Consider the following 72,089-nt stretch of genomic DNA (forward strand, 5'->3'; position numbering starts at 1 on the left):
AAGGTTTTGCTTAGACACTGTAGGGGCATAGTGCTCATGCACATATGCCCTCACCTGGGGTATAGTGCACCCTGCCTTAGGACTGTAAGGCCTGCTAGAGGGGTGACTTACCTATGCCACAGGCAGTGTGAGGTTGGCATGGCACTCTGAGGGGAGTGCCATGTCGACTTAGTAATTTTCTCCCCACCAGCACACACAATCTGTGAGTCAGTGTGCATTTGCTGAGTGAGGGGTCCCCAGGGTGGCATAAGAGATGCTGCAGCCCTTAGAGACCTTCCCTGGCATCAGGGCCCTTAGTACCAGAGGTACCATTTACAAGAGACTAACCTGAGTGCCACGGTTGTGCTAATTGTGGAGACAAAGGTAGAGTTTAGGGAAAGAACACTGGTGCTGGGGCCTGGTTAGCAGGGTCCCAGTACACTTTCAAATCATAACTTAGCATCAGCAAAGGCAAAAAGTTAGGGGGTAACCATGCCACGGAAGCATTTCCTTGCACACCTGAACAAAAAAACAAAAGACCATGTTACATCTTTTCTGTGTTTATGCGAATTATATTTGTTGGAAAGTGGACTATTGGTAAGGGCAGGTAAGTACCTACACTTAGAAATAGGCCACTAACCTCCACTTAGGTCCAGATAGGTCTCAATAAGATAAACCCAGCTCAACCCTTGGTAGCTTTGCAACGAATGACAAGGTTTAACTTAGGAGACAAGTGTGTAAAGCATTTAAAAATCACAAAACAGTAAATAAGTAAAACACAAAATACAATAAAAATTCAACTCCAATTTATAAAACTAGATTATATTTTTATATTTAAAATTACATCAAAATCATTACAATTGGATAAGGGGAACCAGAGACATGATTTTTTAAAAGAATTACTGTTTTCTAGTGCATAGAAATTAAAAGAGTCAATCTGGTCATTTGGTCGCACCTCGACCGGGGCAAAGTCAAAGCCGACCATGATGGATCCTTGCTTTGCTACAGCAAGCGGGAGGCCTCGGTCAAAAGTTTGCCTTTGGACTTAGTTGGTTTATTGAAGACTTTCTTCAGCTGGACGCAGCCACCAGTCTGATCCAACCCCTCTGGAGCCCTTCCTCAGGTACTCGTCGCGGGAGCCCTTGGTGAAGGTTTCTACGTTTGGACTTAGATGATTTTTTTAGATGAAAATCCTTCGACCTGTCTGAATCTGAATCTTGATCCGATGTCCCTGGAGCCCTCTTCGGGTACACTGCTCGGGAGGTCCCGGTCAACCTTCTACGTTCAGACTTAGTCACTTTTTCGGGGATTTTCTTCAGCGGGATGAACCCGCAAGTCAGGCCGGGTCATGGTTGAGGCAAGCTGGCTAGAGTTGCTGTGGCGGGTCAGTCCCTTTATGGAGATTTTTCCAAGAAGTTCTTCAATCTTCTCCAAACTTCTGGATCTTCTTCCAGAAGGTCTTTTAAGGTCCTTTCGGAGTCCACAACTCACCACAAGGTTCCACAAGTTCTGAGTTGCTCCTGGGGGGTGCAGACTACAACTCCCAGAATGCACCTGGCTCACACTCCAAACTGGACACTGAACAGTGGTCAGCCGGTCAGTTTCTTCAGGATCTGAGACAGGGGACTCTGGTTAGCTATTTTTTACCTCTAGCAAACAGGGAGTCTCTCCTTGAACCAGTTGAAGCCAGGCATAGTCCTTCTTGTGGTAAAGCCCAAGTGTGCAGCCGGTGCAGTCCTTCAGAGTGCAGTGTCCAGGTCATTGGTCAAGCAGGGCAGTCCTTCTTCTTCTGAGGTTCTTCCTTGTAGGGATCTGGTAGGGATCTGAAGTGTGGGTGCAGCTCTGCCATATTTATCCTTGCTCCTGGGTGAAAAACAGGGGGGTCCTGATTCTTCAGTCAGAGGCAGGGTCCTTCCCCCTGTGATCACCACTTCCTGGGAAGTGTGACAAAAATCAATCCCAGGGAGCAACATTCTTTAAAAATCCATCATGGCTGAAACTGATTTTTGGAGGTTACATCTGGCTGAGCCTACCCACTGGTGTGGCTAAAAATCTTAAACACACCCCTCTCCTGCCCTCTCCTAATCTTATCAAGAGGGCACCTAATTGTCTGGGTTTGCAGGATGAGAGGGAGATGTTGGGTTGCTCTAAATGTCCTTCTCTGCCTTTGAAGACCAGTCTGGCAGCCCTCCCCCTTCCTGCTGCACCATCTGCTGAGGTAGTTCTCCTCCCCCAGGCACATCCTATGTGTTCAGTCCAGGCCACTTCACACTTCATCAAGGCAGCCTGGCCAGGCTGCCAGAAGCTGGCCAATCAGAGAAGGGCACTACAGAGCTGAAGTTGGCAACTTTACAGGTAGAGTTTAAACTCTTTACGTGAACTAGTTATATTAAATCCAACAACTGTAAGTTGTGGAATTTATTATAACAATTAATTTGATACCAAACTCAAGGTAACAGATACTTAAGGGGACTGGGTTAATTAAAATAAAAATCTCCCCATTTTAGCCTCTGGAGGCCATTCACTACAATGAGGGAAAAACAAATTTGGCTGTTTTACCTCACCAGGGCTTATAAAGCTACTTGATTAAGGTCCCTGCTTATAGTTACATGGCACCCAACTCTAGGGGTACATAGGACATGCCTTAGGGGTGACTTATATGTAAACATAAGTACTTTTAATTCCAAAGTCAAATTTTCATTTAACTTTAAAATTTAAAACAGCCAGCAAGGCAGGCCTGCCTTTAAAATGACACTGGGCACCGCAGCAGTGCACACATGGGCGCACTACCTATGCTGGAGTCTCTAAACATACATGCCCTACACCATTAGAGTCAGGAAAACACCAGCAAAAAGTTAGGGCGCCTCTGCAGTCAGCCCTGTTTTCTCAAATTATTCAAAATTCATTAAGAATTTTTATACTAAAACAGTAAACTTACGGGAACTCCTCAAGAAAAATAAGGAATTTGTGTAGAATCCAAAATCGCAGGAAGAATTTAGAGCACTTAAAAGTGACATAGTTGAGGCAGGAATTTTAGCGCCATTTGATCCTATTGAACCTTGCACTAATAGTCTAGACACTAGTAACAGTGGTTTGGGGCAATGTTATCCCAAGGAGACAAAAACAATCACAAACAACTAGAGGGTTTGTTTCACAAAGTTTTTCCATGATAGAAAAAGTTATTGGCTTGCTGTTGTGCTGTTGAGTAATTCAAGAACTACATTTGGGGGAGAAGGTTTACACTCAAGACTGATCTTGAACTGCAGAGGGACAACCACCAGGAAACTATACAACAGTGCGAGCCTCACAATGCCCAAATGGCCTCCCTAACAGAGGTGCTGATAGACATCAATACCACCCTGAACAGAGATCGTTAACAACACCAGAACCGTTCCATTGGCCAACTAATAACAGCTCATTCTACATCTGTGGCAGCCAGTGGAAGGGAGGCCCTGCCAGGAGAAGGACCTGCCTCAGACACCCCTGCCTCTATAGCTGAAGAGCCCCCCCCACAAGTCGGGACGTCCACCCAAACTTCCAGGTGGTGCAGATGGCAAGACCACACCCACTGCCAGGAAGTGAGCTTTTACTGATGGAACCACTTTGTGTGGCACAGATTGACTCTGATGACTGTTATTCAACCACTCTCCATTTTCCATTATAGTAGGACACTGGACTTTGGACTTCAAATGTTGTGGCAGCTACTCTAATGATTAAATTCACAATGACTGACCCCTTAACTGTTTGACATTTCTTTTTCACATTTTCACCCTCTTGTCCTGTGCACATGTAAATAAACACACGTGCTGCACAATGTATACTAGTCATTTTTGATCAATGTGAGATGTTAAATGTGAAAATCGTGCTGAGTATCACTACCAACACAACAACACAAGTGACATTCATACAAAACGTTTTATTTACACTATGCAGCACATAGGCTGCCAAAAGGTCTGGGCTGTCATTGCCAAGAACGACAAAACGTTGTTGCATCTGGCCAGATATCTCAGAGTACCATCCCCCTGACCACAGAAAAAAGGGCTATGTCAGATCCTGTCCCGTAGAATAGGTTATCAGACTGGTGGATTTTGTCACCAGCTTGACCCTTCTCACAAACCAAAACCATGTCTACCAACTTAATATACCCTATAACTCGGACAGAGGACAGTACAACATTTCCTACTCAGGGTTCCATCCTCTTACAATGGCCAGTCATCTGTTGGCATGTTGTACACCTATGTCAGTGTTGTGGTATGGGCACTGTGGCCTGCAATGAAGTGACACATTGACAGCTACATAGAGGCAGTACAGGATCCTAGTCAACACAATGTGAAGGTAGAAGAAATGGTTTGCACAGGATGGCATGTGGCAATGACACATGATCATACACAAGATACCATTGGACCAACATACTAGAGCAAAAAGGTCTGTTGTGTAGCTCAGATATTTCCCCTTCCACTGTCCAGATAGCCTGGGCATGTGACTCATACACCCCAAATCTGCAGACAACAGTACATGGATCAATCCATGTCCACTTCACATGTGAGACCAGCCAATGACACTATTCTGAAATGCCCACATGAGGATGGCATGGTGAAGAGACCTGCAAGAAAAAAGTGATAAACAAAGACTTTAGCCCAGTAATGGCAATCATGAAACAGTAAACTCTTCTCAGGACACTGTAGTTTCCCAGGCAATGCACATTGACTGCCCCAAATGAAGGAGATCCTCAAAAGAGACACATATTCAAGTCTGATGTAGCCAGCAAACCTTGGCTGCATGGTGTATAGCATCAGATGCCCTGTCTCCTGGTGACAGAGATACCCTTCCCAACAAATCTGGATCCTACAGTACCCCATGTGGTCACATATTTTTCAATAAATCACATACTTACACTCAAATGAAGTACTGATTGATGAGATCAGCCCCCATATCTCCACCTTCATCTTCATCACTGTCATAATTACTTGGCATTTCAGGATTCTCATCCAGCGGCACTACCAGCTCCCTCTCATCAGGGATGTATGAGATGTTTTTCCTCAGGGCAAGGTTGTGCAGCATGCAGCAGGTCACAATGATCTTGTACACCTTTGCAGGTGAGTAGAGGAGGGCTCCACCTGTCTTGTCTATGCTGTAGAATCTTGCCTTCAGGAGCCCAAAGGCCCACTCCATGACATGCCTTGTCCTTCTATGTGCCTAGTTGAAGTGGACTTCCTCTGACGTGATTGGGTTCCTCAATGGTTTCAACAACCAGGGATGGTTTGGGTATGCAGAGTCCCGTGTAAGAGAATGTGATATGTGTGCAAACATGAGTCCAGAGCATTGTCTCACTGGCAGCAGACACAGCATACAAACACACATGACATATGTTACTTACCAACCAGCCAGGCCCTCTCTGGGTACAGTCATGTCATCAGCTGGGCAATATCTCTCTTCTGCATGATGAAGGCATCCTGAACTGAACCTGGGTACTGGGCAAAGACTTGGGAAATCTAGAGGTCCACTAAACAAACTACTTGAACATTTATGGAATGGAAGTTCTTCCTGTTGCAAAAGTCCTGTTCATTGTTATGCAGTGGAACCAAGTCTACATGGGTACCATCAACGGCTCCGCCAACATGTGGGATGTGTGTCAAACCATAGAACTCTACCTTCACATGAGCAAAATCCTACTTTTGAGAAAACTGGACGTAGCTGTCCAGGTGTTTCAACATTGCTAAGAGAACATCCTTCAAGACCAGACTGAACATAGGCTGGGACATCCCAGCATTTAGGGCCACTGTATTTTGGAATGAACCTGCGGGCAGGAAGTGCAACACTGACATGACTTGTGCAATGGGTGGTATACTATTCGGATGATAGATGGCTGGCATCAGATCTGGCTCCAACTGACAACAGAGATCGATGATTGTCTACCAATCCAGGCAGTAAATCTGAATCCCATGTCTGTTCTCCCTGGCCTGCAAGTCTGCTAGTGGACAGTACACAGGAGGTTTTCTGATCCTTCTCCTCCTAGGGTAACTGTGAGGCAAAAAGAATTTAGGGCTGTCACTCCTTGTGTCCCTTGCAATTTACATAATAGATGTATGAACTTTAGCACGTTGTGTGAGTCACTAAAAACATGATACACAGCACACACAAAGGCTAATAATAGCACATCTGTTTGACGTTACCCCTTGCTTTTTGAAAAATGTGTACAAATCATGTATCTTGACTGCAACATTATGTGCAACTAACTTCCAATTCTGCTTGTGAGTCAATGCCCAAGATCATGGATAGCCCATGGGCGAGAGGGTAGTGACAGTACCCCCAAATATGTTGTAATATGTGCTGGACAACATGACAATCTGATCACTGAAATTATTGACCTATATGAGAGGACAAGGCCAGCACCCAAAAATTGGCCAGACAACATTTTCACATTTGTGACGCATCCAAAATTAGCATCTAATAGCAATGTATACACTGCCTGACCTACTCCACTGGACATTAGGAACTGCCCACAACCTCCAGCAGAAGTCATCATGGCAGTCGGCAGATGCTACTGTGGTGGACACTGCCATTGGATAACATTGCTGTCTGTGGCAGTCTTGGTCCAATGCCAGTGGTCCCTGGCGGTGACGATCACATATGTGGCAGACATGACCGCCATCTTCTGCTGAATCTCTCACTCAGCTTCTGACACTGCTGCCAGCAAGACTGTGTACCACTTCTGGGAGCAATCATGCTCTGTCCTACAGGTGATAGGGCCCCAGAGTGGAGGAACTCGTGGAGGAGGTCCTGCCCCTGTATGGACAGCTCTATGGTGCACCAAAGGAGCAGGTCTGTGAACCATGTGTGGACTTTTCTCTTTATCTCTGCTTATCTTAGCTTTTGTTAGGCTAGGCTTGGGCCCTGTTTGTCAGTTAGTGTCCTCAATGCCCTGTAGGAGCTGTCAGAGTGCATCAAGGGTAGAGTCAATGGTGCCTATGTCAAGTGACAGGTTTGGAGTCCTGAGACAATGTGGTAAGTGTGCATTGAGTGTTCCCTGACCCAACTTGCGTTTGACGCACACGGATAGGTGAGGTGTCATGACAGCCATCCCCTGGCAAATCGTGCCAGACAATGTAGAAAATGTGTGGTCACATGTGGTTGCATGACAGCAGGAGGGGTGAATGCATGTTGTATTGGTCGGTTGCTCGCTATGTGAGGCCTTATTGTGTTTGTACATTGATACCTGGCCTTGTTTGTCAGACTGTTGCTCTGAAGCCAGGTAATAACTCACAATGCCCCTCAGCTCTTCACATAGACATCCATTGGTAATTGGCTGTGGGCTAAATAATATTCTGTGGTGCATGTGATTTATTGCACATAGTGTATTGTGTAGATCTCTCTGGTTAGCCTGAAGAGAACAGGCCTTGTCAATTTTTACTCACTGCAAAACCTGAAATCTGGCTTGATATAGATTCCCTTTTGCACTGCAAGTGTGATACTGTGCCCGCACCCTGTATTCATGGACAGCACGTAATCCTGCCCCTCATTCCTTAATGCCAATATGCAGCTACTCGAGCCTATGTCCACTGATTACTATGGAAATTGCATTGGGGGCATGGTGTTGATCTGTGACTGATTGTCAGGAGGTCCAAATTCTCGGGATCTGCACGATGCTGAATGAGGGTCCCACTTCCAGGCAACACCAAAGTCAGATGCTGTTATAGCGCTGAACTAAGGAGGGGCCCGGCCGGGGGAAGGGGTATTCGGAAAGGAACTGCCAGGAAGGAGATCTGAAAAGGAAAAAAGGTTAATACAAAATTCAGTAATGACTTTTACTCAAATAATTCAGTGCCTCATAAAGATCTCGCTAGTTTTTTCCAAAGAATAATTTTTAGAAGGAAGGGATTCTCCAAAGTATGTTTTCTCCAGTTAAATTCTACACAAAAACTATTTCACTCAAGAATATTATCTCATAATCTTGAAACACAAAAAACAATATAAATTCCTTGAATTCCTCCTTTAGAAGAAAAAATAAGATTGTTGTCTTTTTTCTTAGTTTTTTAAAGAACCTCGATTTTTTTAATATGCACACACCGGTATAAACTCCAATAACACCCAGTAAAATAACATCTATTCATTAAAAAGCCCTGGAAACGATTTCACTACTCTTCAAACGAAACCTTCAATTATTTACATTAGCAATTCCTTTAAAAAAAACAATTGTTCAGAGATACAAGGTTACTTTGATTTATAGCGGTTCAAAACAAACGGGAGAATACAAGGTTTCAGAACAACACTCTAGATAATTGTAGACTCTGTAAATAAACTCTGAGTGCGGAGTTCTTTGAAATTGACAGAAGGGAAACGCTCACCGCCGCGAGCCGGCCGCTCGCTACTTGACAAACGAAGAATCCTGAAATCCCGGCAGAAGAAGCCAAGAGATGAGCTCCACGCAAAACGCTCAGAATAGAAGGCGTTTGTTGAGAGGGTGTGGCAGGTATTTATAGCCTGGCCACACCCAAGGCTAATTATGACCACACCCAGGACTAATTAGTTTTAGAGATGGCTGGGAATTGCAGTCCTTCTGATTTCCTGGTTCTTTTAGACTCTTTCTTTTATTTATACTAGAAGAATGTTTATTACAATGATACCACCAATGGCCTAATCTTTTGGATAGATGGCTTTTACCACACCAAATGTGTGATGTCAAGGAAATGTTGGCTGTTTCATAGGAAACCTTGCGCTCATTGTGCTTATTGTGCCCATTGCGCCCACGCATAACTGGAGTCTTGACAGTACACCCTCTCCCCAGGCGTAGGCGCGGACCTGGTTTGTTGGGATAACGAACATGAAATTGACGTATCAATCGTGGGGCATGAGTTGTGAAGCAGGTTCCCAAGAGTCTTCCTCGATACCATAACCTTTCCAGGCTACTAAATACCATAAGGAATTTCCACGAAATCGGGAGTCTCGAATTGCTCGTACTTCGTATTCCCATTGATCTTGAACAAGAATTGGTGGTGGACGTGTATCGCTCTTTGTATTGGCAGGTTTAAGTAATGAAGTATGAAAAACAGGATGAATCCTCAAAGATGGCGGTAGTTTCAGTTTGTATGTTACAGGGTTGACCTGTCGGAGGATTTCAAAGGGTCCTATGAATTTTGGATGAAATGTATTCTTGTCTTTGAAAGTAAATTTTTTTGTAGATAACCAGACCATGTCTTTCACTTTGTATTCTGGACCAGGTTGGTGTTTCTTGTCATATTGTTGTTTGTATTTTAGTTTGGCTTGTTGAAGATTTTGTTGAAGTTATAAGTGAATCTTTTGTAAATGTGATAACATTCCTTGTACGGCGGGCATATCTTGTGTAACACCTGGTAAATTAACTGGTAGAACACGAGGGTGTTGACCATAAAGACCATAGAACAGAGTGCTTTTTGTTGAAGTATGGCAAGAAGTATTATAGGCTAATTCGACAAGCCATAGTAATGTAGGCCAAGAAGAAGGGTCTTCTGCTGCGTAACAACGTAGATATTGTTTTAACGTCTGATTTAATCTTTCAGTCTGACCATCAGTTTGGGGATGGTAACTTGTGGATAAATTAGAATCAATATGTAAGGCCTGACACCATTTCTGCCAAAAATGTGCTGAAAACTGAGAACCTCTGTCGGACAGGATAACCTTTGGGAGACCATGGAGACGCACCACATTCCGTAAAATAAGATTAACTAGAGCACTTGATGTGGGAAGTCCTTTACAAGCAATAAAATGTGCGTATTTAGTAAGACTATCAATGACTACTAATATTGTGTTTACCTGATTGACTTCAGGGAGACCTGTAATGAAATCCATTGAAATATGTTCCCATGGGTATTCAGGGGTTGGTAGAGGTATTAATAAACCCTTTGGTTTAACATGAGAGCTTTTGTAACAAGCACAAATTTCACATAATTTTACCATTTGTTTAACGTCTTTAATTAAAGTGGGCCACCAAAAATATCTTTTCACAAGTTCTAGAGTATTCTGAGGTCCTGGGTGACCTGCTACTGGATGTGTGTGCAACCATTGAAAAGTTGTGCGTTGTAGTTCTCCTGTTGGTAAAAAGATTTTTGTTCGAAAAAAAGGTAAACATTGTTGTATTGAGTAATCAGCGCCTCTTTTAAGCCACTTTGACCATTCTGTGATGTGAAAATGGGTACGAATGGAATCAAGAAATTCGTCAGCAGCTATTAAACATATAACTTTGGAGGGATTAATGATTGGCATTGGTTGAGGTTTTTCATGCACTAACGTAGAATCTTGTCTGGTTAAAGCGTCGGCTTTTCTATTATCACTGCCTGGTCTGAAAGTAACGACAAAGTCAAATTCAGCAAAAAACAACATCCATCGCAATTGTCTAGGGGTTAATACTCAAGCTGAACTCATGAATTGTAAGTTTCTATGATCAGAATAGACTGTGATGCGATGAGTAGTTCCGGATAAGTAATGTCTCCATTCCTTGAATGCTTCACGTATTGCCAAGAGTTCCTTTTCCGCAATGGTATCATTTTGTTCTGTTGAGTTAAGTTTTTTAGACATATAAGCCACGGGGTGTAACTGTCCTGTAATAGGATGTCGTTGTGAAAGGATGGCCCCTAAAGCTACATCGGAAGCATCTGCTTCTACAATAAATGGATCTGAATTTCGGGGGTGAGCTAAGATAGGGGCAGTGGTAAAGGCTTGTTTCAACGTTTGAAAAGCCTCTTCAGTTTGTGGTGTCCATTGAAACAGAGTATTTTTACTAAGTAATCTTGTAATGGGAGCCACCTTTTGAGAAAAATGATCAATAAAACGCCAATAAAAATTGGCAAACCCCAAGAAACATTGGACATTTCGAACAGATTTAGGTGTGGGCCAATTTAAGACAGCTTGGATTTTTCTGTCTGTCATTTGCATTCCCTTGGGTGTTAGAGTGACTCCCAAGAATTCTACTTCTTCCGTATGAAACTCACATTTACTAAGCTTACAGTATAGATGATGTTTTCGCAGAGTTAAAAGTACTTTCTCAACATGTTCTTCATGACATTCCCTTGTGCTAGAGTATATTAAAATGTCATCTATATAAACAATGACAAATAAATCTAAATATTCTATTAAAACGCCATTGAGGAAGTATTGAAATGCTGCTGGAGCGTTACAGAGACCGAAGGGCATTACTTGATATTCAAACAGACCATATCGGGTTTTGAAAGCTGTTTTCCATTCGTCTCCCTCTCGTATGCGTACCAAATGATAAGCTCCCCTGAAGTCAAGTTTAGTGTAAATGACAGCATCCTTGACTTGGTCCAATAATACTGGAATTAGTGGTAAAGGATATTTATTTTTTATGGTAATTTTGTTTAGGGCTCTATAATCAATACAGGGTCTCAAATCTCCATTCGCTTTGGGAACGAAGAACAGAGGAGAGGCTGCTGGAGATCGTGAAGGTCTAATCAAATTGTTTGCTAGACATTGGTCCAGATATTCCAGTAAATACTGATTTTCTTTTTCAGAAAGAGCGTAAATTCTACAATTAGGGATCACGGATCCTGGCACCAAATCAATTTGACAATCATAAGGTCTATGGGGTGGTAATGTACCAGCTGCTTGTTCACTAAATACATCTGCAAATGTGGCATATTGAGAAGGTAATGTTATAGCCTTTTCTGCTGCTGTAGCTATCTGTTGAATAATAAGTGTAGAGAAAAGACACTGTTTTAAGCAATGCGATGATGAAAAGGTTAGGGTGTGTTTTTCCCAATCTATGTGTGGATTATGTAATCTTAGCCAAGGCATTCCCAAAATAAAACCATATTGAGGTGCTCTGATAACATCAAATTGTATTCGCTCTGAGTGTTGACGACCATTGGAATTGCAGCATGTCATTTGAATTGGGAAAGTATGAGAAGAGATTGGGCCTCCAGCGAGTTCACTTCCATCCACAGCCTGCACTTTTTCTGGAATTATTTTCTTTTGACATGCGAGTTGTAATCGAGATGCTGTTTGGGAGTCTACAAAGTTTCCAGTGGCCCCTGAATCTATTAGTGCAAAAGCTTCTTGCCATTTATCTAAAATTAAAATCTGTATTGAAATACGGAAATGTCTATTATGTTGATTTGAACAGGAATGTACAGAAGGGATTGCAAGAATACCCAAGGGATTCCCTTCTCTATCTCTTGGGTTCACTAGTTTTCCTCAACATTTCCCACAGAAGCAACTTGATTTTTGTTATTAGTAAAAGAGTCAACTTTGTTTTTTGGTTTTGCTAAGCAATCTCTTACAAAATGTCCTTTTTTCCCACAATATAAGCACAATCCTTTGCGACGTCTTTGTTCTTTCTCTTCTTTGGTTAAAGGTTGACGAAGAGTTCCAATTTCCATTGGTTCACTAACCATATCTGAAGGAGTAGAGGAAGGAGAAGGATGATATCTGTCTTGGCGCCAAGTATTACGATCTGGTCTCTTTCTTTCTCCTTTTCTTTCAGAAAGTCTATGATCAAGTCTTAAAGTTAGGTTGATTAGATCCGTACATGTTTTAGGCTGAGGATCAATTTGCGCTAACACATCCTTTAATTCTTCCTTAAGGCCTTGATAAAAAAGTGCAGCTCTCTTTTCTTCGGGCCAAGCTGTTTCTACCACTAAACGATTAAACTGGGAAAGATAAGAAATAAGGTCCTTATTTCCTTGTCATAGTTCCAATAACTCTTTATCAGCCGACATTGTAACTGCTCGTCGATCAAACACTTTCACAAATCGACGCCAATTATAAAGTAGAGGACTATCTTGTCGCACCAGGGGAACTGCCCAATTTGCTGCATCTCCAGACAAATAAGAATTGAAAAAGGCAATTCTAGACTGTGGATCAGGGAAGGCGGCTGGTTGACAAGTGAAATGTAACTCTACTTGGGTAAGGAATATCTGGACTTTGTTAGCATCTCCCGAAAACCTTTCAGGAGCAGCCAATGGTATTTGTGTAGGAACATTGATGGATACATTGGTGGGAGATGGAGGTAGTCGTGGTAAAGGTGTTCCTCTTGGACTGTCTATTTTAGCTTGTAACTGAGTAACTTTGGTAACTAAAGCTGCAGTGTCATTCCTAGAATTCTGTAACTCTTTTTGTAATTGCGTTAACGCCTGCATTACAGTGTCTAGAGTAGTCATTTCGTCAGCTATCGTGCAGATCAAGAGAAGAGAAAACTCGTGGGCCTTCTATTCTGTGAGGAGGTCCAAATTCTCGGGATCTGCACGATGCTGAATAAGGGTCCCACTTCCAGGCAACACCAAAGTCAGATGCTGTTATAGCGCTGAACTAAGGAGGGGCCCGGCCGGGGGAAGGGGTATTCGGAAAGGAACTGCCAGGAAGGAGATCTGAAAAGGAAAAAAGGTTAATACAAAATTCAGTAATGACTTTTACTCAAATAATTCAGTGCCTCATAAAGATCTCGCTAGTTTTTTCCAAAGAATAATTTTTAGAAGGAAGGGATTCTCCAAAGTATGTTTTCTCCAGTTAAATTCTACACAAAAACTATTTCACTCAAGAATATTATCTCATAATCTTGAAACACTAAAAACAATATAAATTCCTTGAATTCCTCCTTTAGAAGAAAAAATAAGATTGTTGTCTTTTTTCTTAGTTTTTTAAAGAACCTCGATTTTTTTAATATGCACACACCGATATAAACTCCAATAACACCCAGTAAAATAACATCTATTCATTAAAAAGCCCTGGAAACGATTTCACTACTCTTCGAACGAAATCTTCAATTATTTACATTAGCAATTCCTTTTAAAAAAACAATTGTTCAGAGATACAAGGTTAATTTGACTTATAGCGGTTCAAAACGAACGGGAGAATACAAGGTTTCAGAACAACACTCTAGATAATTGTAGACTCTGTAAATAAACTCCGAGTGCAGAGTTCTTTGAAATTGACAGAAGGGAAACGCTCACCACCGCGAGCCGGCCGCTCGCTACTTGACAAACGAAGAATCCTGAAATCCCGGCAGAAGAAGCCATGAGATGAGCTCCACGCAAAACGCTCAGAATAGAAGGCGTTTGTTGAGAGGGTGTGGCAGGTATTTATAGCCTGGCCACACCCAAGGCTAATTATGACCACACCCAGGACTAATTAGTTTTAGAGAAGGCTGGGAATTGCAGTCCTTCTGGTTTCCTTTTTCTTTTAGACTCTTTCTTTTATTTATACTAGAAGAATATTTATTACAATGATACCACCAATGGCCTAATCTTTTGGATAGATGGCTTTTACCACACCAAATGTGTGATGTCAAGGAAATGTTGGCTGTTTCATAAGAAACCTTGCGCTCATTGTGCTTATTGTGCCCATTGCGCCCACGCATAACTGGAGTCTTGACACTGATGTGCTCATATCAACACTGACAATGTGTGTCACATATCCTTGACAGGTCCCCTGATCTCACAGCCCTGTTGTCTCTTTCATCCAGCTCTGATGTGTCGTGTGCAGGCTCCTTGCATTTTGGACATCGCAGAACTGCAAACCATGTGTTGTTCACTGATGTGCCATGATATTGGACTCTGTGGTTTGGCCATGAGGCGGGACATGTCCAATGCATGTCCAGATTTCTCTTACAGTACTAGGGGTTTTGTGTTCACACATGTGTGGAAGTGTGTATGTCAATGTTGATGTGTCACACAGACCCCCACCCCCTGAAGTAGCAGATGCCTGCATCTGCACATATCCACATATGGACAAGCGTGCCTCTTTGTGTCCTTTACATGTCACTTCCTTTAATGTGGTCCAAACACAATAGGTCTGTCTGCAGGCTGGCTGTGACCTGTAGGGACAGTATGCAGCAGTCGACAATCAGAGGTAGTGGATGTTTCTGTGCATTGTTAGCTGTGTGGTGTACGTGTCACTTGCCACTTTCTGTGATGTGTTCCATCATGGTCCAGGACAATGTCATGTGTTTAGCTGATGCCCCACAAAAGACACTGATTTCCAATCTGGTCAGTGCATGGCTGATGTGGGGGATGTAGAGCACCCTATTGGGGAGTGTTTTCAGTGAATTCCCTGTGTCCAAAGACTGCTATGTGCCACAGGTGGACAGGATGGTCAAGGCAGGAGGCTATTAGCAAGGTGCACTGACATGCATGTGACTAAGCCATTTTGTGTGGGACTTGTGGACATCATTTCTTGTAAGGTCCAGGCAGGTCAACTCCCATCAGAAGAAGGGTATCTGGTGTGCCATCGTCAAGAAGGTATGGACCCTGGGGGTCCACAGCTGGGCGGAGTGTCCACTGTTGGAAGAGATGGGAGGACCTGAGATGCTGGGCCCGGAAGACCACAGAGGTCCAGCTGGGAATGTCCTCCCAATGAGAACGGGGTGCCCGTCGGACCATGACCCTCCTAATGGCCTGCATTTTGACAGTGGCCTACCTGGCCTTGGATGGGCATTTAAAGGCAGCACAGCAGCCACAAGGGGGTGAGTACAATGTAATTATACTATCAATCCTTTACCATATGATTGGGTGAGGGACAGAATGCTCTCCCTGACAATGTCGGACATGTCATGTGTCACAGATCATCTGTGATCATGTTGGTGTAGACAAGCCATGTTTTCTGTTCCCAAATGGTGTGCTCATCCTTTTGGGTCTGGGAACTGGGACCTAACTGTGGGGACCCGCTCAGTCCAATTGCACAGCATGGATCACACATGACTGTCTTTAGTGTTCAATTATTCTGTTTTAACTACTCTGGTGGGTGCTAGTTTCCACCAACAGATTACTACTCCCAAATGTCACAGTACAAAGGATATGGCTCATTGCCCTCTGTCTTGTATCTGGGAATATGTCTAGGTTGAAATCTTTAAGCCAGTGACAGGTTTTATCAATTGTATATTGGGTGCTGATGTCTCACTGTGGTCTGTGATGCATGGGTGTCCATCATACACGTGACATGACTTACATGGCAAAATCTTGGCAGCTGTAGCAAATGTTCTTTCCCTTGGTAAATGGAGAATGTGCTTTCTCATGGATGATGTCTCATAGGTGTGCCCAACATACCTTTTGCATATATAGAACACATATGTATGCATTAGATGTAAGCTTGTGCTAGCCATGCAGATGACATGATGCCTGAAATCTCTCACATGTATGTCTAAGGGGTCCTGTTGTAAGTATGTTACTTTTGCAATGGTTGTCCATTCACTGTGATGCCCCAGACAGGACTGTGTCACCCTCACATGTGGTCAGACAGATACATTCATGCCTCATGGTGTGTAGTTTGTCTTGTGTTACTGCATTAGCTTTGATAGACATGACAGATAGGGGTAGGTTGTTGATCCACTTCATGATCTATTGTAACCTTGATTCGCTATGTTGTTGTAGGTGCAAAACACCTGTGTGTTTTTTGGAAAATGTGGCAAGACACTTGCAGACACAGCAACTGCCCTGATACCCCACCGCCATCCCCCACATCACACACACAACATCTAGCACACCCACAGACACCACCACAACAGTCAATGATACAGCCACCACATCCATCCTACCCACAGACACCATCCTAGCAGACCCTCAGACACCCACCCACTCACCACGGCATACACCAGCACCAAGACCACCCTCAGCCAAAAACACATAAACCCCTTTACTCACCCACTCAACAGACACCCACCACACACAAGCACACCTCCCACAAAACGCACCCATGACATCCACACCTACACGTCATACAACCACTCCCTCAACCTCCAAATCCCAACCCCCTTCTGATGACCATCTCTGTGTGCCCTTCTCCTTACCCCTGCTCACCCCTTGTGCCACCCCCAAAAGGGCAGTTTTCCTCTCAAAGTCCCTTCTTTCCACCTCCAAGGCCTCCTCTGCTCCCCTGCAAGCACCTATGCCCCTCCCCACCAAGAAGAAGGCCACCCCTCCCCAGAAGGCTCCTCCCTCCCAAACGCAAACCCCCCTCCCAAGCCCAAATCCCCTTCCTTCCACCGCCCCACCTAGATAATCCCTGAGCTGCCTGCCTGCTCCTTGATGCCCCTACCTGTGGAGGTTACATGGCAGTCAGGAGTTGAGTTGGAGAACTATATTGCAACTTTTGGGCTACAGACTTTGGACTGGCCTATGGCCTTTGACAAAAAAACATTTTAATATACTTCTTCATTAATGAACCCAACCAGTTGTTGGTTTTTTGGATACACCTTTGACCTGCATTTCCTTCACTAGGTTTATGTTGTTCCAGGCTTACATTGGTTGTGTGCCTGTAGTTGTGTGTGTTTGTGCTAATTGTTGCTCCATGTTGTTTTTTTTTGCAGTTTGTGAGTATGTGTGCAGTTGTCCCCAGATGTTAGGGTGTGTGTTGTGTAATGGGTATGTGTATGTAGCTGAGATGTTGGTGTAAGGGCAATGTGTTGTGTCTGTAGTGATATTTGTTTCTTTTTGTGATGTGCGATGTGGGAATGTATGGTGTTTGACTTGTCCCCTGATATAGCTATTGTCTACATGTGGTGTGTGTGTTTTTGGGATTCATCAGTGCAGACATGGAGTGTGTCAATTTGTGGTAGTTTTCTTTGCATTTGTGTGTGCATGAGTCTATTTAGTTGTGTGTCCCTCTGAGCTGGTTGGTGTAGGAGTTTGAACCATGGAGTGTGAGTTGTGTGGGCTGTATTGCCTTACCCTTCACCCATTGTGTTACTGTGCATGAAAACTGATGTTTGTATTGCTTGTCCCTCGAATTCAATTGTGAGCAATTCCTGTGTGCATGTTTTGTGGGGCCTTGTTCAACATAATATGTGTCGCAGTGCAGCCTCCTTCTGTGTATGGTTCTGCTGCTCCCATAGCAGCTGTGCAGGTCTTGTTGCGGTGGTGCACTTTGTGTAATTTTTCTGTGTGTGTCTATGGGTATTGTGCATGGCATTGAGCTTTCATTGTGTAATGTGTGTGTGTGCTGTGTGTGTCGATTGCAGGGTTGTTTGACGGCAGTGTTGTGTGTTCCTTGGCACATGGATGTAAATGTGTGTTGTATGTGTGGGCAATCCCTGGCCAGTGTTGGATGCGAGTGTGTGGAATGTAATTGTATGTGTGCATGAATTGTGTTGTGTTTGCTGTGTGTGTGTATGTGTGTATGTTGTGTTGCTATCTGTGTCCCTGAGCCTGTGCTGTGTAGCCGTGTGTATCTGTGTTATGTTGCTGTGCAGTGTGTGTGTGCTGGATGAAGTGTGCGTGTTGTGCATGTGTGGATGTCCTTGTTGCAATGTGGGGATGTTTGTGTCTCCAATGATAGGTGTAGCTCCTGGCCGTTGCACCCCCCACCCCTCTGATGTGTTTGCTGGTGCAGCATGCTGTTTTTAAAGGGTTAATGTTACAGGTAGGTTGGTGTCCACTACTATTGAGCGTAGGAGTCTCTCCAGAGACTCCAGGTGCTGGCAGAGAGAAGTCTTTGCTGTCCCTGAGACTACAAACAACAGGAGGCACGCTTTAAATCAAGCCCTTGGAGATTTCTTCACAAGAAGGAAGGCAACATAAACTCCAGTCTTTGACCTCTTACTCTGGCAGAAGCAGCAACTGCAGGAGAGCTCCACAAAGCACAGTCACAGGCAGGGCAGCTCTTCTTCCTCAGATCTACAGCTCTTCTCTAGGCAGATGTTCCTCTTGGTTTCCAGAAGTGTTCTGAAGTCTGTGGTTTTGGGTGCCCTTCTTATACCCATTTTCTCCTTTGAAGTAGGCCTACTTCAAAAGCAAAGTCTCTTTTGATTGTGAAATCCTGCCTGGCCCAGGCCAAGCCCCAGACACTCATCAGGGAGTTGGAGACTGCATTGTGTGAGGGCAGGTGCAGCCCTTTCAGGTGTGAGTTACCACTCCTCCCCTCCCACCTTGCACAGATGGCTCACCAGGAAATTCAGACTACACCCCAGCTCCCTTTGTGTCACTGTCTAGTGAGAGGTGCAACCAGCCCATCTGTCAAACTGACCCAGACAGGGAATCCACAAGCAGACAGAGTAAAATCAACTTTACTAAAAGATGCATTTTAAAATTGTGAGCTCAGAGACCCCAAATTCCACATTTCTATGAGCTCCCAAAGGGAATCTACACTTTAATCAGATTTATTGGTAGCCCACATGTTAACCTATGAGAGGGACAGGCCTTGCAACAGTGAAAAATGAATTTAGCAGTATTCCACTGTCAGGACATATAAAACACATTACAATATGTCCTACCTTAACCATAGATTGCACTGTGCCCGTGGGGCTACCTAGAGCCTACCTTAGGGGCATATTACATTTAAGAAAGGGGAAGGTTTAGGCCTGGCAAGTGGGTACACTTGCCAAGTCGAATTTACAGTTTAAACTGCACACACGGACACTGCAGTGGCAAGACTGAGACATGATTACAGAGCTACTTATGTGAGTGCAAAGAACCAGTGCTGCAGGCCCACTAGTAGCATTTGATTTACAGGCCCTTGGCACCTCTAGTGCACTGTACTAGGGACTTACCAGTAAATCAAATATGCCAATCATGGATGAACCAATTAACCATACAATTTACACAGAGTCCGTATGCACTTCAGCACTGGTTAGCAGTGGTAAAGTGCTCAGAGCTCAAAGCCAACTGAAACAGGTCAGAAAAAATAGGACACAGGAGGCAAAAAGATTGGGGATGACCCTGCAAAAGCCACAGTCATATTGGCGGTGTGCAACCTCCTAAAAGGTCCGGCAGAAACATAGTCCCAGCTGGCCTATTTGTGGCTCTGACAGACTGCGTCAGTCTGTACTGCCTGGTGGTCACAGCGGGCCGCTTCCGGTCTTCTGTTGCCTCCCTCACCATACTCATAATATGGCAGTCCGCTCTGCCAGCCTGTTGGCAGTTGGAACGCCAACACAGTGGTCCTCGGACCGCCAAACTCATAATTAGGACCTCAGATCTTTAGGACCTACTTTTACAAACTCTGCCTGTGAAATAGTGAATGGTTCATGGAACAAACATGTGACAAGGAGGAGCAACGGAGACTAAAAAAAGAGCATTTCATTTCACATGGTGTGTCGGCTGGAGTCAGGCAACTGTAGATTATTGACAGCTGGACTAGTCATCCCGACTCAAATGAAAACTCAATAGCACACTGGACAAGAAGCACATTTGTAGGACTAGAAGTTCACCCCAAATCATGACTTTTCTTTGCAGTTGCATAAAAATCACACATCTATGATTAACATTACTGTAATGCATTTCCTATTAATGAACTAAGCTAATATACTTTTGAAAACCCACCAGTATTCTGTCTTAAAGTATTCCTGAGTTAGTGCCCTTTAGAAATTATAAGTGCAATGGGGGAAAGATGAACCAGCTTACCACATGTTAAAGTGTAGGAAAAACAGAAACACCGGGTGACTGCTAAATTAGAACATGTGGGATTATTGATGGTCAATAGATAATGACAGGGCTGTTTTTTACTGATTGGTTCTGAGTGGCTTCAAATAGACAATAAGAGCAAAGTTCGAGTGATCTATATCACTGAGCACCCCAAGATAAAAAAACATCCAATATTCACTTTTTGACTATCTATAATATATGTGGCCCCCATTAGTATCGGCCCCTGCTAAGGCAGGGACCCATGAGTAATGGGAAGCCATACATATAAGATAGGCTCTCCTTCCTGTACTACGTGTAAAACATACCAGGTATCTTAGCATCCATTGCCCTCTCTGCCTTCCCTCCCCTGCAATAGCTGCCCTCTCAGCTTTTCATCGGAGACGAGACCCAGCATTACAATAACAGGCTTTTACAGAGTTCTGTCACAGCAACCTAAAATTCCTTTATGATGTAGCAACAGTGGGGAAAAACTTTTGCTTTCAACGCTTGCTAAATCATAGCTGTGAATAATTAGAATTATAATCTGGTATTCAAGTTTGTGATAATCAGTGAGAGCCATATAAAATACAGAATTATAAATGGGTAGCTGTGAATTATTAGGATAATTTTCATCGAGGGTTAGCATGATATGAGAACACGGAGGTCACAAGAGTCCTGAAGGAGATATGTTTTCCTATTCCTTTTATAATTCAGTTCAAAGTTAATTGTGTACATTCCATGTTAAGAAGTAGTCTGTCTACTAATGTTATAATGACAATAATTGATGAAGACCATAGCAGAAAGCAAAAAGGTAAAGAGATTGAGAAAATGACGAGGCATTAGTTAAACTGAAGAGGAAATTGTTGAGGTCAACTGTTAGTAGAGTTTTAAAACGGGAATTTTAAGCAAATGTCATTTCTCACCATTCACAACAAGGGTAATTGTAATCCCACGATGACGATGACAGGAGCGTTCAAAACATGTGTGGTGGTACGCTGCATTGCCGGCTACATTTTCTTAGATCAGTTGCTGTAATTATGTTAAAGTGGAAATTGCGATGGAGATATATTTGAATGAGAAGAGGGGCGGACTGACCATTCTGCTACTCTGGCCTATCCCAGTAATATGCAGGCTAGAGGGCTGTTTTCAGAGGAGGATGAGGTGTCATGATTCAACCATGCTCCCATGGCACCAGCCTAGACTTGGCCTCCTGCAGTGTGGGCTGGTTTGAACATCGTTGCCACCGCTGATTTGGGGTTTAGCCCTGAATCAACTAGGCTGTCTGAGTCAAAATTGGTATGACTCCACATGTTGTGGGTAACAGTTAAATAGATTCAGTGGGTGAATGACAAAACATTTTATGACAGGCACTAATATATGTAATGGTGGCAAGGCAGTGCTTGGTAGTAAGGCAGTGCTTACCACCTTATTAGCAAAGAAGGTTTGAAAAGGAGGTTTTGTGTGACAATAATGTTTGAGATTATTTATTGTGATGCATTATCCTATGGTGATGATGTGCTGTATTATTATTTTTTAATCATTCTCCTCTAGCTGAAAAATTGCAATGGATTAGTGTTGTAAATTACTGTGGTTATTTTATTATGTTCTATTTTCGTAGTTTTAAAATGATTTGTGTTGTGCTATTGTGTTGTGTTCTGTTGTGCTCTTTTATTAATTTGGATATGTCAACAAATGCTGCTACATTTAAGGGTTTAGTCACAAACCTTTAACACTGTTTGTGATGATATGTGCTGTGCACAAGCCTCTTCTACTGTTTAAGACACTATTCATCCCAAGCATGCAGCAGAAACGTGTCTTAAATTACGTGTCTTAGAGGTGCACTTCCTTTGTTCACTCTATGTGAAATGGTGATGCGTTCAAGGAAAAATCCGCACTAGCAGGGCTTCCTCTTTCTGTATATAGGGAGGTGTTGTATATGGGGAAGTTGCAAAAATTCTCATTCTTCAGTACCTGTAAGTCCCTCAGGTACCGCCAGGTCTGAAGTACTTCGGGATGCAGGCACCACAAGAGACTAGATACTCCACTGCATCAAGGAGTGAAGGGGTTCGCTTCTTTAACCCGGTTGTATGAACCTTCAACATTTTATTTAGCTGTGGGCAGAAAATATATTCCTTTTTTTACGAGGCGTGTGCAGTATGAATGGGTCCAGCAAGGCAGCATTCATGGAGATACTGTGAGTCTACTGAAAATTACCCCTAAACCACTCCCTAGTTCTACTGAAATAATCTATATCAAAGAATGCTAAGAACGATTCTTTCTGCTATAAATCAGCACTGACTGCTGCAAAAATGAATTGATAAAAATAGTGCATTCTTATAATATGTAATATGTGTTAAATATCACCAGCCTCGTCAAAATCACCACGATCGGGGCAGAGTATGTGATCTAGTTCGTGATCACCTTTGCTTAGTTCCTGGAATTGCAGAAAAAGCTAGGTTCTCATGGAGCAAATTGAAAAGCTAAAATACCTGCTAAGCTCAGGGACAGAAGTTCTAGTTTATTGATGACCAATGCCATGTTTAAAGGCACATTACGAAATAATCTAATGCCACCCTTGAGGCTAGATTCACAAGAAACTACTTACCTAATCCATAGCCGATAGTTGTGCAAAATACTAATTGCACCCCATCCATCGTGCACCAGCAACCTGCAGAATATCAAATAACCAAGCATCACCCTACTGCATTACAAAATACCATCTGCTCCAAATAGAACCAACAACACCTTTACAGAAAAGACATGCAGTATCACTCCTACAACCCACTAACTGCCATTGATAACAGCACTCAGTACGAAAAGAGCATTCTAAGGGATTCCCAAAACTGTAACATCACAAACCCTTTCCTGTATTGTCTACTGTAATTGACATTCTATCATTTGTGTTTCCACTAAAATGTTTATTTTCACCTTTTTAATGTATGTACATTTATACTTCATTATACTTAATTAAACACACAGCTTACAAAAAAAAAGAAAATCACTTGGGCTTTGCCTCCCTTCGTCGTCGCCATCCAAATGGCTATAAGCGGAAAATAATACAATAAAAAGGAGCTAATTTGTAGTCATTTGAAAATAAAATAACTTTAAATAATGAGCAAATCAAAAATTCATTGTTCTAATATACATGGGCCTCAATACTTGGGAAGGGCTAATTTATGTGAAAGGAGATAGCCGCTGTCTGTTTTTATATTTCTAAATGACGCTGAAATTAAAAATGTGATTAAGTCAAAAGTGAAAAGGCAAAAAATAAAAATTTTCAAAGAAGAATTTGATTCTCTGACATATGATTAGAGGTTGTCATAGTTGGACTATCGCTCATAGACAAGACTGATGGTTTATGGATGACAGCACTTATGTTTGTAGGTGACTAGGTCACTCTTACAAGTTCCAACTGTCAGCCCAGCTCTCCTGGGTGTGGTACAAGCAGTACAAGCAGTACCACACCAAAATCCTAAAAGGTGATTTTTGGCAGCCTTACACATGGACTCTAGATTGCGACACCTCAGGGGAGTGATGGTGGAACGGAAGTTATCTTTTTCTCGCGTTAGCAATAAGTCTTAGTCGCACACAGGCAATAAAGGAGATGCAGGAGCGATTTCAATAAGTTTATTGAAAAGACTGCAATCTATGGGTAAATGCATGAGCTGCAATAATTAAGATAACAAACAATATAATAAGCATAACTGTGAAGATGAGAGTTGTGAATACAAAGACCCACACCATTTTGCAATAAACATGAAATGTAAAACACCTAGCAAAGAGAACCTAATCCCTAACCTAATAAGACCTAGTTATGATAAACCTGTTCTGCTAGTACCATGTCCATGAGAAGCGCCCCCCCAACCCTTGTTACCTTGGAATGAGGTTTAAGTCAGACTCTGTGGTGACACAAAGGCTGATTTCTGCAGCAAAGTGACCTGCAGTGTAGATGACATCTGGAAGGAATGCTTCTGATAACCTTTTATGTGTAAGATGTATTTATACAAATCATGTAGGACCCATGACGTAAGTATGTTCCCAAACAATTGATAAGGAGGCAGACTTGTGGTAGAAATTATGTAAACAGCCTCCAACAAGTGTGCATTATGTTCCTGTCACACGTAAGTGAGAAAGGGACATGATGTGAATTCCTACATTCATCACTTGAGTATGACGCTGATAGTGACCCCCTCACAGAGTGGCACTGATAATGCAAATCAAACATTTTTATAACTATAAGCAACGGCAGCCATCTTAAAAGAAATATTAAAATAAATGGACTAAAACAGAGCATGCAAAGTAGGTCAAAAATCACTGGGTGACGGGGGCACAGGCCTGTAAGCCAAAGGGCTAAGCTGATCTCCTGAGTCCCAATAAAAGCTAATATGGATTCACTACACCATCCCCATTGCTGGAACAAGGATGCTAATATGCTATTGAGCATGCATGAGTCTAAGCTAAAATGCTCTGGGCTAAAATCACGCTCAAAATCTATTTAAAAACTATGCTAAAACATATGATGCAGCACCAAGAAATCCTAGCTATTACCTCAAACTAAATAGTGGATTTCACACCTTAGGCCAATGGATTGACGTGACATAGATCTGAGGGGATGTCAATGATGAATGTCATAATAAACGCCAACAATCAAACAATCAATAATCTAATCACTATGCAATAATCACACCAGTTTAGTATGAAGGATTATAAATTTATCTCCCTATATTAACAATGCTAAAGTCACAAAAATAACTCTTAAACATAAATGATAAGCATATAGAATCAATAGTGGCTGATTAGAACGTCTTATATATCTTAGTTTAATCAAAGCAAGTAAGCAGATCATTTCAAGTATCATAATACTAATTAATAACACCAATATTTACAACAATATGATAGTATACATTAGTGCAGAAGATCAAAGAATGTCAATATAAATCATGAGCATGTAAAGTCATATTCCCTCACTAACCACTAATTAGCATTAATATGTTTGGCTTCATGTAAAAAGAATTTAGAAACACACATTTAGAAAATCATTCTAATTCTGGTTATAATAAAAGATTTCTATCATTATGCAGCAATTAATTTGTAAGTTGTAGCTGGTACCTGTAAATAATACTATGGTTAGATAACTAAAATTAATTGATGACAACATTAGCTAAACACAATTATACCAATTTCTTCTTCTCTTCCATCTCGTCTGTGGATCCATTGTTCCATCTCATCAAAACTTCACTTCTCAGGAAGAAATGTCTTATTTTGAATCATCTACTTCCATCCTCGAGGAAGAAACCACACGTTAGTGACAATTTTAAAGAATATCACAGTCAAACTCGAGCAATGACCTAACAAATCTGAGCTTGTAAGACATAACACAAAGCCCCACTAGGGTAGCTGTCTCCACATCTATAAGCTATTAATCACATTATTTTAAGGTAAGCATTCATCAATGGAAAATAACTGCAATTTTAGCTAAGGCTTAACTAAATAGATAACAAAGGTGGTCATTACAAACCTGGTGGTCGGTGTTAAAGCCGTGGTACAACAGCCAACAGGCGGGCGGTAAAAAAAATGGAATTACGACCGTGGTGGAAACCGCCAACATAGACAGCCACTTTAACACTCTGACCGCCAAGGCGGTACAAACAAACACTGAGGCGGTAACCGCCAACAGACAGGCGGAGGACAATGTACCGCCCACAGAATTACAACAGGCCAATCCGCCACATTTTCTGGGGCGGATTCACCACGAACAAAAACATGGTGGAAACAGGACTTGGAAGGGGAAACGCTCACCTCTACACATCCCATGAGGAACCAAGACGCCATGGAACCAGAACTTCAGATTCTTCCAGCCTTTATCTTCCTGCTCCTCGACCAGGAGCACAAATGCTGGCGGCGAAGACCACGGTGAGTACTGCACCTACGACACAGGGGAGGGGGGAGGGGAAAAACAGTGACACACACATGCAACACGCAACACTCCCACCCCCACCCTCACCCACGACAACACACACACTAATACATCATGATACATTACAGTTACACCCCCTAACCCCCCTGGAAGAATGCAAGGACAAAAGGAAATGAGTCGAATGATTGTAATATATCCAAAGACATGGATCAAAAATATATACAGATATAAGGATATTCACACTATAAACGAATATATACACCAAGAATACAAGTCCAAGGTATTCCACTATCATAGTCCCTGGACCACTGGGCCCAAAAGGCATGGGCGAGGTCCATACTCAATACCCGAACAAGACGGGACATCAGATAGAAATAAAACACACACCTCAGGGGGAATGGGGGGGGGACACCTCAGCCGGATGAGTGTACAACGCCATATCCACGAGGGGGCTCCAGGCCCATTGATGTATCCTGGGGAGTGCAAAGCCACAGTCTCTCAAGTCTTTCAACTGGGTGGTTTGCCCACTGCTTTATCCTGGGGAGTGCAAAGCCACAGTCTCTCAAGTCTCTACAGTGGGTGGTTTGCCCACTGTTCAGTCCTGGGGAGTACAAAGCCACAGTCTCTCAAGTCTCTCCAGTGGGTGGGTTGCCCACTGCTTTATCCTGGGGAGTGCAAACCACAGTCTCTCAGGTCTCTACAGTGGGTGGTTTGCCTACTGTTCAATCCTGGGGAGTGCAAAGCCACAGTCTCTCAAGTGGATAACATTCTCCACTGGTTTCTGGAGGGGGCTTTGTGCCCAGAGTGCTTCATCCTGCCAAAGACTGAGGTAGTGGATGTTTTTCTCCACTGATTCTGGAGGGGGCTTTGTGCCCAGAGTGATTCATCCTGCCAAGGACTCAGGTAGTGGATGTCTTTTTCCACTTTCTGGAGGAGGCTTTGTGCCCACAGTGCTTCATCCTGCCAAGGTCTGAGGTAGTGGATGTCAATCTCCACTGGTTCTGGAGGGGGCTTTGTGCCCAGAGTGCTTCATCCTGGCCGTGCGGCCTCAGTAGCGTCGGAATCATTGGCGCTCACTCACCTGCGGTGCTGCTGGTGGCGGTGTCCTGGGCAGCGGTGCTGCTGGCAGCAGTGTCCCGGGCAGCGGTTCTGCTGCCGGCAGTGTCCCGGGCAGCGGTTCTGCTGGTGGCGGTGTCCTGGGCACTGGTTCTGCTGGCGGCAGTGTCCTGGGCAGTGGTTCTGCTGGCGGCGGTGTCCTGGGTAGCGGGGCTGGTGGCGGCGGTGTCCTGGGCAGCGGGGCTGGTGGCGGCGGTGTCCTGGGCAGCGGGTCTGGTGGCGGTCTTGTCCGTCTTGCAGATCTTCCCAGACTTGCCGGTTTTACTGTGCCCCTTCCCCACCTTGGATGGTGGCGTAGCTGTCTCCACACTATCAACTGAACCCCTGGGAGCGGCTTTGGTGGCTGATTTCTTTCCCCTCTCCCGCCGGGCACTGGCCAACTTTTTATGCTTTACAGGTGGGGGACTGTCCGTGCTCTGGCTCCTTGCCACACTGGCTGCCCTGCTGCCTGGCGCACTCCAGAAGCCGGTTACTGGCACCACTGGTCCCGCCGATGTTGTGGCTGAGGTGCTGGGTTGGGACCTGGAGAGTCGGGCCCTAGGAGACTGAAGGGGTGGGGAGGTGAGGGAAAGAGGTCTAGGTTGGACAGGAAAAGTTTCTTAGGAACACTGGGACGGGTAGCTGCAAGGGGTTTGGGAGTGGAGGAAGAGGTAATGGTTGTAGGATGTGCACGTTTGGTGACTTTGGGTGAAGGTGCATGGGCTGGAGGCTGTCATGAGGTGGACGGCTGTTGGGTGGGTGTGTGGCTGCGTTTGTGTACCTTAGGAGGTGGTCTCACAGACACACTGGGAGAGGACACAGGTGACTTGTGAATGGTAGTGGGGGTGGTGACTGCACATGAGCGGGTGTGGTTGTGGGTGTGTTGGTGATGGACGTAGTGGCTGAGGATGTAGTGCATGCAGGTGTGAGTGGAGACGAGATAGGGAGGGGGGCCACAGTGGAGGCAGTGGATGTTGGTGTGTCTGCATGTGTCTGATTCTTGCGTGAGTGCCCGTAGGATGTGTGGTGCTTATGTTTGCCAGAGCTTCCCTTGTGTGTTGAGGTGTGTGCATGCTGGTCTGATGGTCTGCTTGGGATAGGCTGAGGTACAGGGGTTTGGGTCTGGGTGGAGGAAGTTGGAGGGGGGAGGCTAGAGACAGGGACATTGGCTGCCATCAGTGCTGAGACCAGAGTCTGAAAAGCTCACTGATGGGCTGCCTGACCAGAGTGAATGCCCTCCAGGTATGCATTGGTTTGTTGCAACTGCCTCTCTACACCCTGGATGGCATTCAAAATGGTAGACTGCCCAACAGTGAGGGACCTGAGGAGGTCAATGGCCTCCTCACTGAGGGCAGCAGAGGTGACAGGGGCAGGGACTGAGGTGCCTGGGGTGAAAGGTGATGCCCACCCTCCTGGGTGAGCGGGCACAGGACACACGCTGAGGGACTACTGGGAGGGCAGCGTGGTAGGGGGGGTGGTGGCTGTACCTGTAGATGCGGGGGGCACACATGGGCCCGCCACAGCAAGGAATCTCACATCAGAGCAGGAGTCAGTATCGCTGGTGTCAGCTCCTTTCCACACTGTGGAGCTCCCCTTGCCCTCTGTCCCACTGGTGAATTCAGACTCCATAGTGTTGCCCTCCAGGGCCATGTGGGATGCAGCTCCCTCCTACTCCGGTGCCTCTGATCCTCCGCCTGATGATGCTAATGCAAACAAGAACAGGGAGACCACAAAAAGGGGGGGGGGGGACAGAAGAAAGACATGTTGAGTGCATGCAATACCGCTACCATTGGCGGACACTACAGACACAGAAGCCCCCTGCACTAAGCAGTGCACTTGGAGTTCTCTATTCAATCCCAGGGACATGGGTTACAAGGCTGTGCCCAATTGCTGCACACATGGATGTCACAGGAGCCTGACTAGGTGTAGTTGGCATTGTACACAGGTGGGGTGGGGTGCCACAGGGCCTGCCTTAAGAAGGGCCCTTGCCCACTAAACTGGCCCAGGCCTAGGGGAACCCACAGCCCACCTCCCCCACCCAGACACCTACAAAGCATGCTGAATCAGCAGAATGAGAGTGTACTCACCCCCTTGTGGCTGCTGTGATGCCCTCAAGCGCCCATCCAACTCCAGGTACGCCACCGCCAGGATCCTGAACACCAGGGGTCATGGTGCGACGGGCACCCCTCCCACGTTAAGAGGCCATCCCCAGCTGGGCCTCCGCCGTCTTCTTGCTCCAGCAGCGAATGTCCACCCATCTTTTCTGTCAGTGGGTGCTCCATCTGTGGTAGACCCCCAGGGTCCAGACTTCCTTGGCGATGGCACGCCAAATGTCCTTCTTTTGGTGGGCGCTGACCTACAGGAAGAGTACAGGGGAAAAATAGAAGTTATTACCATCCGCAATGTCACAGTCATTGGCCCGCATCCCTACCCTTGCCATGACGCACATGCACTCACCGTCGTTTCATGCACGCCTCACTCTCACCCCCCTATCTTTCATCCACACCACTCCACACAGGCATTGCCCATACAGCATGCTCACAGTGTACTTACCTGTTTGTCTGGAGGACCGTAGAGTAGTGTGTACTGGGGGAGTACCCCATCCGCGAGTTTCTCCAACTCCTCCGTGCTGAAGGCAGGGGCCCTTTACCCAGACACATGAGCCATTGTCTCTTCCAGACTGAGGTCACAGCAGCACTTGCAGTGTAGGTCCTCTCCTGTCGAAGATCAGGTATCAAGTGATTGAACAGAGAGAAAATGGCGGTCATGTCCGTGGCGGTGCGTACCATCACCGCCGGCATACATCGTCATTGGCTCCTGGGACCCATAGGGTCCAATGTTAACCAATTCAGGATTGTGCCGCGGTCTTCGACCGCCTACCTTGACTGTGTACAACGCCAGTGCAGTTACCTCATATCCCCTTGTCCCACTTTACAGGTCAGGCAGCCACCATTTCATGGGCCCACATGGCATAATTTTGGACTGCGTCACATATATCTAGTCCTTGCCTAAACACTCATACAGGCATATGTCGATTTGCTAATATTTTCGAGTAAGCTGTGTTTACGTACCTCAGAGTTGGTTGACTCTGTGCTCGCTGTTCTTCTCCATAGGCACCATCCGCTGGGGCATGTGAGGAGATGGTGGCATCCTCCAGTGTACAGACCGCTGATGGACCTGTCGACAATGGAGGAGCGACATGATCATCACCTACAGACTTGATCGTGCCACAATCCAGGAACTGTGTGCACAGTTGGAGCCAGACCTGATGTCAGCTATCCACCATCCCAGAGGAATCCCCCCTCAAGTGCAGGTGCTGTCATTACTCCATTTCCTAGCAAGTGGGTCATTTCAAACTACAGTGGCCGTAGCCTCAGGGATGTCCCAGCCTATGATTTCCAACATATTGTCCATAGTGTTGTCTGCCCTGCTGAAACACATGCGGAGCTACATCATTTTCCCTCAGGTGGAGGAGTTGCCTACAGTGAAAGGTGACTTCTATGCCCTGGGACATATATGCCATTGGTGGGACATATGTGGCCTTGGTCCCCCCCGCAGGAGTGAACAGGTGTACAGAAACTGAAAGAGTTACCATTCGATGAATGTGCAGATGGTGTGTTTGTCAGGCCAGTACATCTCCCATGTTAATGCCAAATTCCCTGGCTCAGTGCATGACGCTTACATTCTGAGGAATAGCAGCATCCCTTATGTTATGGGGCATCTCCAGAGGCACTGTGTGTGGCTATTAGGTGAGGACATGGACCCAATACAGTATGAATAGTTGTCTGGGTCTGGGGATGTCCCTATGAGTTAGTGTGTGTCTAAGAGTTGCCCCTCGACATTTGCAGGTGTCTCTGGTTACCCCAACCTGTCATGGTTACTGACCCCAGTGAGGAATCCCAGGACAAGGGCAGAGGAACGCTACAATGAGGCCCACTGGCGAAATAGGAGGATTATAGAGCGGACCTTCGGCCTCCTGAAGGCCAGGTCCAGGTGCCTCCATATGACAGGTTGTTCCCCATTCTACTCACCAAAGAAGGTGTGCCAGATCATCATGGCCTGCTGTATGTTTCACAACTTGGCTTTGTGACAACAGGTGCCTTTTCTGCAGGAGGATGGTCCAGATGGAGGTGCTGTGGCAGCTGTGGAGCCTGTGGACAGTGAAGACAAGGAAGAAGAAGAAGAGGACATAGACAACAGGAACATGGTGATCCAGCAATACTTCCAGTAATACACAGGTAAGATGACAACACTGCCTGCTACATCTGGTTTAATTCTACTACCTCTCATCTGTCTGTCATTTTCACCCAGTGTATGGTGTCTGTGTTGTCACTTTCCCTTATTATTTTACAGATGTGTGTCCCACTGTGTGACATCTGCTTTGTTTCCGCATGGACTTGAGCTGTGTGACATAGGTATATTGACATTAGCTTTGATATAGCATGTTGCCACTCTAATTGCTAATACACAATTTCGAAATCACAGACAGACTCCTGATTATTTTGTGATTTAAGGATGTTTATTTAAGTGCTTAATATTGGAGGGTGTTGTAAAATGGTCAGGGGTGATGGTGGAGGAATGTCCATGTCAGAGTCCAGTCTATCAGTCTCACAGGTGCATTGTCCAAAGGGGCATAGGAAGTGGAGCTGGGGCAGTTTAAGGATGGACAAGGTGACAAAGTGGAACAGAAGGATGACAATCAGGGTGGTCTCATTTCTTGGTGGGGGTCTTGGCATTGTCCTCTGTCTTTGTCCTGGATCTCAGGGAACGCTTGCGGGGTGGTTCTCCATCTGCAGGGGGTAGGGTACTTGTGTGGTGGTCCTGTGGCGGTGCCTCCTGTCCACTAGCGCCGGCGGAGGTGGTGGGCAGTTCATCTTCCAGGCTAGTGTCAGGGGCCCCTTGTTGTGCCACAGTGTCCCTCCTGGTGTTCACGAGTTTCTTCAGCACCTCTACAATGGTGACCAGGGTGGAATTGATGGATTTGAGTTCCTCCCTGAATCCCATATACTGTTCCTCATGCAGCCGCTGGGTCTCCTGAAACTTGGCCAGTACCGTTGCCATCGTCTCCTGGGAATGGTGATAGGCTCCTATGATGTTGGAGAGGGCCTCATGGAGAGTGGGTTCACTGGGCCTGTCCTCCCCCTGTCGCACAGCAGCCCTCCCAGTTCCCCTGTGTTCCTGTGCCTCTGTCCCCTGAACCGTATGCCCACCACCACTACCCCCAGGTCCCTGGTGTTGTTGGGGTGGTGGGTTAGCCTGGGTTCCCTGTAGTGGTGGACACACTGCTGATTGACGTGTCCTCAGAGGTATGGGCCCACTGGGTGGGTGCTGTGCTGGTGTTTCCAGAGGGGGGGAGCTCTGTAGTGGCCTTTGCCAGTGTGAGGGGAACCGACTGTCCTGAGATCCCAGATGGGCCGTGCTGGTCATATTGATCCAGTTGGACAGAGCTGCTGTCATCACTGTGGGCCTCTTCTGTGGGGGGAGTGGACATATCTGGACCCTCCTCTCTGGTGATGTTGGGTAGGGGTCCTGCAGGGGTGTAAAGGCATGATTATTGCATCTGTGTGTGCCATGGTGTGCAATGGGTGGGTGGCCGTGTACCCCAGTGCTTGCATTCCTGTGTAGGACCTTGTGTGATGATGGTTTAGGGGGGTGTATGGGTATGTGCAGTTACCATACTTTGGTGATGGGAGTCCATGCTTTGTTGTTGCATGCAGGGCTTGGGTCTGGGATGTGTGGTTTTTGATATTGGGACATCTGTGAGGAGTTGGAGTGATGGGGGTGAGGGCGAGGGTGATGGTATGTGATGGCATGCAGGTAGGCGGGGTGAAAGTAGTTAAAGATTTGACTTAGCAGAGTCCATTCCTCCAGCTATTCCTGCGAGGCCCTCAGGATGCAGTATAGCCAAGACCTGCTCCTCCCATGTTGTTAGTTGTGGGGGAGGAGGTGGGGGTCTGCCGCGAGTCCTCTGAACGGCAAGGTGGTGTCTTGAGACCATGGAACGCACCTTCCCCCGTAGGTCCTTCCACCTCTTACTGATCTCATCCTGTGTTCTTGGGTGCTGTCCCACTGCGTTGACCCTGTCCACGATTCTTTCCCATAGCTCCATCTTCCTAGCTGTGGTTGTGTGCTGCACCTGTGATCCGAATAGCTGTGGCTCTACCCGGATGATTTCCTCCACCATGACCCTGAGCTCCTCCTCAGAGAACCTGGGGTGTCTTTGCGGGGCCATAGGGTGGTGTGGGTGATATGTGGGGTGGTGTGTGTTGTGATGTGTGGGGTGATCTTTAGAGGTGTGTTGTGTGAGATGCTTGGATGTTGTGTGCGTGATGGTGTTGATTGCCTGTGAATGCTAGTGTTGTTTCTGGTGGTGTCTCTCTCTGGCCTTCAGTCGCAATTGTGGTCATAAGGGTTTGTGGGGATGTGGGTGTGTGTTTTATATTGGATTGGGTGTGTGGGAGTGCTGTGGGGATGTGAATCAGGTGTGTGTATTTTGAATTGCCCAATGTGGATGTGTTTTGTAAATGTGTTTGTATTTTGAGCATGGCGGTGTGTACCGCACATGGAATACCGTGGTTGAAAGACCGCCACGTGGATTCATGGGTCGTGATAGTGTGGGCGTATTCCTGTTGGCGTGACGGTGGAGGATTTGTTATCTCCAGTTTATCACTGACCTTTGGTGTGTGGGACTTGTGTGGGTGTCTGGATTTTGGCAGATCCCTGGCTGTGGGTCATAATTACCGTGGCGGAATTCCACGGCTGCGGAGGTGTGTTGGCGGTCTTCTGCACGGCAGTAAGTTGCTTTTACCACCAATGTTGTAATGACTCCCAAAATGAATTATGCTGACCATTTTCAAGAGTCACCCTTTTTTCACATATTAGTTCATAAATGATCAGTACATTATTGATTAATAAAAATCATTGTTAAAAATTTTCACTCCTGCCCATACAAAGAGATAAAATGTTGACCATGACAAGCACAGCAGGCCAAATGCGAATCAAAGAAATAAAGCAATTTGGCATCAAAGTTTTGAAACTTTCAGTAAGGTCAATCATTAAATTATTTAACAATAGAATGTCTTCTGAAGACATCAACTGGGAGCGCTTCTAGGAACTACTTCACATCATCAGATGTCAGATCAATCTTGATTGGCAGATGGATCGAAATAGCACAAGTGGGCAGAAGCCTCAAATGCAGGATCACACGCATAGGCAGCATCATCCATTGTGCCAGGTGGAGCCAAATAGTTCACAGTGGGTGGCTCATAGTTGGCCTCGCAAGTCAGCCTCGGTCTCATGGGGCACGACTGTGAATGAATCCTCATCAGAAACATCAGGAGTTCCTTGTCCACTGGAGGCACTGGCGGAACTGCAAGGCACACCGAAGGTAGACACTGAAAGAGGCACCAGGTAGGGAAACGCCCTGAATGCTGTCTCCGTAACAACGAAGTCGTGGGCAACAAAAGCGGAACAAAGCTTTAGTTAACCACGACTTTGTTGTTTTGTGCCTTAACCACGCATGTGCTGAACAACGCACATGCGTGGTTAAGGAATAGAACAAGGGAGTCGGCTGAGTAGGACGATGCGATGAGTCAGGTAAGTGGGGTGGGGTGGGGGTTTGGGTTTTAGTTTTAGGGGTGGGGTGAGAAGTCGGGGTATTTTTAGTTTTACGGGTGGGGTGGGGGCTGAGGTTTTAGTTTTGGGGTGGGGGGTTGGGGTATTTTTACCTTTAGGAGCGAGGGTGGGGGGATAGGGTTTTTGTTTTAGGGGAGGGTGGGGGTTTGGGGTTTTAGTTTTAGGGGAGGGGGTATCGGGCGGTTTAGGTTTAGGGGCAGGAAGAGAGAGGTGGGGTATTTTTAGTTTTAGGGGCAGGGGTGTGGGGTCGGGTTTTAGTTTTGCAGGTGGGGTGGGGGGTCGGAGGTTTTAGTTTTAGGGGCGGGGTGGGGTTTCGTTTTTTTTTAGTTTTAGGGGCGGGATGGGGGGTTGGGGTTTAGTTTTTAGAGCAGGGTTGGGGGTTGGAGTTTTAGCTTTAGGGGGGGCATCAGGCGGTATTGGTTTGGGGCGGGGGTGGGAGGGGAGGGGTATTTTTAGTTTTAGGGGTGAGGGTGGGGGGTCGGGGTATTTTTAGTTTTAGGGGTGGGGGTCAGGCGGTTTTGGTTTGGGGAGGGGTAGTTTGAATTTTAGGGGCGCAGTGGGGGGTCTGGTGATTTAGGTTTTTAGGGGTGGGGTGGGGGATTGGGGTGGTTTATGTTTTAGGGGTGGGGGTTGGGGTGGTTTTAGGTTTTAGGGGGTGTGGTGAGGGGTTGCAGTAATTTTAGAGGTGGGGGTTAGGGTGGTTTTAGGTTATAGGGGTGGGTTGGGGTCGGGTAATTTTAGGGGCGGGTAGGTGTAGGGGGTTTTAGGTTTAGGGGCGGGGTGGGGGGCTCGGGGTAGTTTTAGGGGCAGGGGTGTTGTGGTGGTTTTAGGTTTTAGGGGTGAGGGTTGGGGTAGTTTAGGTATTAGGGATGGGGTGGGGGTTGGGGTTGTTTTAGGGGTAGGAGTTGGGGTGGTTTTAGGTTTTTGGGGTGGGTTGGGGGTTGGTTACTTTTAGGGTCAGGGTGGGGAGGTTGGGGGGTTTAGCTTTTAGGAGCGGGGTGGGGGCTCGGGGTAGTTTTAGGGCGGTGGTACTTTAGGTTTCAGGGATGGGGAGGGAGTTGGGGTTGTTTTAGGGGCAGGGTGGGGGTCACAGTAATTTTAGGGATGAGGTGGGAGGTTGGGGTAGTTTTAGGGGCAAGGGTGGGGGGTTGGCATGGTTTTAGGGGAGGGGGGGTCGTGGTAATTTTTAGGGGTGGGTGGCCAGGGGGGACGCATGCTGGAACCATGCATGCCTATCACCAATGCCTTTACCAGGAATGCCTTTAAAATGAAAAATCGTTGTTAAGGCATTCATGGTAAAGGCATTAGTGGTAACAACGCGGTCGTTATTCCGACCTCGTTCTTCAGGCATGCATTGTTCCAGCATGCGTTGTTCCGACATACATTCACCAGGTACAATGAAAGACAGGTTGCATGCACCACAGGACTGGTCGGAATGACAATGACCAATCATGCTCCAATTCTACCAGCAACGGAGCACTAAAGAACTGTACTATGTGATCAATGCACAGCTGGGCTGGTGGTAGTAGCTCCATCACTCCGATTAGCTGAGAAGGCACAACCACTTCATATTAGGAACAGCAGCAGCAGTATCCCATCAATCAGTGCCAAAGTCACAGGAAAGCCACCAAACACACTTGAGAAGAGTAAATGGATAGCTGATGGAATGACTCTGAAGACAGTCTGGAAGATGGAAACAAATCTAGACCCAACAGCCTTAAAGAAATTTACAATCCCAGCAGGCATCGAAGCTTTGAATATTCTGAAGACCAGCTCTCCAAAGTGAAAAGACAGATGTCAGGGCACTCATGAATCCATGATTAGAAGTTAGTGATGTATCCAATCTTCATTGTATATTGACAAGAGCCTCATGTAGATTTAGAGTCCACTTTATTCATAAAGCATAAAGTTCAACAAAAAAAGGTCATCCTTGAAATCAAAGTTTGTGTAGCAACCACGGCCAATATTCTTATAGCCACCACAGCCAACACATGTTTCATCCTATGAGATAATGTTCTCTTAAGGACTTCATCAGGGCTGAAAATAAATGAGAGCTACATATGTAGTATGTATACAAGAAATGGTCAGAGCAGAAACGACCAATTCAAATCGTGACAATAGTGAGAATAGAAAACATGCCAAATGTGACTTATGTGACATTAATCAAAGTAAGTTAATCTGTAATACACCAAACAAAATACAGAAAATCATTTACAAAAAGAGAATGCCCAAGTCAGTTATACATTGGAGTCAGTTATACATGTGCAATGTCTATATGTGCCAAAGGATCACACAATAAAATGTGCACGTCTCCATTGTAAAGCCAAAATTAAGAAGACACCATTGTGAAATAAGAGAATATACACAAGACCCGCGATAATGTGAAACCTAACCCTAATTACTCAAAAAATGCGCAAAATCTTTTAAAGGAAATCTTTTGATAACCAATAGTACACCCCCAAAAAATTTCCAGGACATACCTTAATTTAAGTATGAATTTTAAGTGAAAATATTTCTCTCATAACACCTGCAATACCTGCAGAGACAACAAAAAGTAAATTCTATAATTTCCAAAATTACCTAAAAAGTCTGAGATGTAAAACCGCCACCAAATAACTAAATGAACTCAAGGACAATGAGCCCCAACTGACCTTTACAAAGTATAATCAATCCAAAGTCAGTAGTGTTTTGAAGTAATCTCAAATCGTACCTAAAGTGAATTAGACGTAAGAAAATCGTCAATATGGTGAGCCCAAACGCATAAAATCAAAAGTAAGATCCCAAATAACGTAAAAGAAAATAACAGAAATTGCCAAGGTCCTATAATACTCCTATGGTCACTCACCTATCCAATAATGGTTACTATCTGTAAAATGGGGAACCACGCCGCGATCAAATCATCCCGCAGCGTTCCCAGTGTCAAAAAACCAGCGTCGAAGCCGACCGACCGGGGAAGGTTCTATTTGAAGCGTCTTCACGTTATTGCCAAGAAAATGGAAAGGGGACTAACCTACAAACTCGGGCGCCATCTTGGAAATGTATAAACATAGGTCTACGAAGATAAAAAGCTCAAACGATGCGAACACCGAGCGGACAGAACATATAGCAGAAAGACACAATGTCCCCGAGTAGATACCAATATGTAAGGTAAACGGCCCTAATCTGCCAGGGAAAGTTTCAATAAAGCGTCCCCATGGTTGTGGGCAGGATAATAACGCCAAGAAATAACAACAGTACTGAGGCTATAAATTTCTGTCATACATTACAAGTGTCAGAAAGCTAACATTCGGTGCGAGAGTCTAAGGATCCTAATTGTAAATACTAACCAGCGACCCAACCAAATAAATAAATAAGCCATTAGCAATAAGACTATCGAGTAATTCTTTACAGTAATAGAGAAAGGGAAGAAACACATAAGTAACACAAAAGTAAATGGGACGTGCCCATTTCTATTTTATGCAACCATATATGGCAAGTATAGACACACAATCATATATATGAAAATTCACATTATTGATATACCATTGAAGTACTAATGTTATTTACATATTCCACTGAGTCTACAATACAAATTCATAGTGCATATAGTGAAATGTGCATGAATAATAGATATAAATAAAATGTCAAATCATGGGTAAAGCAACATTCAATCAAATCCAAGCAATAGTCAATGTGGACAACATCGTGAGGTAACTAAGTCACAATACCATACAGAGGCACATTTGAAATGAGCTAACATTCAATGCACTTTAGCAAGTCTCCCAAAGTAGGCAACAAGATACAGGTCATATTACAATATATTAAAAAGATGTTAAATTAATCCCCCAAGTAGTATTCCATCTCAAAATTGGTATTAAGACCATCTTCCACCGCTCTGAGTTTTAAGATCCAGTAACATTCTTTTCTTCTGAGGGCTAACTCTCTGTTACCTCCCCTAGGGTCTCTCTTTATAAGATCAAATCCAAAGAATTCGAAACAACATGTGTTGTTCCATTTTGGGCAATGCCGCATGTGATTTACTATAGGGTATCTCTCGTCCTCCTGCCTCAGGGCTCTGAAATGTTCACTCACCCTAATTTTGAGTGGTCTAATGGTACTGCCTATGTAATACAGGCCACAATTGCATAAGATCATATAGATGACAAAGTTACTATCACATGTAATATTGTGATTGATGTTAAATTGCACCCCAGTAGAGCTCATGAATGTGGAGATACCTGACTTAGCCCATCTACATATTACACAATGCTCACACTTAAAAAAAACCTTGCTACGGCTAGTCAGCCAGTTCTCGTGGTTTGGTTTACTGCGAAAATTGGGGCATAGAATATTCTTGAGAGTTCTACCTCTCCTAAAGGTAAAGACCGGGGTATTCGGGATCACTTTCCTAAGATTAGAATCAGCTGTTAAAATATACCAATATCTGTTCATACATTCACGCAGTAAGGTAGCTGTTTTCGTATAGTTGACTATACAACGAATAGCATTGTCTCTAGGTCTCGATTTCTGACACAGTGTGTCTGATCTTTTTAAACGCATCGCCCTCATGCGAGCATTGCTAATCACATTAGAAGAATATCCCCGTGCTCTAAATCTGTTGCTCATGTCCTCAATACATAGTCCAAAGTCTTCTTCAAGGCTACAGTTACGTCTTGCCCTCACCATCTCACCATATGGTATCGAATTGATTTGATGGACCAGATGTGCGCTCTTTGCATGTAAAATAGAGTTACAAGAAGTACTTTTTCTGTATAGCCGGCTCTTTACTTTATTATCACGGATAAGAAGTTCCACATCTAGGAAGGCAATATTAGTCACACTATGTTCTGAAGTGAAATGAATATTAAATTCATTCATGTTTAGATAGTTTATAAACTCATTAAGTTTTTGTAAGTCACCCGTCCAGATCATCAAACAATCATCGATATATCTGCCCCAATAGAGTATATCCGACATCCAAATACTACACTCTTTACTCCAGATCTTATTTTGCTCGAACAACCCCATAAAGAGATTAGCATAAGCTGGTGAGAATTTAGATCCCATAGCGACACCTTGTCTCTGGCGGTACCAGTCATTTTTAAATAAGAAAACATTGTTGTTTAAGATCAGATCCACCATATTAATTAACATAGTAGTGTGACCATATAGGCTCGCTGGTCTCCTGTAAAGAAAGTGATGCAGTGCTTCCTTTCCTTGTTCATGGTTGATACTGGTGTACAGGGAGGTAACATCTAGTGTAACTAAGATCATTCCTGGTTCCCAAGTAATGTCCGTTAATATGCTAAGAATATGTTTGGTATCCTTAATGTAAGATGGTAAGTTCCCTACAAATGGCTGTAAAAAAATGTCAACATATTCTGAAAGTCTCTCTGTAGGACCACCTATACCTGAAACAATGGGCCTACCAGGCGGGGAAGTAGGATTCTTATATATTTTTGGTAGTATATAAATACAAGGATTCCTGGGTCTATGAACACGAAGATACATATATTCTTCCTCTTTCAAAAGCAAATGATCTAAACATTCATGTAAGAATTTATTGATTTTATTTGCCAGTGCGGGAATAGGGTCTGAAGAGATCTTCTCATAGCAAGTAGTATCTCCTAGTTGTCTGAAAATCTCTTGTTCATAATCTGAGGTGTTCATAATCACGATTTTTCCCCCTTTATCTGCCTCTCTTATGGTAATATCCTCATTAGTTCGTAACTGTCTCAGGTTAGTCCTTTCTGCTTGGCTCAGGTTATGATGCCAAACATGTTGTCGAGTAGCGTTTTTCAATTCTAATTTGTTTAAGTCACGCCAAACCACCTTGAAGAAGGTATCTATACAGTTGTCCTTCATAAGGGTTGGTGTCCAACTTGATTTATTCCTCAAACCGCTAGGGAGTGTATCTGATGGAATATCAAGATCCGATAAGATTCGTGATATAGTAGTCGGATCCTGTTCGCAGCTCATAATTGACAGTAAAGTGGCCGTATCCTGAATGTCCTTGATGGACAAAGGATGGCCCTCATTGAGAGCGTCCAAGAAGATACCGTTATCCTTATTGTCAGTTTGGTTCATTAAATGTTTATTCAATTTTAAACGTCTAATAAATTTTAAAAAGTCAATTTTCGTTCTCTGAAAGTCTCCGAAATCTCCTGGACAAAACCCCAGACCTTTGCTAAGAAGTGTTCGATCGTGAGTAGTGAGTTCCAGTTTGGAGAGATTAATGACATAAATTCATCCTCACTGAACAGTATATCCACCAACAACAGCGATACGAGTGCTTGTTCAAGTGTATCTAGACAGGATATAGTAGTACAACAAGGTACTCCCTCTTTTTTAGCAGAGGTCCAAAGGATAAGACAGGGACAATGGGAGACAAGTCGACGTATGTTAGAGCCAGGAAAACCAGACGGGGCGGGAGAGGTAGAACACACGGACACAAGGAAAGAATGAAGACAAAATCTTGGAACAAGGGGAAATAGGCAACTCTGTTAGTGGCTCTATTAATGTCATTAATCTCTCCAAACTGGAACTCACTACTTACGATCGAACACTTCTTAGCAAAGGTCTGGGGTTTTGTCCAGGAGATTTTGGAGACTTTCAGAGAACGAAAATTGACTTTTTTAAATTTCTTAGATGTTTAAAATTGAATAAACATTTCATGAACCAAACTGACAATAAGGATAACAGTATCTTCTTGGACGCTCTCAATGAGGGCCATCCTTTGTCCATCAAGGACATTCAGGATACGGCCACTTTACTGTCAATTGCGAGCTGCGAACAGGATCCGACTACTATATCACGAATCTTATCGGATCTTGATATTCCATCAGATACACTCCCTAGCGGTTTGAGGAATAAATCAAGTTGGACACCAACCCTTATGAAGGACAACTGTGTAGATACCTTCTTCAAGGTGGTTTGGCGTGACTTAAACAAATTAGAATTGAAAAACGCTAATCGACAACATGTTTGGCATCATAACCTGAGCCAAGCAGAAAGGACTAACCTGAGACAGTAACGAACTAATGAGGATATAACCATAAGAGAGGCAGATAAAGGGGGAAACATTGTGATTATGAACACCTCAGATTATGAACAAGAGATTTTCAGACAACTAGGAGATAGTACTTGCTATGAGAAGATCTCTTCAGACCCTATTCCCGCACTGGCAAATAAAATCAATAAATTCTTACATGAATGTTTAGATCATTTGCTTTTGAAAGAGGAAGAATATATGTACCTTCGTATTCATAGACCCAGGAATCCTTGTATTTATATACTACCAAAAATACATAAGAATCCTACTTCCCCGCCTGGTAGTCCCATTGTTTCAGGTATAGGTGGTCCTACAGAGAGACTTTCAGAATATGTTGACATTTTTTTACAGCCATTTGTAGGGAAATTACCATCTTATATTAAGGATATCAAACATATTCTTAGCATATTAACGGACATGACTTGGGAACCAGGAATGATCTTAGTTACACTAGATGTTACCTCCCTGTACACCAGTATCAACCATGAACAAGCAAAGGAAGCACTGCGTCACTTTCTTTACAGGAGACCAGCGAGCCTATATGGTCACACTACTATGTTAATTAATATGGTGGATCTGATCTTAAACAACAATGTTTTCTTATTTAAAAATGACTGGTACCGCCAGAGACAAGGTGTCGCTATGGGATCTAAATTCTCACCAGCTTATGCTAATCTCTTTATGGGGTTGTTCGAGCAAAATAAGATCTGGGGTAAAGAGGGTAGAATTTGGATGTCGGATATACTCTATTGGGGCAGATATATCAATGATTGTTTGATGATCTGGACGGGTGACTTACAAAAACTTAATGAGTTTATAAACTGTCTAAACATGAATGAATTTAATATTCATTTCACTTCAGAACATAGTGTGACTAATATTGCCTTCCTAGATGTGGAACTTCTTATCCGTGATAATAAAGTAGAGAGCCGGCTATACAGAAAAAGTACTTCTCGTAACTCTATTTTACATGCAAAGAGCGCACATCTGGTCCATCAAATCAATTCGATACCATATGGTGAGATGGTGAGGGCAAGACGTAACTGTAGCCTTGAAGAAGACTTTGGACTATGTATTGAGGACATGAGCAACAGATTTAGAGCACGGGGATATTCTTCTAATGTGATTAGCAATGCTCGCATGAGGGCGATGCATTTAAAAAGATCAGACACACTGTGTCAGAAATCGAGACCTAGAGACAATGCTATTCGTTGTATAGTCAACTATACGAAAACAGCTACCTTACTGCGTGAATGTATGAACAGATATTGGTATATTTTAACAGCTGATTCTAATCTTAGGAAAGTGATCCCGAATACCCCGGTCTTTACCTTTAGGAGAGGTAGAACTCTCAAGAATATTCTATGCCCCAATTTTCGCAGTAAACAAAACCACGAGAACTGGCTGACTAGCCGTAGCAAGGGTTTTTTTAAGTGTGGACATTGTGGAATGTGTAGATGGGCAAAGTCAGGTATCTCCACATTCATGAGCTCTACTGGAGTGCAATTTAACATCAATAACAATATTACATGTGATAGTAACTTTGTCATCTATATGATCTTATGCAATTGTGGCCTGTATTACATAGGCAGTACCATTAGACCACTAAAAATTAGGGCGAGTGAACATTTCAGAGCCTCTGAGGCAGGAGGACGAGAGATACCCTATAGTAAATCACATGCAGCATTGCCCAAAACGGAACAACACATGTTGTTTCGAATTCTTTGGATTTGATCTTATAAAGAGAGACCCTAGGGGAGGTAACAGAGAGTTAGCCCTCAGAAGAAAAGAATGTTACTGGATCTTAAAACTCAGAGCGGTGGAAGATGGTCTTAATACCAATTTTGAGATGGAATACTACTTGGGGGATTAATTTAACATCTTTTTAATATATTGTAATATGACCTGTATCTTGTTGCCTACTTTGGGAGACTTGCTAAAGTGCATTGAATGTTAGCTCATTTCAAATGTGCCTCTGTATGGTATTGTGACTTAGTTACCTCACGATGTTGTCCACATTGACTATTGCTTGGATTTGATTGAATGTTGCTTTACCCATGATTTGACATTTTATTTATATCTATTATTCACGCACATTTCACTATATGCACTATCAATTTGTATTGTAGACTCAGTGGAATATGTAAATAACATTAGCACTTCAATGGTATATCAATAATGTGAATTTTCATATATATGATTGTGTGTCTATACTTGACATATAAGGTTGCATAAAATAGAAATGGGGCACGTCCCATTTACTTTTGTGTTACTTATGTGTTTCTTCCCTTTCTCTATTACTTTAAAGAATTACTCGATAGTCTTATTGCTAATGGCTTATTTATTTATTTGGTTGGGTCGCTGGTTAGTATTTACAATTAGGATCCTTAGACTCTCGCACCGAATGTTAGCTTTCTGACACTTGTAACGTATGACAGAAATTTATAGCCTCAGTACTGTTGTTATTTCTTGGCGTTATTATCCTGCCCACAACCATGTGGACGCTTTATTGAAACTTTCCCTGGCAGATTAGGGCCGTTTACCTTACATAATGGTATGTACTCGGGGACATTGTGTCTTTCTGCTATATGTTCTGTCCGCTCGGTGTTCGCATCGTTTGAGCTTTTTATCTTCGTAGTCCTATGTTTATACATTTCCAAGATGGCGCCCGAGTTTGTAGGTTAGTCCCCTTTCCATTTTCTTGGCAATAACGTGAAGACACTTCAAATAGAACCTTCCCCGGTCGGTCGGCTTCGACGCTGGTTTTTGATACTGGGAACGCTGCGGGATGATTTGATCGCGCCGTGGTTCCCCATTTTACAGATAGTAACCATTATTGGATAGATGAGTGACCATAGGAGTATTATAGGACCTTGGCAATTTCTGTTATTTTCTTTTACGTTATTTGGGATCTTACTTTTGATTTTATGCGTTTGGGCTCACCATATTGACGATTTTCTTACGTCTAATTCACTTTAGGTACGATTTGAGATTACTTCAAAACACTACTGACTTTGGATTGATTATACTTTGTAAAAGTCAGTTGGGGCTCATTGTCCATGAGTTCCTTTAGTTATTTGGTGGTGGTTTTGCATCTCAGACTTTTTAGGTAATTTTGGAAATTATAGAAATTACTTTTTGTTGTCTCTGCAGGTATTGCAGGTGTTATGAGAGAAACATTTTCACTTAAAATTGCATACTTAAATTAAGGTATATCCTGGATAATTTTTGGGGGTGTACTATTGGTTATCAAAAGATTTCCTTTAAAAGATTTTGCGCATTTTTTGAGTAATTAGGGTTAGGTTTCACATTATCGCGGGTCTTGTGTATATTCTCTTGTTTCACAATGGTGTCTTCTTAATTTTGGCTTTACAATGGAGAAGTGCACATTTTATTGTGTGAACCTTTGGCACATATAGACATTGCACAGGGTGGTCCTGTGTGAAGGCTCCAATGTTTAACTGACTTGGGCATTCTCTTTTTGTTAATGATTTTCTGTATTTTGTTTGGTGTATTACAGATTAACTTACTTTGATTAATGTCACATAAGTCACATATGGCATGTTTTCTATTCTCACTATTGTCACGATTTGAATTGGTCGTTTCTGCTCTGACCATTTCTTGCATACATACTACATATGTAGACATTGCTCTCATTTATTTTCAGCCCTGATGAAGTCCTTAAGAGAACATTATCTCATAGGATGAAACACGTGTTGGCTGTGGTGGCTATAAGAATATTGGCCGTGGTTGCTACACAAACTTTGATTTCAAGGATGACCTTTTTTTGTTGAACTTTATGCTTTATGAATAAAGTGGACTGTAAATCTACATGAGGCTCTTGTCAATATACAATGAAGATTGGATACATCACTAACTTCTAATCATGGATTCATGAGTGCCCTGGCATCTGTCTTTTCACTGTTAGTTTCCCTTGAAACATTAGAGGACTAAGGAAGATCCTCTTGTCAGGAGCACCGTGCCACGAATAAGATGTAATGTTACTATGTGGACTCACTGTGAGCGCCCTAATCCTATGAATATCTTCCTTGTTATTACAGCTCTCCAAAGTGCTTAGGGAAGTGGGTATTCATTAGGGATTGTATCTCTGTTAATGATCTTGCTATCTGTAGAGCATACATCTCTCTGGCTCTGGCTGTCAAACCCAACTGCATGATGGAACGCAGCTGACTTTGCCAATGTTGTAAGAGGGACATGTCATTCTGAATGATATCTATTGCAGAAGACACTATGGCCCTCATTATGAGTTTGATAAACGAGAAAGCCCGACTGTCAAACTCCCGAAAGGGTGGCTGCTACCTTAGTGGTGACCATCCCACTGGACCTATCAGGAGTTTCCTGCTAGGATGACAGTGGGAAACCTCAATTTCCACCCGCCAGACTAGCGCGAAACAGGCTACCGCATTGTCTCTGGCTTGTAATTGAGCTGCCGGAAATGCTGTTGCCTGCAGGGTACACCAGCACCCTTGCAATGTTCACCATCTGCAAAGCAGACAGTGAACATTGCAACAGTGCTGGGCAAGGGAACCTTTGCACTTCCATACCAAATGCATGGACAGTGCAGGGGCACCCCTGTGGCCCCCTGCAACTGTTCTCCACCAGCCTGTTCATGGCGGTGAAACAGCCATGAAAAGGCAGGTAGAGAACAAAGTTGTAATCCATAGGGCAGTGCTGCCCTGGCGGCTTACGATTTCCACCACCACTAGGCCCTCAGTATCATGGATCCTGGCGGTGCTGGTGGATCCCTGGCGGTCTGACCACCAAGGTCTTTATGTGGAGGTTGGACCACCACAGCAGCGATGGTCCTGACCGCCACAGCGGGGCTGGTGGTCTGAAGACCGCCAGCTTCGTAATGAGGCCATATGTTATTAAGTGTGTCTATTCTGTTGGACAGAGTATTCATGCCATTATCGACAACAGCTAAAGCCTTTTCCATATTTTCCTTATCTCTCTGACTTGAACGTGCAGCTGTTTCCATTTGAGAAAGCTTCTATATTTCATTGTAAATGGCATACAGGAATTAGTTGTTTTCGTGGACCCAGCAAGAAATCTTGCAAGTCTATTTCCTCTGATAGGAGACTAGATGTTCCCTAACTGCTGCTAAGGTATTAGTGCATAACGATTGTTGGCACAGTTTACTCACACCGTGTGTGGAAACTATACCCGAGTGTTGACCCGAGACAATCTTAAAACCCCCTAAGGAATTCACAAAAGCACCTGACACCCATTTGTGTCTATTTGCCACAATAACCACCGGCCGGGACTTAAAGGTGTGGGATTATAGGTGCCATCCTGAAACCAAGTATTTAGGTGGTCATTACAACCCTGGCGGATGGTGTTAAAGCGGCGGTAAGACCGCCAAGAGGCCGGTGGTAAACATTTTGCAATTACGACCATGGCGTAAACCACCAACAAAGACAGCCACTAAAACACTGGGACCGCCACGGCGGTACAAACAAACAGCGCAGCGGTCACTGCCAACAGACAGGCGGGAGACAATGTACCACCCACACTACTACAACCCACCAATCTGCCACCTTTTCCGGGGCAGATTCACCGTGGATAGAAACACGTCAGAAACAGGATTCCAAAGGGAAAACGCTCACCTCTACACACCCAACGAGGAACAAGGACACCATGGACCCGGAACTCCAAATTCTCCCTGCGATAGTCTTCCTGCTCCTCTACCAGAAGCACGAACACCAGCGGCGGAGACCATGGTGAGTACTGCACCTACGACACATGGGAGGGGGGAGGGAAAAAACAGGGACACACAAACACGCAACACCCCCACCCTCACCCACTACAACACACACACTAATGCATATTGATACATCACTGTAACACCCCCCAACCCCCCTGGAAGAACACAAAGACAATAGAAAATGAGTGTAACCATTGTAATATGTTAAAATCGGTCCAGGTAGTGCTCCAATTAAGTCCGTGGAACACTGGGCCCACACGGTATGGACGAGGCCCACACAAGATCACAGACCATGACAGAGAGAACACTGCAGGGGCATTAGAGAGCAACATAACAGGCACCTCAGGGGGAGGGCATGGAGGGCACCTCAACCGGTTGAGTGCACAACGCCAAATCCACAAGGGGGCCACATGCCCACTGTTCAATCCTGGGGAGTACAAAGCCACAGTCTCTCAAGTCTATACAGTGGGTGGGTTGCCCACTGTTCAATCCTGGGGAGTGCAAAGCCACAGTCTCTCAAGTCTCTACAATGGGTGGGTTGCCCACTGTTCCATCCTGGGGAGGGCAAAGCCACAGTCTCTCAAGTGGATAACAGTCTCCACTGGTTCTGGAGGGGGCATGGTGCCCAGAGTGCTTCATCCTGCTAAGAACAGAGGTAGTGATGGATCTCTCCACTGGTTCTGGAGGGGGCATTGTACCCAGAGTGCTTCATCCTGCTAAGGACAGAGGTAGTGGATGGATCTCTCCACTGGTTCTGGAGGGGGCATGGTGCCCAGAGTGCTTCATTCTGCCTGTGACGGACTCAGTAGCGCCAGTACCCTTGGCGCTCATGGGCCAGTGGTGCTTGAGGCAGAGGTGCCCTGTTCGGCAGTTCTTGAGGCGGCGGTGCCCTATTCAGTGGTGCTTGAGGCGGCAGTGCCCTGTTCAGCGGTTCTTGAGGCGGCGGTGTCCTGTTCAGCGATGCTTGAGGCAGCAGTGCCCTGTTCAGCAGTTCTTGAGGAGGCAGTGCCCAGTTCAGCGGTGCTTGAGGCGGCGGTGCCCTGATCTCAGCTGTGACTCAGCCGCTGGCGGTCCTTCATGGCCCAGCGGGGCTTTTGCTGGCTGTCCTTCATATCCCAGCAGGGCTTTTTCTGGCAGTCCTTCATGGCCCAGCGGAGCTTTTGCTGGCGGTCCTTCATGGCCCAGTGGGACTGGTGCTGGCAGTGGCCTCCTGGGCAGCTGGGCTTGTGCTGACGATGGCCTCCTGGGCAGCTGGGCTGTTACTGGCGTTGGCCTCCTGGGCAGCTGGGCTTTTGCTGACGGTGGCGTCCTGGGCAGCTGGGATGATGGCGGACTTCTCCGCCATGCTGCTCTTCCCAGACTTGCTGACTTTCTTGTGCCCCTTCCCCACCTTGGAAGGTGTCACAGCTGACTCCACACTCCCACCTGTACCCCTGGGAACGGCTTTGGTGGCTGGAGTTTTCCCCCTCTCCCGCCGGGCACTGGACAACTTCTGATGCTTCACAGGTGGGCAACTGTCCGTGCTGTGGCTCCGTGCCTCACTGGCTGCCCTGGTGGCCGGTGCATTCCAGATTCCGGAGACTAAAGGCACCACTGGTCCCGGAGATGTTGTGGCTGAGGTGTTAGTTCGGGACCTAGGAGACAGACTGGGTGGGGGAGGTGTGGGAAAGAGGTCAAGGTTGGACAGTAAAAGTTTTTGGGACACACTGGGATGGGTAGCTGGAGGGGGTTTGGGAGTGGAGGAAGAGGTTGTGGTTGTAGGAGGTGTTCATTTGCTGACTTTGGGTGAAGGTGCATGCGCTGGAGGCTGTTTTGAGGTGGATGGCTGTTGGGTGGGTGTGTGCCTGCGTTTGTGTGTCTTGGGAGGGGGCGTTACAGACACACTGGGAGAGGACACAATCGATGTGCGAATGGTAGTGGGTGTTGGTTACTGCACGTGAGCGGGGTGTGGTGGTAGGTGTGCTGGTGATGGTAGTAGTGGCTGTAGAGGTAGTGCATGCAGGTGTGAGTGTAGATGAGACAGGGAGGGAGGAGGGAGACGAGGAGGAGGGGGACACAGTGGAGGCAGTGGATGTTGGTGTGTCTGCATGTGTGTGATGTTTACGTGAGTGCCTGTGGGATGTGTGGTGCTTATGTTTGCCTGAGCTTCCCTTGTGTGTTGACGTGTGTGCATGCTGGCCTGTAGGTGTGCTTGGGATAGGCTGAGGTACAGGGGATTGGTATGGGTGGAGGAAGTTGGAGGGGGGAGGCTAGACACAGGGACAATGGCTGCCATCAGTGCTGAGGCCAGAGTCTGAAAAGCTCGCTGAAGGGCAGCCTGACCAGAATAAATGCCCTCCATGAATGCATTTGTTTGTTTCAACTGCCTTTCTACACCCTGGATGGCATTCAAAATGGTAGACTGCCCAACAGTGAGGAACCTGAGGAGGTCAACGGCCTCCTCACTGAGGGCAGCAGAGGTGACTGGGGCAGAGCCTGAGGTGCCTGGGGAGAAGGTGATGCCCAACTCCCGGGTGAGCGGGCAAAGGGAGAAGGCTGAGGGGCTGCTGGGAGGGCGGTGCTGGAAGGGGGGATGGCGGCTGTACCTGTAGATGGGGGGCACAGATGTTGCAGCAACCACAAGGGAGCTCCCATCAGAGGACGAGTCTGTGTCACTGGTCTCAGCTCCTGTACCCGACGTGGAGCTCCCCTCGCCTTCCGTCCCACTGGTGAAGTCCGATTCCGTAGTTTGGCCCTTGATGGCCATGTGGGATGCAGCCTCCTCGTACTCCGGTGCCAGTGCTCCTCCGCCTGATGATGCTAATGCACACAAGAACATGGAGACCACAAAAAGGGGGGGTGACAGAAGAAAGACATGTTGAGTGCATGCATTACCGCTACCGTTGCCAGACACGACAGACACACAAGCCCCCTGCACTACGCCGCGCTCTTGGGCTCCACTGTTCAATTCCTGGGAAATGGCCTACTAGGCTATGGACGACATCTGCACACATGGATGACACAGGGGAATGACTAGATATAGTTGGCACTCTACAGAGGTGCAGTGGGGTGCCACATGGCCTGCCTTACGGAGGGACCTTGCCTACGGAACTCGCCCTGGCCTAGGGAAACCCACAGCCCACCTCCCCCACTTAGGCACCTCCACTACGCGCAGAATCAGCAGAAAGCGAGTGTACTCACCCCCTTGTGGCTGCTGTGATGCCCTCAAGCGCCCATCCAACTCCGGGTACGCCACAGCCAGGATCCTGAACATCAGGGGGGTCATGGTGCGACGGGCACCCCTCCCACGTTGGGAGGCCATCCCCAGCTGAGCCTCCACCGTCTTCTTGCTCCAGCGGCGAATGTCCTCCCATTTTTTCCGGCAGTGGGTGCTTCATCTGTGGTAGACCCCAGGGTCCGGACGTCCTTGGCGATGGCATGCCAAATATGTTTTCTCTGGTGGGCACTGACCTACATGATTTGTACAGGGGAAAGAGAAAGTTATTACCAACTGCACCGTCAAACTGATTGGTCCCCATCCCTACCCTTGCCATGTGGCACATGCTCTCACCGTCGTTTCATGCACGCCGCACTCTTCCCCCTTCCTTCTTAGATCCACCCCTCTCCACACAGGCATAGCCCATACAGCATGCTCCCAGTGTACTTACCTGTTTGTCTGGAGGACCGTAGAGTAGTGTGTACTGGGGGAGGACCCCGTCCACGAGTTTCTCCAACTCCTCCGATGTGAAGGCAGGGGCCCTTTCCCCTAGACACTCGAGCAATCATCTTGTCCAGACCGAGGTCACAGCAGCACTTGCAGTGTAGGTCCTCTCCTGTCGAAGATCAGGTATCGAGTGATTGAGCAGATAGAAAATGGCGGTCACGTCCGCAGCGGTGCGTACCGTCACCACCGGCGTACATCGTCATTGGCTCCTGTGACCCATAGGGTCCAATGTTAACCAATGCATCATTGAGCTGCGGTCTTCGACCGCCTACCGCAACGGTGCACAATGTCAGCGCAGTTACCTCACATCCCATTGTCCCACTTTACAGGTCAGGCAGCCACCATTTCAGGGGCCCACATGCCTACAATTTCAACTGCGTCACACATAGCTAGGCCTAGACTCAACACACATACAGGCCACTTTTTAGATTATGAATGGTGTTCTGTGTAAGCTGTGGGTACGTACCTGTGAGTTGTTTGACTCTGTGCTCGATGTTGTCATTCATAGGCACTGTCCGCTGGGACATGTGAGGACATGGCGGCATCCTCCAGTGTACCGACCATTGGTGGACCTGTCGACAAAGGAGGAAAGACATGTGATAATCACATACAGGCTTGACCGTGCCACAATTCATGAACTGTGTACCCAGTTGGAGCCAGACCTGATGTCAGCTATCCGCCATCCCATAGGAATTCCCCCTCAAGTGCAGGTGCTGTCAGTGCTCCATTTCCTGGCAAGTGGGTCATTTCGAACAACAGTGGCCATAGCATCAGGGATGTTCCAGCCTATGTTTTCCAACGTGTTGTCCAGAGTGTTGTCTGCCCTGCTGAAACACATGCGGAGCTACATCGTTTTCCCTCAGGCGGAGGATTTGCCTACAGTGAAAGGTGATTTCTATGCCCTGGGACATATCCCCAACATCATAGGTGCCATTGATGGGACACATGTGGCTTTGGTACCCCCCACAGGAGTTAACAGGTGCACAGAAACGGAAGAGTTATCATTCGATGAATGTACAGATGGTATGTTTGGCAGACCAGTACATCTCCCATGTGAATGCCATGTTCCCTGGCTCAGTGCATGACGCCTACATCCTGCGGAATAGCAGCATCCCTTATGTGATGGGTCAACTCCAGACGCACTGTGTGTGGCTATTAGGTGAGCACCTGGAGGCTTGTCGGTGGGAATGGTTGTGTGGGTCTGGGGATATCCCTCCAGGTTAGTGTGTGTCTAACATTTGTCCCTCGCCATTTGCAGGTGACTCTGGTTACCCCAACCTGTCATGGCTACTGACCCCAGTGAGGAATCCCAGGACAAGGGCAGAGGAACGCCACAATGAGGCCCATTGGCGAACTAGGAGGGTGATCGAGCGGACCTTCGGCCTCCTGAAGGCCAGGTTCAGGTGCCTCCATATGACAGGTGGATCCCTATTCTATTCACCAAAGAAGGTGTGCCAGATCATCGTGGCCTGCTGTATGCTTCACAACTTGGCTTTGCAACGACAGGTGCCTTTTCTGCAGGAGGATGGTCAAGATGGCGGTGTAGTGGCAGCTGTGGAGCCTGTGAACAGTGAAGACGAGGAAGCAGAGGAAGAAGACATGGACAACAGGGACTCAGTGATCGAGCAATATTTCCAGTGACACACAGGTAAGAATACAGACCTGCCTACTACATGTACTTAAACACTACTGCCTCTTTACTGTCTGTCGTTTTCACCCAGTGTATGGTCACTGAGTTGTCACTTTTCCTTACGATTTCACAGATGTGGGTCCCACTCTGTGACATCTGCTTTGATTCCTCATGGACTAGAGCTGTGTGACATAGGTATGTTGACATTACCAATGAAAAAGCTTTTTGCCACAGTTATTGCTAATACAGTATTCTGAAATCACAGACAGACTCCAGATTGTTTTGTGCTTTAAGGGTGTTTATTTAAGTGCTCAATATTGGAGAGGGTTGTAAAATGGTGAGGGGTGATGGCGGAGGAATGTCCATGGCAGAGTCCAGTATATTAGTCTCACAGGTGCATTGCCCATATGGGTATAGGAAGTGGAGCTGGGACAGTTTAAGGATGGATAGGGTGACAAAGTGGGACAGTAGGATGACAATCAGGGTGGTCTCATTTCTTGGCGGGGGTCTTGGCATTGTTCTCTGTCTTTGTCCTGGATCTCAAGGACCGTTTACGAGGTGGTTCTCCCGCTGCAGGGGGTGGGGTGCTGGTGTGGTGGTTCTGTGGCAGTGCCTCCTGTCCACTATCGCTGGCGGAGGTGGTGGGCAGTTCATCGCCCAGGCTAGTGTCAGGGGCCTCTTGTAGTGCCACAGTGTCCCTCCTGGTGTTGAGTACTTCCTTCAGCACCCCTACAATGGTGCCCAGGGTGGAATTGATGGTTCTGAGTTCCTCCCTGAATCCCATATACTGTTTCTCCTTCTGGCGCTGGGTCTCCTGAAACTTGGCCAGTACCGTTGCCATCGTCTAATGGGAGTGGTGGTAGGCTCCCATGATTGAGGAGAGGGCCTCGTGGAGAGTGGGTTCCCTGGGCCTGTCCGCCCCCTGTCGCACAGCAGCCCTCCCAGTTCCCCTGTGTTCCTGGGCCTCCATCCCCTGGACCGTGTGCCTACTACCACTGCCCCCAGGTCCCTGTTGTTGTCGGGGTGGTGGGTTAGCCTGGGTTCCCTGTACTGGTGGACACACAGCTGATTGACGTGTCCTGGGGACGGAGGTATGGGCCCGCTGGGTGGGTGCTGTGCTGGTGTTTCCAGAGGGCGGAAGCTCTGTGGTGGCCTGTGACTGGGTGTGGGGAACCGACTGTCCCGAGGTCCCCGATGGGCCGGGCTGGTTATCTAGATCCAGTTGGACAGAGGTGCTGTCATCACTGTGGGGCTCTTCTGCTGGTGGTGGGACATCTGTGGACCCTCCTGTCCGGGGATGTTGGGTAGGGGTCCTGCAGGGGTATAAAAGGATGGTTATTACATCTGTGTGTGTCATGGTGTGCAATGGGTGGGTGTCCGTGTACCCCAGTGCTTGCATTCCTGTGTGGGACCTTGTGTGAGGATGGTTTAGGGGGGTATATGGGTATGTGCGCCGGGCATGCTTTGGTGATGGGTGTCCATGCTTTGATGTTGCATGCAGGGCTTGGTGTTAGGATGTGTGGTTTGTGATGTTGGGACATTTGTGAGGAGTTAGAGTGATGGGGTGAGGGTGAGGGTTGGGGTATGTGCTGGATTCAGGTAGGGCGGGGGATGTTATAGTTAAGATTTGACTTACCAGAGACCATTCCTCCACCTACTCCTGCGAGGCCCTCAGGATGCAGAATCGCCAAGACCTTAGTTCTTCCTCAGTGACATTTAGGAAAGTTTGGCTTGTGTGGGGATATTGGGTGCATTCATTTCCTTTATTTTTGGTAACCATAAGCAGGATGTTTGTCGAACTGTTTCATTTAAAAATATAATTTGGACAAGAATAAGGCATGCCCTGAATATGGCAATCTTGTGTTCCCCATACACTTTTCACATCTATAGTGCTATTCTAGTATTCACAGCCTTCAACAGCAAGTCAGGAAACAAAGCAACCTGAATAGATTAATTTGATGTCAGTAAGCAAAATGTTCTGAATTTTAGAAAGAGGTAATTTGAAATAATATGACTCTGTATTTGTAGTGTCACGCCCAGAAACGTATGCACATTTGTCTATATATGTTTTTGGGCTCCCCATAGGTGGAGTTGAACAGTGTTCCCACTGTGTCTAATTAAATACTAATCTATGTTTAGGTGATCGGTGCAGATAGTAATGTCCCCAATGATTTTATCAGAACATTTCCCCATAATTCATTGTGTTTTTATATACATCATCACTTTCAAATACAGTGCTATCCTGCAGCTCAGCAAGCAAAGAACCAACTGTTTTAACATCCCAGTCATCATTTGGAATATATATGAAATTTGAATAACCTCAGTAGGCCCATAAATATCAATTAGAACTTTATCCCAAACAATCCCAGTTGGAATTGGTACAGCTGAAATGTTCACAAGGGGTAAGTCTCTTTGGACCTTATGTGAGGAAAGGTATAGCATTGAGACTTCATCCACTGGCTCGACAGAACAGAGTTCAGGTAGATAAGGACCATTAATTAAAAGAAATAAAACAGTCACAAAACCAATCCATAACAGAAAGGCAAGCAATGTCAGAAATATCCACAGATAAGACCATGGATGAATCAAATAGTTATTTTTACCCCATTTGAACAGCTCACATGTCTTTGAAACAGTTTCAGTTGCAGGTGCAGATGAAGTTGAAGAAAGGTCATTGAGGTCGATGAAATAACCAGAAGCAATCTCTGCGCACATAGGAGCCGGTGCGTTACTGGTCGATGGATTCACTTCAAGTGAAGGTTGGTGGTAGATAGTGGAGTCAGTTTGTGTTGCAAAGGAGTAAAAAACAGCCACATCTTGGACAGTTCTTGTCAGTGAAGTGGTAACAGGAATCAGCAGAAGCTCATTCTCTGCCCTCCCCATGCCCAACAAAATATTTGTAGCATTGTTCTACATACTGGTATATTCAGAAGTGTTGGTGTTTCTTCTTTGAAGAGGTATATCCTGTTGGGTATTGAGATAGGACCGGAGACTACCCAAGGGGCTCCTGGGTCTACTGTGCAGGATCGGCCACATGGTGCAACTTTATTTTGTTAATGAAGACAAATATGTTCCCTTTGGGACCTGGCAACAGTGATAGAATGACAATTCTGGTGCCTTGGATTCCCAGGACTGGGACTGGTGCTCTGTCGGATGGGCCAAATTCCTATTTCACCGCAATCTTCTCATGAACCAGATCCCCAACTTTAGGAATCCAGACTCTAGAAGTTGTTAGAAAATCTCTTATTCCTAAATTGGCAGCACTGGCGGAATTATCATCACAGAATTGCTGGAGCTCCTTTAAGACCATGAGACGTTCACCTATGTCAAAAGGTGTGTCTGCTGCCACCATACCAGGGACATCTAGATCTGGGAAATACATAGGTATCCCATAGAGGACCTCATAAGGAATGCGTCCTCCCAACGACCGTCTTCGTAGATTATTCAGTGCTCTCTGGACCCCATATAGATAATGAAGCCAACTAAAGCATGAACCTAATACTCCAGCTGTTAAGGACTGCTTTAGGTCACGATTCGGCCTCTCCAGAACAGAATTACCCACGGGGTGGTACAAAGAAGACCAATGGAGCTCAACACCCATTGTCCACACAGTGTCCCTGAATGCCCTAGAGGCAAAAGCAGGACCCTCCTCGTGCTCCCCGTGAAAGTGGCCAGCAGGGGCCCCGGACCCCATCCTGGGGCCCCGAGCAGAAGAGGGCCTGAGGGAGCGCCGTCGCGCTCCCCACTGAAGAGAAGAGGGGCCCCAGACCCCATCCCGGGGCCCCAAGAAGAGGACGACTTCAGGGAGTGCCGTTGCGCACCCCGTTGCGAGGAGGAGGGGCCCCGGGATGGCTCCCCGAAAATGCCAGGAGGAAAGGGGAGTGGCGCTGCACTCCCCCATGTGGCCCATCCGGCCGCAAGCATCCCTGTGTCTGCCGGCTGGAGCGGGCAGACTCCAATGCAGCAGGGCGGCTCCTGCGGCAGCACCCGGAGGTGCTGGCCATGCGGGGAGCCGGCGGGGGCGGCCAGGGGTGGGCTCCCTGGGCCGCCCTCCAACGAGGGATCCTCGATGTGGTGCGGGGGTGTCCCGGTGGGACCGGCACCCCCAGGATGAAAGGCAGGAGGAAAAGGGCACAGCGGCTCTCCCCAGTGCAGCGGGAGAGCCGCTCATCAATTATGTAGCGGCCCCAGCATGCTTTGCGGGGCAGGGGGATGCTGTTTGAGCCCCCAAAACACCTGTGGTGGTCCCAGGGAGATGGGGCCACCACCAAAAGAGTACTAGGAGACGGGGGAGCTGCAGGAGCAGTGCAGCCTCCCCCCAACATCTGTAGGTGTCCCCACCCTAGGTAGGGTGGGACACATGAGAGATAACCCCTCAAGGGTTGGATGGATATTTGAAGCACAAGTGTAAGCAAACTTTTTTACTTGTTTGTGCAAGGGTGCCTATCATAGATGTAGGATGGTATGGCCCCATGTATTCTACTGTTATTTTATGGTCAATTAGGAGTAATCTTAAAGTAATCCTGATGGGTATAATGCTAGAGTTTGGTCTCATATGTTCCCTGATTATGCTAATTTGAATAATGATACTGACAGCTCTCTCTTGGCAAGATTGAAGTATTTAATCACAAATGTAGGTGTCATCATTGACTACTGTTGAATACTGTCAAAATGTTCAAATGTCGCAAGAGGGGCACTGGGATTGTTTTGTCATGTGGATTGTTGGATTATATTCTTCCTTGAGGAGACCTGAGAGATTACATAATGTTTGCCCAGAGTGATTCTATCACTTTGAATATATTTGTAGATTGTTGCATAGTATTGAGTAGTGTGTGTGAAAAATAAATGTACTTTTACTTTATCAAAAGAAAAAGCACAGACTGGACATTCATTTATTGAGAGTCATGCTTGTGTGCTTGTGAATGGGGATTACTAGCCCACACCACCTCCCTTGATTAAGCCTTGGACTGCTCTGCAACGCTACCCTATGAGAGTCAAGTGCTACAATGGGGTGTTTGGTTCCCAGTGGTGGTCGTGTGCGGACTCGTTACTTGTGCAGGCCACACAACTAAAGACCCACCATCCAACACCAATCTCCTGTGAGAAAGAGTCACTGCAGAAACAGAAGCCGTAGCTACTGCAGATTTGGCTGCTTTATAAGCCAAGGTGTTTCCAATAATGTGTACTCCTACACGTTGATAGCCCAATGTATGGACCACATGAGCCTCTGGTAGATTATCATTAAGATCAGCCACCCTCCCCCACAGAGTTCTGTGTCTAATGAAGTTCCCCTTTGAGTTTCTGAACCGATTCAACCACCAATGATTGAGATAATCATTGTAGGACTGGATACAGTAGTACGAATCACACACAATCAATGTGACCTGTTCTGGATCCATATGTTCCAGTGCCAAGATGAGAGCTTTAAGCCAGCTAACATTGCTGTGCAGTCCCCCAGGGTCTGCGTGTAGGTTTTCTGAGGGTGGAATATACCATACTTCATCACTGCGCTCACAGCTGGCAAAGCAGCTGAATATTGATGTTTTGTACCTACAGCTGGTTGTGCTGAACTATCAGTGTGAATGACAGTCTGGTATCTGTCAAGTGGCAAGATGTTAAGAGGTGCAGGGTATTCCTGTTCATAATGGAGTCATTTTTGTGTTTGCAGTTTTGGGTCAAAGATGTAATCTACCTCAGTGGCAGTCAGGGAGGTTGCCCATTGAATCCAGCGTGGATGTAATGCTTTAGCACTAGGAACACCTGCTTTGGTGACAGCCTCTAAGGCTGGGGTAACGACTATAATGCCTTTCCATTGGGCAAGTGGCCTCTCCTTGATGACAGCCGTCTGTACAGCAGTCAGGATCTTATCTGTGGGTGCAAAACATTGTTCTGCGTTTATGTGATTTGGACACTATGACCACCATGTTGCCCTCATTAAAGGTGTCATAGGATCATAGGTGACCTGATGGCATCAGCTATTATTCTGATGTCCAAGTTTGTTTTGTTGTCATGTGTATGAAAGTGTTTTGCTTAGGATACATGTGTGTTGAACTATCCAGTGTCTACTTGAGCAATCTGGGTGAATTAAATCACAGAGTGGTTTGATGAACTGTGCGTAATATGGAATGTAAATTCTGCCAAAGTTTTTTAAAAAAACAGTAGTGATTTCAGTTTCTTGATAGTATTGGGTGGTTGCACCTGGGCACATTTTTCTAAAAAGTGCGGGCCAGGCTCTTGCCCTCGTTTTATAGCTTGTCTACAAGGAATAGTACACTGAGAAAGTTAGTTTTCCTAAAATTGAATTTGTAGCCTAGGGCTGCAAATCCTAGAGTGATCCAATTGACCCTGGCAAGATGAATGTTGAGGTCACCATTTGTGAGATAGATGTCATCCACATAGGACAATGCCTCTGGATCAAAATAATGCACTATAGATGTTACATTGGCTGAGGACAACCCTGGGCTGTTCATGCAGCCCTAGGGCAAACAACAAAACCGTCATTGTGAGCCAAATGAGAATGCACATAGGTCCCGACTTTCACTTGCTAAGTTTTGGCAGAAAAAACATTGGATATATATGCTATGTGAGCTTTGTATAGCATATGTGGTGTATAGTTGTTTAAATGTCTGTAATCTAAGACTATTCTCTATGAATGGTCTGGTTTTGCAACATGGAATTAAGGGTTATTCATTGCAGAGACACAGAGCTCTAGTACTCCCTGGTACATTAACTCAATGAGGATCTCTCTCTCTAGAGCTTTAGCTCCACATTTAACAGGATATTGAGGCTACGGTTGGGGAGTAGACCTGATAGGTATTACATGGCAGGGGGAATCTCTATCCCACCCTAGGTGATTGGGGTATAGTGCAAAGCCTGGTCAACAATGCAGGCCTTTTTTACCACTTCCGGAACAAGATCTGAGAATGAAGGCAAGCTGACATCTTACCAATGTGGGAGATTAAGGACGTGTTTGGGTGGCCAGTCTCTCTCTGCCAATAGGATTTCACAATTAAGTTCATCCCAAAAAATAACCCTAATGGTGAGCTCTATGTCTCTCTCAATCTGGATATTTAGATCATAAACCTTGTCAGGTGGGAGAACGCATCTGTCTCGACTGCAAGACAGTTGTTAGTTGCTGTCACATCCAGATGATCTTTCAGACTCCTGCGACATATCATGATTTCTGCTGTGCTGTCCAGCAGGGTCACTGCCCATGTCTTGTTCTTCAGCAGTGTTCTCAAGTTTGCTGGCATGTTTAATCCAAATTGCTGCCACCTTTTTCTTTTTAAATTGTGGCTTTTGTTGTGGGGATTTGTCACTTTCTTGTCTGAAGAACGCTGCAAGTCTTTCTTCTGTTTCACGTAGTCAGGATGCTGCTCTGACCTGCCCACTCTCTCACTATGTCTATCCGGTGTGTCCTGAAATGAGCAAGAGGATCGTGAATCAATATATCTTTCAGGAGCCTTTAAAATGTCTCTATTTCTGAGATAATAATGGGGGTCATTACAACATTGGCGGTAAAAGCCGCTTACTGCCGTGCAGAAGACCTTTAACACACCGCCGCGGCTGCGGAATTCCGCCACAGTCATTATGACCCACAGCTCGGAATCTGCCAAAATTTAGACACCCACACAAGTCCGCCACACCAAAGGTCAGTGATAAACTGGCGATAACAAAACCGACACCGTCACGCCAACAGGAATATGCCCACACTATCACGACCCATGAATCCATGTGGGGGTCTTTCAACCGCGGTATTCCATTGGCAGTAAACACCGCCGCGCTCAAAATACACACACACTTACAAAACACAACCACATTAGACAATTCGAAATACACACACCTGATACACATACACACCACTCCCACACACCCAATACAATATAAAACACACACCCACATCACCCACAAACCCCTACTACCAAAAATTCCGAAAGAAGGCCAGAAAGAGACACCATAATCTACAAACAAGCATCCACAGGCACTCAACACCATCACCCACATAACATCCACGCACTTCACACAACACACCACTAAATATCACCCCACACATCACAACCCCCTCCAACCCACACATCACCCACACCACCCCATGGCATGGCAAATACACCCCAGGTTTTCTGAGGAGGAGCTCAGGGTCATGGTGGAGGAATTCTTCCAGGTAGAACCACAGCTATTCAGAGCACAGGTGCAGCACACCTCCATAGCTAGAAAGATGGAGTTACGGTGAAGAATAATGGACAGGGTCAACGCAGTGGTGCAGCCCCCAAGAAATAGGGATGACATCAGGAAGAGGTGAAACGACCTATGGGGGAAGGTGTGTTCCGTGGTCTCAAGACACCACCTTGCGGTTCAGAGGACTGGCGGCGGACTACCTTCTCCTGCCCCACAACTAACAACATGCGAGGAGCAAGTCTTGGCTATTCTGCATCCTGAGGGCCTCGCAGGAGTAGCTGGAGGAATGGACTCTGGTAAGTCAAATCTTTACTACTATATCCCCCACCCTACCCGCATGCCATCACATACCCCAACCCTCGCCCTCACCCTCATCACTCCAACTCCTCACAAATGTCCCAATATCACAAACCATCCATCCCAACACCAAAGCCATGCATGCAACAACAAAGCATGGACACCTATCACCAAAGCATGGCCACTGCACATACCCATACACCCCCCTAAACCATCATCACACAAGGTCCCACACAGGAATGCAAGCACTGGGGTACACGGTCACCCATCCATTGCACACCCTGGCACACACAGATGCAATAATCATGCTTTTATACCACTGCAGGACCCCTAACCAACGTCACCGGACAGTAGGGTCCAGACATGTCCACACCACCAACAGAAGAGGCCCACAGTGATGACAGCAGCTCTGTCCAACTGGATCTAGACGACCAGCCCGGCCCATCTGGGACCTCGGGACAGTTGGTTCCCCTCACAATGGCACAGGCCACCACAGAGCTTCCCCCTTCTGGAAACACCAGTACAGCACCCACCCACCGGGCCCATACCTCCGTCCCCAGGACACGTCGATCAGCAGTGTGTCCACCACTGCAGGGAATCCAGGCTAACCCACCACCCCAACAACAACAGGGACCTGGGGCAGTGGTAGTGGGCACACAGTTCAGGGGACAGAGGCCCAGGGAGCCAGGGGAAATGGGAGGGCTGCTGTGCGACAGGGGGAGGACAGGCCCAGGGAACCCACTCTTCACAAGGCCCTCTCCAACATCATGGAAGCATACCATCATTCCCAGGAGACGATGGCAACGGTACTGGCCAAGTTTCAGGAGACCCAGCGGCTGCAGGAGGATCAGTATTTGGGCTTCAGGGAGGAACTCAAATCCAGCAATTCCACCCTGGGCACCATCGTAGGGGTGCTGAAGGAAGTCCTCAACACCAGGAGGGACACTGTGGCACAACAAGGGACCCCTGACACTAGCCTGGACGATGAACTTCCCACCACCTCCGCCGGCGCTAGTGGACAGGAGGCACCGCCACAGGATCACCACACCAGCACCCCACCCCCTGCAGATGGAGAACCACCCAGCAGTCCCTGAGATCCAGGACAAAGACAGAGAACAATGCCAAGACCCCCGCCAAGAAATGAGACCACCCTGATTGTCATCCTTATGTCCCACCTTGTCACCCTGTCCATCCTCAAACTGCCCCAACTCCACTTCCTATGCCCCTTTGGACAATGCACCTGTGAGACTAATAGCTTGGACTCTGCCATAGACATTCCTCCGCCATCACCCCTCACCATTTTACAACCCCCTCCAATATTGAGCACTTAAATAAACACCCTTAAAGCACAAAATAATCTGGAGTCTGTCTGTGATTTTGTTTTAGTGTATTAGCAATTACAGTGACAAAATGCTCTTTCAAATGTAATGTCAACATACCTATGTCATACAGCTCTAGTCCATGAGGAAACAAAGCTGATGTCACACAGTGGGACCCACATCTGTGAAATCGTAAGGGAAAGTGAAAACTCAGTGACCATACACTGGGTGAAAAGGACAGACAGTAAAGAGGTAGTAGTGTTAAAGTACATGTAGCAGGCGTGTTTGTCTTCTTACCTGTGTCTCACTGGAAGTATTGCAGGATCACTGAGTTCCTGTTGTCGATGTCCTCTTCTTCTGTTTCCTCGTCTTCACGGTCCATGGGCTCCACAGCTGCCACAACGTCTCCATCTGGACCATCCTCCTGCAGAAACGGCACCTGTCGTCGCAAAGCCAAGTTGTGAAGCATACAGCAGGCCACAATGATCTGGAACACTTTCTTTGGTGAGTAGAATAGGGAACCACCTGTCATATGGAGGCACCGGAACCTGGCCTTCAGGAGGCCGAAGGTCCGCTCTATAATCCTCCTAGTTCGCCCATGGGCCTCATTGTAGCGTTCCTCTGCCCTTGTCCTGGGATTCCTCAATGGGGTCAGTAGCCATGACAGGTAGGGGTAACCAGAGTCACCTGCAAATGTCGATGGACAACTGTTAGACACACACTAACTCTTAAGGATATCCCCAGACCCAGACAACTATTCCGACTGATTTGGTTCCAGGTGTTCACCTAATAGCCACAGACGGTGCCTCTGGAGTTGCCCCATCACATAAAGGATGCTGCTATTCCGCAGGATATAAGCGTCATGCACTGAGCCAGGGAATTTGGCATTAAAATGGGAGATGTACTGGTCTGCCACACACAACATCTGCACATTCATGGAATGGTAACTCTTCCGGTTTTTGTACACCTGTTTACTCCTGCGGGGGGACCAAGGCCACATGTGTCCCATCAATGGCACCTATGATGTTGGGGATAAGTCCCAGGGAATAGAAGTCACCTTTCACTGTAGGCAAATCCTCCACCTGAGGGAAAACGATGTAGCTCCGCATGTGTTTCAGCCGGGCAGACAACACTCTGGACAACACGTTGAAAAACATAGACTGGGACATCCCTGATGCTATGGCCACTGTTGTTTGAAATGACCCACAAGGGAATGGAGTACTGACAGCACCTACACTTGAGGGGGGATTCCTGTGGGATGGCGGATAGCTGACATAAGGTCTGGCTCCAACTGGGCACACAGTTCCAGGATTGTGGCACGATCAGGCCTGTAGGTGATGATAACATGCCTTTCCTCCATTGTCGACAGGTCCACCAGCGGTCTGTATACCGGAGGTTCCCGCCATCTCCTCACATGCCCCAGCAGACGGTGCCTATGGAGGAGAACAGCGAGCACAGAGTCAACCAACTCTGAGGTACGTAAACACTGCTTTCTCAGAAAACTATTCATAAACCGAAATTTGCCTGTATGAGTTTTGAGCCAAGGCCTAGGTATGTGTGACGCAGTTCAAATAAAGCCATGTGGGCCCCTGAAATGGTGGCTGCCTGACCTGTAAAGTGGGACACTGGGATATGGGACTGGCGTTGTACACTGTCGCGGTAGGCGGTCGATGACCGAGGCGCAATTCTGCATTTGTTAACATTGGACCCTATGGGTCCCAGGAGCCAATGACGATGTACGCCGGTGACGGTACGCTCCGCCGCGGACATGACCGCCATTTTCTATCTGTTCAATCACTCGATACCTGATCTTCGACAGGAGAGGACCTACACTGCAAGTGCTGCTGTGACCTCAGTCTTGTAGAGACAATGGCTTGTGCGTCCGGGGAAAGGGCCCCTGCCTTCAGCACAGAGGAGTTGGAGAAACTCGTGGATGGGGTCCTCCCCAATACACGCTACTCTACGGGCCTCCCGACAAACAGGTAAGTACACTGGGAGCATGCTGTATGGGCAATGCCTGTGTGGAGTGGTGTGGATGAAAGATAGGGGGGGGGAGAATGAGGTGTGCATGAAATGACGGTGAGTGCATGTGCCACATGGAAAGGGTAGGGATGCGGGCCAATGACTGTGATGGTGCAGTTGGTAATAACTTCTCTTTTTCCCCCGTACAAGTCCTGTAGGTCAGCGCCCACCAGAAGAAGGATATTTGGCGTGCCATCGCCAAGGACGTCCGGACCCTGGGGGTTTACCACAGACGGAGCACCCACTGCCGGGTAAAAATGGGTGGACATTCGCCGCTTGAGCAAGAAGACGGCGGAGGCCCAGCTGGGGATGGCCTCCCAACGTGGGAGGGATGCCCGTCGCACCATGACCCCCCTGATGTTCAGGATCCTGGCAGTGGCATACCCGGAGTTGGATGGGGACTTGAGGGCATCAAAGCAGCAACAAGAGGGTGAGTACACTCTCATTCAGCTGATTCAGCGCGCATTGTAGGTGTCTGGGTGGGGGAGGTGGTCTGTGGGTTCCCCTAGGCCAGGGCGAGTTTGCTGGTTAAGTCCCCTTTTTCAGGAAGACCCTGTGGCACCCCACCCTACCTGGGTACAGTGCCAACTACACCTAGTCAGGCTCCTGTGACATCCATGTGTGCAGAAATTGGCCATAGCCTTGTAAGCCATGTCCTAGGGATTGAATAGTGGACCCCAAGTGCGTGGCTTAGTGCAGGGGGCTTCTGTGTCTGTTGTGTCCGCCAACGGTAGTGGTATTGCATGCACTCAACATGTCTTTCTTCTGTCTCCCCCCCACTTTTTGTGGTCTCCCTGTATTTGTGTGCATTAGCATCATCAGGCGGAGGAGCAGTGGCACCGGAGCAGGAGGGAGCTGCATCCCACATGGCCCTGGAGGGCGAGACTACGGACTCCGAATTCACCAGTGGGACGGAGGGCAAGGGGAGCTCCACGGCGGGGACAGGAGCTGACACCAGCGATATGTACTCCTCCTCTGATGGGAGCTCCCTTGCGGTGGCGGGCCCATCTGTGCCCCCGCATCTACAGGTACAGCCGCCACCCCCCCTCCAGCACCGCCCTCCCAGCATCCCCTCAGCCTTTGGCCCGTGCCCGCTCACCCAGGAGGGTGGGCATCACCTTTCGCCCCAGGCACCTCAGCCCCTGCCCCTGTCACCCCTGCTGCCCTCAGTGAGGAGGACATTGACCTCCTCAGGTCCCTCACTGTTGGGCAGTCTACCATTTTGAATGCCATCCAGGGTGTCGAGAGGCAGTTGCAACAAACCAATGCATTCCTGGAGGGCATTCATTCTGGTCAAGCAGCCCTTCAGCAAGCTTTTCAGACTCTGGCCTCTGCACTGATGGCAGCCATTGTCCCTGTCTCTAGCCTCCCCCTCCAACATCCGCCACCCAGACCCACACCCCTGTACCTCAGCCTATCCCAAGCACACCATCAGACCAGAATGCACACACCTCAACACACAAAGGAAGCTCAGGCAAACATAAGCACCACACATCCCACAGGCACTCGTGCAAGCATCAGACACATGCAGACATACCAACATCCACTGCCCCCACTGTGTCCCCCTCCTCCTCGTCTCCCTCATCCCTCCCTGTCTTGTCTCCACTCACACCTGCATGCACTACATCTTCAGCCACTACGTCCATCACCAGCATACCACCACCACACCCCACTCACATGCAGTCACCACCCCACTCACATTCACACATCCCCTGTGTCCTCTCCCAGTGTGTCTGTGAGGCCACCTCCCAAGGTACACAAACGCAGCCACTCACACACCCAACAGCCATCAACCTCATGACAGCCTCCAGCCCATGCACCTTCACCCAAAGTCAGCAAACGTACACCTCCTACGACCACTACCTCTTCCTCCACTCCCAAACCCGCTCCATCTACCCATCCCAGTGTTCCTAAGAAACGTTTCCTGTCCAACCTTGACCTCTTTCCCTCACATCCCCCACCCCGTCAGTCTCCTAGGGCCCGACTCTCCAGGTCCTAACCTAGCACCTCAGCCACAACATCGGCGGGACCAGTGGTGCCAGTCTTCACCGGATTATGGAGTGCACCAGGCAGCAGGGCAGGCAGTGTGGCAAGGACCCCACCTGTCAAGCATCAAAAGTTGGGCAGTGCCCGGCGGGAAAGGGAGAAGACACCAGCCACCAAAGCTGCTCCCAGGGGTACAGTTGGGATTGTGGAGTCAGCTGCGACACCTTCCAAGGTGGGGAAGGGGCACAAAAAACCGGCAAGTCTGGGAAGATCAGCACGGCGGAGAAGACCGCCATCAGCCCCGCTGCCCAGGAGGCGACCGCAAGCAGCCCCACTGCCCCAGACAGGACCACCAGCAGCAGTGCCGCTGCCCAGGAGGCGTCCACCAGCAGCCCCACTGCCCCAGACAGGACCACCAGCAGCATCTCCGCTGCCCAGGAGGCGACCGCCAGCAGCCCCACTGCCACAGACTGGACCGCCAGCAGCAACCCCGCTGCCCAGGAGGCGACCGCCAGCAGCCCCACTGCCACAGACTGGACCGCCAGCAGCTGAACTGCTGCCAAGGACACTGCCGCCACAAGCACTGCCACCAAGGACACCGCTGCCACAAGCGCCGCAGGCCCATGAGCGCCAAAAGCTCTGACGCTACTGAGGCTGCCACGAGCAGGATGAAGCACTCTGGGCACAAAGCCCCCTCCAGAACCAGCAGAGACTATTATCCAATACCTCTGTCCTTGGCAGGATGAAGCACTCTGGGCACAAAGTCCCCTCCAGAACCAGTGGAGATTGACATCCACTACCTCAGTCCTTGGCAGGATGAAGCACTCTGGGCACAAGGCCCCCTCCAGAACCAGTGGAGATTGACATCCAATTGAGAGACTGTGGCTTTGCATTCCCCAGGATATAGCAGTAGGCAAACCACCAACTGTAGAGACTTGAGAGACTGTGGCTTTGCACTCCCCAGCATATAGCAGTGGGCAAACCACCCCCTGTAGAGACTTGAGAGACTGTGGCTTTGCACTCCCCAGGATTGAACAGTGGGCATCGGGCCCCCTCATGGATTTGGCGTTGTGCACTCAACTTGCTGAGGTGCCCACCCTTTCCCTTCCCCTTGAGGTGCCTGTTTTATTTCTATCTGATGCCCCTGCAGTGTTCTCTCCGTCTTATTTGGGTATCTTGTGTGGGCCTCGCCCATGCCTTTTGGGCCCAGTGATCCACAGACTATGATGGTGGACTCCCTTGGACTTGTGTTCTTGGTGTATTTAATTGTATATAGTATAAATGTATATATTTGTAAATATTTTGGATGTATGTAATTGAATATATCACAATTTTTTCGACTCTTTTCCTTTGTCCTTGCATTCTTCCAGTGGGGGTCGGGGGTGTAACTGTGATGTATCATGATGTATTAGCGTGTGTGTTGTAGTGGGTGAGGGTGGAGGTGGGGGTGTTGCGTGTGTGTGTCACTGTTTTTTCCCTCCCCCCTCCCCTGTGTCGTAGGTGCAGTATTCACAGTGGTCTTTGCCGCCGGCGTTCGTGCTCCTGGTAGAGTATCAGGAAGATAAAGGCTGGAAAAATCTGGAGCTCTGGTTCCATGGTGTCCTGGTTCCTTGTGGGGTGTGCAGAGGTGAGCGTTTTCCCTTCAAAGTCCTGTTTCTGCCGTGTTTTTGTTTGTGGTGAATCCGCCCCGGAAAAGGTGGCGGATTGGTGGGTTGTAATTCTGTGGGCGGTACATTGTCCTCCGCCTGTCTGTTGGCGGTTACCGCCGCTGTGTTTGTTTGTACCGCCGTGGCGGTCGGAGTGTTAAAGTGGCTGTCTTTGTTGGTGGTTTCTGCCATGGTCGTGATTCCATTTTTTTCACTGCCGGCCTGTTGGTGGTCTTACCGCCGCTTTAAAACTGACCGCCAGGGCTATAATGACCACATATATCTCCTTTCAGAGTTATCTAAATGCAGAGAGTCTACTCTCTGACATCTTCTGTCTTATTTTTTTTTGTTTATCCCACCGTTTTTTTAGAACCCACTTGTGCTTGTTTAGCACTGACCTTTGGGGAGGTACTCTGAATTTCAGGCTTCTTCAGCTTCACTTACAAAATATCCCATCCTATACTAGTGTAGGTGTTGTATAGTGAGTATTTTTGAGGAGACTGTGTCATAGTTGGGCATCAGTTTCATCCCCAAATCCACCGCTGGGAATTTGTTTTAACACTTCCGGTAAATTGGCAGGTGTTGGGGCACCATGCATGGTAGTGTAAATTGCAGTGATGACTCTACCCCATGTGGTGCAGTCATCCACTAAAGGAACCATTCCGAATGGCAAGCACATTATGAGAATTCTATGTTTATCTTGGGCTGCTCCACTGCTTCCAGTTGCGTACATTTTTGTGGTATCCACAACGGAATCTTCTCATGTTCCGTGGGTGCTTTGCCCATGATAGAATGTACTGTTTGTGGGTTAATCCCAGTAGCGGCCAAATAGTGACCAGCTGGTGCAGCCCATGCTGGGAAGGTGTTCAAGGTCCGCCTAATGAATTGTACTAATCCTCTGTATAGTTGTACAAGCTCATTATAAAGTATGCGTACGTCAGCTATTTGTAGTGCCTGTACACCAGGATGTGGTTTGTATGTGGCAAACATGGGCCACGTTGGCCCATCATTACTTAAAGGACATAGTTTCAGGGGTTGAAGTACACGTGGTAGGGTGCTATTGAACCAATGATGATGTTCTTGATAGGAAAGCAGTATCTCTAGATACCGCTAAGCTTGGTACCGCTGCGGTACGTTCGCTCCTTTGCATGTGAAATGTATGTGTTCTGTCAATTTTCCTCTGGAACGGTGACCCAGGAATAGAATGTTTCTGTTTTGTAAGCTTTGTGCGCTTTCATGATAAATGTAACATCCCCATCCTCATTTGTTAAGCCATGGGCTTCTAAGTGTTGTTTTAATGTGTGTCTGACATTTTCTGGAATGTCTATGGCATTAGCCATATTGAATAATGAGGATAGAGAAGGAACACCAAGTGGAAAGAAAATCCTTTTAAGGGTTCAAGCTTGAACAATCTACAGCCTAGTTAGGTATGCCCTATTCAGGTGAGGAGGTTTATCCCCAAGACCACTGACGTCTCCGTATAAAGTACTTAGGGTACCTACGGTGTGTGAGACAGAGATACTCACGATATCCATAGATTAGTGCCAAAAAACCCTTGTTGGTGGCACCATGTTGTAGTTGAATTTCCGCTCTTAGGCGAGACAGCTGGTTTAGGGATGATAGCACTTTAGTTTGTAGGCAACTAGTTCATTCCTACAACAAGTTGCAACTGTCAAATCAACCCTCCCTGCTCGCAAGCAGTACCACACTAAAAACCCAAACAGTAAGAGGTGATTTCTGGCAGCTTACGGATGGACTCTAGATTGTGACATCTCAGGAGAGTTGTGGTGGAACAGAAGATATCCTGTTCTCACAGTAGCAATACGTTTCAGTCACACACAGGCTATAAAAGAAATGCAGGAGAGTTTTAAATAGGTTTATTGAAAAGACTGCAATATATGGTAAAATGCATGAGCTGCAATGGTTAGGATAACAAACAATAAAAGAAGCATAATTGTGAAGATGATAGTTGTGAATACAAAGACCCTCACCTTTTTGCAATAAACATGAAATGTAAAACCCCTAGCAAAGAGAACCTAATCCCTAACCTAGGGCTTCATCTTGAGTTTGGCGGATATAGTCCATCTGACAAACTCTTGACAGGGTGGTTGCCACCGTGGTTGCAACAACCCCAACAGACCTATTAGGTGTTTCCCGCTAGGCTGAGGAGCAGAAACAAATGTTTCCGCCCATCAGCCTAGAGGGAAACAGGAGGCAGCATTGTCTCCGGCTCGAAATTGAGCAGGCAGCAATGCTGTCACCTTTAGGGTGCACCAGCACCTTCACAATGTCACTAGGTGACGGGGGCATAGGCCTGCAAGCCAAAGGGCTAAGCTAATATCCTGAGTCCCACTAAAAGCTAGTATGTATTCACTACAAGGTGGGGTTGTTGTCCTTTCTCTTCACTTCTAGGACAAACTATTGAGAGAAATGATATTGAAACATAATCCAAAAATATTGAGAACTGAAATATCAACATCCTATACATAAAACACAAAAACATAAATATGGGCAACAAAAATGAAGTAAAAAAATATTGAAATATATGAAACCAAAACAAAGAAATGCAAAGTAAAAAGAACACAATAAAAGAAACATGATCAAAAAATACTGTAAAGCAAAATAACAAAATATGCTAATTTTCAAAACCATAATAACATAAAAAATGTATTAGTGTGTTAGACTCCCCATCCTTGGCGTGGTCTCTCCCAAGTTTTTGCCTCTGTTTCCTAGGCTGTTGATGTGCGCTGGACTCTTTTGTTTTTCTATTTTTTATACTCTAGGCACTTTACTACTGCTATCCAGTGTTAAAGTGCAAGTGCTCCTATGTGAAATCTATGTGTAATTGGCTTTCCATGATTGGCATATTTGATTTACTATTAAGTCCCTAGTACAGTGCACTAGAGGTGCCCAGGGCCTGTAAATCAAATGCTACTAGTGGGCCTGCAGCACTGGTTGTGCCACCCACATGAGTAGTCCTGTAAACATGGTTCAGACCTGCCACTGCAGTGTCTGTGTGTGCAGTTTTAAACTGCCAATTCGACTTGGCAAGTGTACCCACTTGCCACCTTTCCTTTTCTTACATGTAAGGCACCCCTAAGGTAGGCCCTTGGTAGCCCCATGGGCAGGGTGCAGTGTATATTTAAGGTAGGACATATACTAATGTGTTTTACATGTCCTGACAGCCAAATGCTGCCAAATTCCATTTTCACTGTGCCAGGCCTATCTGTCTGATAGGTTAACATGGGGACTGCCTTTAAATATTATTAAAGTACAGATTCCCTTTGGGAGCAGTTAGAAATGTGACGTTTGGGGTCTTTGAATTCACAATTTAAAAAAACATATTTTAGAAAGTAGGCATTTTCTTGCTTAAACCATTCTGTGACTCTGCTTGTTTGTGGATTCCCTGTTTGGGTCAGTTTGAGAGTTGGGCTGTTTGCACCTCTCCTCTAAACATTGGCACAAAGGGAGCTGGGGTGTAGCCAGCATATCCTGATGGGCCATCTGGGCGGAGGGGAGGAGTGTTCACTTACACCTGACAGGGCTGTGCCTGTCCTCATACAATGCAGTCTCCAATCCACTGACGTGTGTCTGGGGCCTGGCCTGGGC

This window comes from Pleurodeles waltl, chromosome 8 (assembly GCF_031143425.1).
Source record: "Pleurodeles waltl isolate 20211129_DDA chromosome 8, aPleWal1.hap1.20221129, whole genome shotgun sequence".
NCBI classification, from domain to species: domain Eukaryota; kingdom Metazoa; phylum Chordata; class Amphibia; order Caudata; family Salamandridae; genus Pleurodeles; species Pleurodeles waltl.